The 71,900-nt window shown below is 37.0% G+C and overlaps 1 protein-coding gene across 1 annotated transcript; it reads right to left on the bottom strand.

The window, feature by feature from the left end:
* Positions 1 to 21,726: 21,726 nt before the first annotated feature.
* MS3_00006897 (uncharacterized protein) lies at positions 21,727 to 69,936 on the bottom strand. The gene is made up of 19 exons (XM_051215136.1): positions 69,854 to 69,936; positions 69,684 to 69,811; positions 69,597 to 69,650; positions 69,522 to 69,560; positions 69,384 to 69,485; positions 67,903 to 69,339; positions 65,703 to 65,782; positions 60,524 to 60,615; positions 56,315 to 57,209; positions 54,030 to 54,132; positions 46,613 to 48,859; positions 42,915 to 42,970; positions 42,771 to 42,877; positions 42,654 to 42,739; positions 41,382 to 41,582; positions 37,619 to 37,876; positions 33,107 to 33,527; positions 27,902 to 28,001; positions 21,727 to 23,688 (listed from the first exon to the last, which is right to left on the bottom strand). The coding sequence occupies exons 2-11, from the start codon at positions 69,685 to 69,687 to the stop codon at positions 48,084 to 48,086; spliced, it is 3,582 nt and encodes a 1,193-aa protein (XP_051068319.1). The 5' UTR covers positions 69,688 to 69,811; positions 69,854 to 69,936; the 3' UTR covers positions 21,727 to 23,688; positions 27,902 to 28,001; positions 33,107 to 33,527; positions 37,619 to 37,876; positions 41,382 to 41,582; positions 42,654 to 42,739; positions 42,771 to 42,877; positions 42,915 to 42,970; positions 46,613 to 48,083.
* Between the last annotated feature and the right edge of the window lie 1,964 nt (positions 69,937 to 71,900).

The following is a 71,900-nucleotide window of genomic DNA, read 5'->3' as shown; positions in this document are numbered from 1 at the left end:
AAGGCCATGGTTCACACCTACGAAAAAGAGTGAACTACTGAACATAAAACTCGTCCTTCAGTTTGCGTATGGACACAACTCAGTAAACGCGAACCCAGAATACTGAATCCGCGTCGAGATTTCATCAAAAACCAATAAACTCGGGCTGATGAGACTTCTCAAATAAGTTAAGTGGTCAATGCACTTGAACACTTCGTTTCCTATTACTAGTTCGGGAACTGGTGTAGACTAGTCCATTTTGTATTTAGAGACAAAATCGCATCCCAAACATGCTTGGATTGTTGCCTAAGGTGGTCAGAAAACTGTATCTTGTCAATGTATTCATAACGTCAATTGCGTATTTTAAGTGATTTTCATATTAAGATACCAGTCCCTGGGAAGTCACATCATGAGAGCGTTATCTCAAGATGATGTCTGTGAAGGAGTTAAATGACGGAAAATGTGGACAACCCTGACGAACACTACTTGAGGTTGAAAATCTTAATGAGTTCGCCACGTGCTTTAACTTGATTAGGGTTCGAAATTCCTTAGTAAACCTTTTAATAACGTTACAAAACCTCGACTTAGTCGAGTCCTATCCCAAGGTCAAGGAACACCATTGTAACTGACAGTCTATAAGCATGCTTATGTTTAAGATTTGACAAACAGTATACACTTGGTACACATACGTACGTCTGGAACTTACTTACTTACTTACGCCTGTTACTCCCAATGGAGCATAGGCCGCTGACCAGCATTCTCCAACCCACTCTGTCCTGGGCCTTCTTTTCTAGTTCCATCCAATTCTTGTTCATTTTTCTCATGTCTATCTCCATTTCTCGGCGTAATGTGTTCTTTGGTCTTCCTCTTTTCCTTTGGCCTTGAGGATTCCATGTGAGGGCTTGTCTTGAGATGCAGTTGGGTGCTTTCCTCAATGTGTGTCCTATCCACTTCCAGCGCTTCTTCCTGATTTCTTCCTCCACTGGGATCTGGTTTGTTTTCTCCCACAGTACGTTGTTGCTAACAGTGTCCGGCCAACGGATCCGAAGTATTTTGCGTAGACAACTGTTAATAAACACCTGTATTTTCTGGATGATGGCTTTCGTAGTTCTCCAGGTTTCTGCCCCATACAGTAGAACTGTCTTGACATTTGTATTGAAAATCCTGACCTTGGTGTTGGTTGACAGTTGCTTTGAGTTCCAGATGTTCCTCAGTTGTAAATATGCTGCTCTTGCTTTGCCGATCCGCGCCTTCACATCTGCATCAGATCCACCCTGTTCATCAATGATGCTGCCCAAATATGTAAAGGTTTTCACATCTTGCAAATCTTCTCCGTCAATTTTGATTGGATTGTTGCATGCTGTGTTGTATCGGAGAATCCTGCTTTTCCCTTTGTGTATATTGAGACCTACTGCTGCTGAGGCTGCTGCCACACTGGTCGTCTTTTCCTGCATCTGTTGTTGCGTTTGGGATAGAAGGGCCAGATCATCTGCGAAGTCCAGATCGTCCAACTGCATCCTAGATGTCCATTGTATCCCGTGCTTCCCTTCAGACGTTGACGTCTTCATGATCCAGTCGATCACCAGGAGAAAGAGAAAGGGTGAGAGTAAGCAACCTTGCCTGACACCGGTCTTTACCTCGAACGAGTTTGTCAACTGTCCTCCATGCACAATTTTGCAGTTTAATCCATCATAGGAATTCCGTATGATATTGACTATCTTCTGAGGCACGCCGTAGTGTCGAAGAAGTTTCCATAGTGTTGTTCTGTCCACGCTATCAAATGCTTTTTCGTAGTCAATGAAGTTGATGTAGAGTGATGAATTCCATTCAATTGATTGTTCCACAATGATCCGTAGAGTTGCGATTTGGTCTGTACACGATCTATCCTTACGGAATCCTGCCTGTTGGTCACGAAGTTGGGCGTCTACGGAGTCCTTCATCCTGTTTAACAATACCCTGTTGAAGACTTTTCCCGGTATTGAGAGAAGAGTGATGCCCCTGTAGTTATCACAGTTGCTGAGATCTCCTTTCTTCGGTATTTTGATCAGAAGTCCTTCTTTCCAGTCTGTTGGTACTTGTTCCTCATCCCAAATCTTATTGAAGAGAATGTGGAGTATCCTTGCAGTTGCCGCTACGTCTGCTTTCAGTGCCTCTGCTGGGATGTTTTCCGGTCCTGCTGCTTTTCCACTCTTGATTTGTCTGATGGCCATGCTGATTTCTTCAATTGTTGGTGGGCCAACATCGGTTGGGAGGTCCGTGGGTGCTGCTTCGATGTTGGGTGGATTCAGTGGAGCTGGTCGATTCAAGAGTTCTTTGAAGTGTTCTACCCACCTGTTTTGTTGCTCTTCAATGTTGGTGATTACCTCGCCTTCCTTGCTTTTCACTGGTCGTTCTGGTTTGCGGCGATTTCCAGAGAGTTTCTTTGTTATGTTATACAGTTGTCTCATGTTTCCTTCTCTTACAGCCTTCTCCGCCGTCGTTATTAAATCTTCCACATATTTGTCGGTTCTGATGCTCCTCTTCACTTGGTTGTTTACTTCTGTGTATTCAGCTTGTGCCTTGGCTTTTTCTGCTCTTGTTCGTCTGGTAATGATTGCTGCCTTCTTGTTCCTCCTTTCTTGAATCTTATCCAGTGTATCAACAGTGATCCACTCCTTGTGATGGTGCTTCTTGTGACCCAGGACCTCATGACATGTTGAAGTGATTGCCTCTTTGATCCCCTTCCAGTTGCTCTCCACAGTAGTTCCTTCTCCATTGAGTAGATCATGAAAGGCCTGGAACTTGTTGCTGAGGTCTATCTTGAATTTGTTGAGTTTGTTAGTATCCTGAAGAAAGGCCGTATTGAACTTTTGTGATATTGTCCGCCCCGTTGTCCAGTGCTTCTTGAGTTTCAATTTCATCTTGGCGACCAGCAAGTGATGATCTGATGCTATATCAGCTCCTTTCTTGGTTCTTACGTCCTCTATAGTCCTCCTGAACGTTATGTTGATGCAAATATGGTCGATTTGGTTTTGTGTAGTGTGATCCGGTGAAGTCCATGTGGTTTTGTGTATGCATTTATGTGGGAATATGGTGCCGCCTATGACCAGCTTATTGAAGGCACATAGATTTGCAAATCTCTCACCATTTTCGTTTCTTTCTCCCAGTCCGTGTCGTCCCATGATGTCTTCATATCCAGTGTTGTCCGTTCCAACCTTGGCGTTGAAATCTCCCATCAGAATAGTCAGGTCCTTTTTTGGGCACTTCTCGACACGTCTGGAACTAGCTTAGTTTTTCTGAGTTTACTCTTTTCAAGCTGCAGTTAAGCAACGATTAGCATTTTTGATATTATATTAGTCAAGCTGACTTCGTTGTGATTGTCACAAAATGACTTGTCTTTTCTCATAAACTGGAACGATCAAAGATCCAGACCAGTCAAACAGAAAAGCTCCTACTTCCCAGATTACAGTCAATATACTAATAAGTCTGACTGCTGAAACATGACCATCATCCTTAAGGAACTTCAGAATTGCTTGTATCCCAATGTTTCTGTAAAGCTCTGTTTATATAGCGCATTAAAGGCTTCTACCATTAGTTAGACTACACTGGGTTTTCACCAAACTTCAATTTTGTTGAACTGAAGGCAATAAGCACATATTTCACAAGTTTAGAGTTAATCAATGTTTTTTACTGAACAACAGGAAGAGATAATTTAATTCAAATATATTATACATTAAAGTTACCTTACAAAGCGCGCCAATAGTCTTGCAGAAATCTAGAACAGATGGTATTAATAGGCCACTTTTCACAGGATACGAGGAACCTAATGTTCCTTGGAACTTCCCTAGCCATTTTTGATTTTGCAGAGTAGTCCCTGCTAAGATCTAGTCTTGCCAAAGGAATCTCATACGTTGTGCCTCACTCTAACCGTGAACTCCTATCGAAGGCATGACGAATACACATCGTAACCACCGTATTTAAAATTGGAAACGGTGATGACCGGATGAGCGACTCATACTCTAACCTTTAGCCTACATATGGAATATTGAATTCCAGAAATTCAAATTTGCTACTGTACCAGGTTTGTAGCACTTCGACAATATAAATCTTTCTCAGCATCTCCACAAAATTACGAGGCTATATCACTTAAAGTTCCAACTGAGTGCAAGTCACCTGGTTAAAGCTTTTAAGACTCGGTTACTGCATATTGACTAATACAAACTATTGTTATGTCATACAAGGGAAGCTTTGTAAAAAGATTGTATACAGAAGGAAACCTAGATCTTTAATTTAATTTGAGAAATTTAAATAATTTAGGGGGATTACTTGTGAGAAAGATAACTCCGAAACATTTGCTAACATTCATGTGACTGCAGCACTGAACAGCATAAACTGCACGACAATTGTGACAAACATACGGATCCCAAGAACCAAATCGATTGCCGATTCTCCCTAGTAGCCTGAAAAGTCGCTATATGAATCGGAACAAATATTGGCTGAATAGAAACAATTGAGATATCCAAGTATTAAAGCAAACACCAAAGTTGCGAAATACTCCAGACTGACAATTAAAAGTCCAAAGTTTCGATTATTTCAGCAACAAAAAAGTTCGGAAACAGTAAGCACGGTCTTTTACAAACGGGGTTCGCAGTTTCTATGGGTACATGTGCCCACAGGTGGCTATTAACTTTATACAAGCCCTTCCAACTAAAAATTACTCAGTACGAGTAGACAAATGCATCATATGCGTTAACAACTAAACTGAAATGACGAATTAACGGCAGATCACCCGAGGTAAACTGTGTAGTAATTACTACACAACTCGAGTTGTGTCGATCAACCAGTTGTCTGGAATTGCCGTTAGAGCCCAATCACCTTCTAACAGACTACAACTGTCCAATTAAAGGTATAGATCAAACCAATCAATAAATGAATCATTCCCAACCAACGCCATCTCTATCTTACCGTGTTACTAATTTCACAACCGCCACAGTTTAAATAACCTCTTTGTGCATGACAATATTCAATAGTACCACGTACTATCGAAAAGAGGCTTACAAGGTCTTGATATGATTATCAAAGTTAATCTCAATAACAGAATTATTTTTTTCTGTATAATGACATCATGTCACAGTTAAGTAGTTCCCACCTTTCCAATAACTCTATTCTCTTCATAAGGAACTTTGGCCCTCAGTAAACACATTGAAGAATGACACAGGTATTCAGTGTTTGACAACGCTTCTACCAGTAACACCTTCTAATATGATTTTTACCCACCTAGAGAAATCAAAAGACAGAGTCGAGGAGATCGGAAGAGTGCATTTGGCGATAACCAAAATATCTGAATTCTCTGATCTAATCTGGCTAGCGATTGCGGTTGATGTTGAGCACGGCGTTACCACACGTGATCTGGTGCGGACGTCTGACTGAGCGCCTTCAGCTAGATGAGTCCAATAAAACATATGGTCAGCATCCAATGTCGAAAACTTACAGGGCTGTTTATTTTGGGGATTTATTTAACGCCGTCCTGGAAAAGAAAAAAGAAAATGTAAGTGCATGTCGAAATACACTCGTATGTGCGTAAAAACACAATATCGGCGAAAAAAATTGGAATATAAACTAATTTACACGTAATATCGTTAAAAAAAGTTTATAATTTTTTTCTTGTTGTTTTTTTGAAATAAAAAATAAAAATATGTAAGCATATTAAATTTTTTTTAAATATATATCGTAAAAAGAAAGATCAAGATAATATTAAATGTCTAGTAGTGCCTTACGTGCAATAGTCGTTTAAATGCTCTGAAAATCTAACTCTTCTTCCAGAACGCGTCGTTTTAAGTTTGTTTTCAGATAGATTCGGAGTATCATCGCTAGTGTTGGTTGTCGGTTGAGGAATTAGGAGTGGAGTCGTGTCGTTCGATTGTACCGAAGGAGAATCGACGTAGATAGGATTTCCTTCTAACTACGCTGCTTTGAGGCGATCGATGCTGATGCTATCGTTGGTTCCGTTCTTATCGATTATATAGTACTTCGGTTCGCGTTGAAGAACTGTAGTGGCATTGGACAATAGCCACACAATCCACAAAGCTGTGAACACGAGACTACTCAGAAAATAGATATTCAATATCTAACACAGAGAAATACCTAACAATGGAGAAGGCGCGAAGAAGGAATTGAATGGACTGGAGTTGATCGACTGGCATGGCTCGGCCATGCAGGCGTGGTCTCTGCTGAATGTTACCTTATATCTCCTATTCATATTAAATATATTGTTCTTTCTCTAGCCTAACCTTGTTCTACATCATGTATTGGTAATTGATACGATACGGTGAGTTGGTGTAGTCGATGGTGTGACTCCCACTTAAGATCTTATAGATTAGGCAGTTATATCATGACAAATCTACAAATTTAGGATTAGGTCTATTATTAGAGCAGTACTAATATCCTAGTAGACCATAGTTCTACATTGGTGAGCCCAACTAAAGAAACGCAACCTATTATTGTTAATCCTTATTTCCACCTTAACCTTATCAAACGGTTTTTATTCGTGTAAACCCATTATTCTAACAGTCCTGATTAATGCTCACATGTATTATCGTAATGTTATATTGATTAGTTCTTATGACATACTAGCTCAATCGATAATAAAAACTGGTCGTCTATATTAACTAATTAGCTTTGATGGTTCATTAACAAGCTTTAATAGCATTTACATGCTTCAGCGACATAGACTTGTTTAAACATCAAGCTCTAGCAAATATGACCTGTAAATAACGCAAATATACATTGACTAACAATGCAGCAAGGGCTAAATAGTTACCTCGATCTAATATTCAGTGTTCCTTATCTTATCACCTCATCCTGTTTTAAACTATGCACTATCCTGTAATATCTTTTCTTCTGACCACTGCCTGCCTAATTTCAAATTCTCGAGTTCCATTGCCAAACAACAAGGATGACACTTCTCTAAAAACATACGGTGAGTTTCAGCCATAAGTTTTCTGCAATCATAAGGTCATTTTAGATGGCTCGTTCAATGGTGACCGCACAATTATCTGGATTCATTCGGTTGTTCTGATCCGAGCGAGTGGCAAAAACGTCAACAGCATCAAGCACCCTGGAATTAATTGCCATACTGCATGTTTTATTCTGGATACTTTTGGATCATTACTACTCCTCACGAATGGCGTTATATATGTCGTCCACTGAATAATCTAATTTTCAAAAATAACCCAGGCGAGTTCAACTATTTTACTTAATGATTTTTTGTACTTAACATGTATATGTTTTCCGGCTCCTTTTGCTATATATTTGTAAGTGTCCCTAGGCTAAATGCAGTAACTTTTTATGGATTGGTTTATCATATTAGCAGCCTAAAATGCGAACATAGTTTAGATAATAAGATTAAAAATTTAGGTACTATCAACTGCACTAGTAAAATAACTAAATCATAAATTAGCTGTTGGCTAAACAAACGTTTAAAATCAAAACTCCGTAGCCTACTAAACTTACGATTAAACGAATATTTCTGAATTGGAAATTATAGTATAATTAGGCGTCTCGGATTCTGTAACACTACAAATTTCTGATAATTTCGAATCACCTAAAGCAACAATACCTATTTTTCCACTGACTAATCCTCAATCAACACTATAACTAGTTAAACATAATAGTTTCAGGATATCGTCATAAAGCATTGTCATGACTTGACAATCACGTAATATGATTGATAATATTAATGAAACTATTAACATAACCGGTCATCAAATCGACTATTTATCACTAGTGTTGTTTTTCTTTTATCTTCATTCACTACAGATGATTACAGTATGTTTCTCTATCAGTTGCTCATTCAGTAAATATCTCAAAACCTTGTCAGTCTAATTGATGGTTTAGCGACACAATCATGCATGCAAATAATCAGTATAAGCAGTCGAGCAAATCTCCTGCAAACTGAAAACATCAATGGCGAATTTACCCCAACACTGACTAAGGTTCAAGCCATTATCATAGACATGAGTTGGGAGTGTAATCCCCTTGGTAACCACTTATGTACTCCCTGATAATCACATGAGCGTCACTCATTATTAATCATCTTGTAAAAATTTATTTAGCTAAATACATCTTGCAGCACCACATCACTTAGTAATATGACACAGGCCTAACTGATTCTAATAACTTATAACCACTATATCTCAATTAAATCGTATTCCGCCTTATGATAAACTGCATACTTGCAACTAACTTGTATGCCCAATCAGCAGGCAAGTATAAATATAAATAAATAGTCTGCCGCAGATCAGAACATTGAGTCTAGAGCATGTCTCCTACGAATACACTCATGTTTAACAATTTGTTCCTAGCTATCTGCCCAAAATTCATATAATCATCACTCACGTATTTAAATTTTGCTTTGATAAACATTCATGTGTATTAGTAGTATTACTAAATTCTATCACGGTCAAGTAAAAATGAGGTTGAGAAAATCTCCCCGTAACTAAATAAACCGTATCAAACTAACTGGAACACTAGTTGAAATTCTTCTTCACGGTATACTTTTGTTCCTTCAGTTAGCCTACTAATACAGATGCAATTGGAATTCAACTCATATGGACAACTTACCGGCATAATCGTTATTTGATCTCATAATTTAAACCAAAACTAATAACAATATTAACATTCCTACAATATTCATTACTTTAATATTTCTAAACACAAAATACTTACTACCTATACGTTAAGTCATTAACCAACGGCTATTAACACGCATCGTTTTATTATTATTATTGTAATCCCATTTTTTATAGCTCAAATAATCTTCACCCAAATTTTTATTTCAAGCATGTTAAGCATAAAGGCAGATATTTTAAAATTACTACATGTATTTCCCGACCAGATGCTGCCGCCTTTTTGATTTATCTTTCAGCTTACCAATACCCGGAGGATTCGTATTATCCTTGGTAACCTCCGGCACGCGACGATCCCATCCAATTTGGTATCGAACCAACATCACGTTGATTCTGGTGGGAGAGTAGTGTAGTGGCATTGGACCATAACCACACAATCCACAAAGCTGTGAACACGAGACTACTCAGAAAATAGATATTCAATATCTAACACGGAGAAATACCTAACAATGGAGAAGGCGCGAAGAAGGAATTGAATGGACTGGAGTTGATCGACTGGCATGGCTCGGCCATGCAGGCGTGGTCTCTGCTGAATGTTACCTTATATCTCCTATTCATATTAAATATATTGTTCTTTCTCTAGCCTAACCTTGTTCTACATCATGTATTGGTAATTGATACGATACGGTGAGTTGGTGTAGTCGATGGTGTGACTCCCACTTAAGATCTTATAGATTAGGCAGTTATATCATGACAAATCTACAAATTTAGGATTAGGTCTATTATTAGAGCAGTACTAATATCCTAGTAGACCATAGTTCTACAGAACTTTGAAATGTCCTTCGTATGCTGATTCGAATGGTCGTCGATGCGAGTCTCGACGAACGAAGACGTGTGTACTATATCGTAAGTCAGGTTGAACGAAAACATCAGTTGATTGAGGTCGAGTGGAAGCAGGTTTAACTGAACGCATTGCGTTTGTAAGCCTGTTCGTGTAGGAGGTTAGATCCATGTTCACTGGAGAGGATGAAGGATCCACGAATTCTCCTGGAAGTCGAAGTGTCGTTCCATAAACGAGTTGAGCCGCAGTGTATCCAATGTCAGCTTTCACTGCATTGCGGATACCTAGTAAGACGAGTGGAAGAGCGTCCGTCCACTGTGAAACGTTTGCAGCTGATAATGAAGCTTTTAGTTGTCGGTGAAAGCGTTCTACCAACCCGTTTGCTTGTGGGTGGTAGGCAGTCGTTCGGAAGCGAGTGGTTCCTAAAAGAGTGGTCAGACGACGGAAAAGTTCAGATTCGAACTGACGTCCGCGGTCTGTAGTGATGGTAGAAGGGCAGCCGAAGTTTGCTACCCATCGTTCGACGAATGTGCAGGCCACTGTTTCAGCAGTGATGTCCTTGATAGGTACTGCTTCTGGCCATCGAGTGAAGCGGTTTACGCAGGTTAAGAGGTAAGAGTATCCATTTGAATCAGTAAAGGTCCTACCAAATCCAAATCAACATGGTCGAAACGAGCATCGGGAGTTTTAAACGAGCCTAAGGGGGATTTATTGTGTCTGATAACCTTAGATTTTTGGCAGCTTACACAGGAGCGTGCCCACTCCCTCACGTCTTTATTCATTCCAGGCCAGCAAAACCGTTCTGCGTGCAACGTATTGAAGACGTTGCGTCGATAACGTTTCGGCACGATTGGGCGATCCCTACCTGTAGATGTGTCACAAAGTAGAGTTTCCTTACCTGTTCCCATCTGTTTGATGCGTAGTTTAAGGGATGTGGACGATAACTCGTGCTGAAGATCAGTGTCTTCTTTTGAAGCTCGGCAAGTTTAAGAAGGTCGATTCCTTGGAAACTGTTCAAGGAAGTGATGCGAGATAAGGCGTCTGCAACTACATTGTTTGCTCCAGAAATATGTTGAACATCTGAAGTAAACTGCGAAATGTAGTCCAGTTGTCGAGACTCACGGGGAGAGTACTTGTCAGAAGGAGAGCCTAACGAGAAAGTAAGCGGTTTATGGTCCGTGAAAAGAGTGAATTCACGGCCTTCGATATAGTGTTGGAAATGCCGTACAGCACAATACATAGCTAGGAGTTCCCTACCGAATGTGCTGTACCTCGATTCGGTGTCTAGCAACCTTCTAGAGAAAAATGCCAAGGGTTGTCAAGAGTTGTTAACCCATTGTTGTAAGACGCCACCGATTGCCGAGTCGGATTCGTCTACCGCGATACCAATGGGTGCTTCGGTGTCCTGATGTGCGAGCTTTGTTGCTTTAGCGATCAGTTCCTTAACTGTGGAGAATGCTTTTCGTGCGGTGTCGTCCAAATTAATGGATTTCGCATTTCCACGAAGTTGGTCGGTCAGAGGTTTCATAAGTAATGCGCAATTCGGTATGAAGCGTCTATAGAAACTTACCAGGCCGTTAAACGTGCGTAATTGCTTGACGTTGGTCGGTTCTGGGAAATCCAGAATGGCCGCCACTTTGGTCCTAAGAGGTCGAATGCCTTGAGCATCGATAGTGTGTCCTAGGAAGTCCAACGAGTCGGTCCCGATTTGGCATTTCTGAACGTTTACAGTTATGCCATGTTTTTGTAATCGTTCGAAAACAAGATCCAGATGCTTGGGATGTGATTCTCTGTCCGGACTTGCGATTAGGCAGTCATCAACATACGCATGTACGAAGTTGAGACCTCGAAAAACGTTGTCTATGAATCTTTGGAATGTTTGAGCAGCGTTCCTTAGACCGAAAGGCATTCGCAAAAATTCATAGAGTCCGAAAAGAGTTATGATAGCTGTTTTCGGTATGTCGTCAGTAGCCATAGGGATTTGGTTATACGCCTTAACCAAGTCGATTTTCGAAAAGACAGTTGTACCTTTCAAGGTAGCTGTCAAATCGTGAATGTGAGGCAACGGGTAACGATCGGGAATGGTTTTCGCGTTCAATCGCCGATAGTCACCAGTTGGACGCCAATCGTTGCTGTCCTTTTTAGGGACCATGTGCAGCGGAGATGCATAAGGGCTGTTTGACGGTCGTATGATTCCTAAATCTATCATGTGATCGAATTCGTTTTTCGCTAACCTTAGCTTTTCAGGAGCTAGTCGTCGTGCTTTAGAGAATACAGGTGGTCCTGTAGTCGAGATGTGATGTGTAACGTTGCTGGTTACACACGGTAGTTTCGGTTGAGTTTGTTGTATCCCAGGGTACTTATCGAGTAGCGGTTGATAGAATGGGTCTATCATATGCTTAACTGTGACTGGGGATAATCTGCAACCAGTAAAAGAAGTTACGCAAACGGATAAATTAGTGTTTCCGTCTACTAGCCTTCGTTTGCGCGTGTCGATGATCAGATTATGGTGTTGTAGAAGATCCATACCAATGATTGGCATAGATACATCTGCAACAACGAAGATCCAGTGGATGGGTTTGCGTAAACCCACGTTAAGGTAAACGTACCTTTTGCCATACGTAGCGATCGGTTTTCTGTTTGCCGCCTGTAAGTTTAGAGCCGATTCGTTAAGCCGGTAGTTAGGATTTGCTGGGAGAACGCTAACTTCTGCGCCAGTGTCGACGAGGTAGCGAACTCTCGTTGTCACATCTGTGACGTATAACAGACGGCTATGTTCGCCGGCTACGGTTGTCGTTAACGCGTGCCGGCTCGGAAGTTTCCCGAGTTGTTTTTCGAGTCACTCGGTTTCGTGTTGGGAAAATTGCAGAGTTTTCTGCAATTTCTGGAAAACTTTCCATACCAGCACCAGTCGGGATTATCCGTCTCTCGTGGTCTAGAGACAGATCGCTTACGTGAAATGCTTCTACGTGGGCTGTGTGAGCGATTACGGTCGTTACGAAGATTAAGATAACGCGTGAGTGTATGACATAACTCGGTTATGTAATTCTGAGTCATGTGAGGCTTTTCTTTGACTGAAAATACCTCTGTAGTAGACGATTTCGTTATTTCTAAAATACGGTCGTTAGATGCAGCTAGCTCGTCTAAGGCGTTGTTCTGAAACGAGACCAGAACTGCTTGCACCTGTTGAGGAAGTTTAGATAAGAAGAGTTGTTTGAATAGACCTTCGTCGAAGGTTCTTAGGCCTATCACTTCTCTCATTCTTTGCAACATGTCCGTCGCAGAACCGTGTTGCAGGTCGATGGTATTGAAGAGTTGATCTAACCTTTGTCGATCGGTTAGGTCTCCTTGTTTAAGAATCGAGCGTTTTAAGATTTCGTAAGGTTCGGAAACATTACTAGTGAACATACTAGGTGTTACGTACCTGTTGAATTCGCGCGGTAGTGCCTTGACTACTGCGAGGAATTGTGCACGTGTGTCGATCACGCCGTGCTCGGAAAAGTCGGCTTCTGCGTAGCAAAACCAGGCTTCGATGTTGTCGGGCCAGAAAGGCATGAGTTGAAACGAAAACGGGGACAAAGTCTTAAGCTTGAGTACTTTGGGTGTCTGTTCAGTCATGATGAAATATGAAGTACGATAATGAACGAGGAGAAAATATATATATATATCCAAGAAAAAACACGAAAAAATCACAATGTTTAAAAAAAATAAAAAATAAGGCAATGATATATAAAAAAAATCCCAGAGAGGAACAGACTCACAGTTGCAATTAGGTGTACCAGATCACGTCGGTCTCACCAATGGAGAATGACACAGGTATTCAGTGTTTGACAACGCTTCTACCAGTAACACCTTCTAATATGATTTTTACCCACCTAGAGAAATCAAAAGACAGAGTCGAGGAGATCGGAAGAGTGCATTTGGCGATAACCAAAATATCTGAATTCTCTGATCTAATCTGGCTAGCGATTGCGGTTGACGTTGAGCACGGCGTTACCACACGTGATCTGGTGCGGACGTCTGACTGAGCGCCTTCAGCTAGATGAGTCCAATAAAACATATGGTCAGCATCCAATGTCGAAAACTTACAGGGCTGTTTATTTTGGGGATTTATTCACCGCTACGACATCATCGCAGTTCTCCAAGTATGAGTCTTTTTGCGTTTGTATGTGTGCCTGTACATTTATTATCTTTTCAAATAATTGCCTTCTTTCTAGTACTACGCAATGTATACTTTGAGGTACATTGCCTATTGTAATTAGTACTATTTCAGGTAGAATGTAAGGCTCATTTCAAACTGCAACTCCTGAGTTCAGTCTGCGTAAATGAATATCTGAAATGAACTTATCAGAAATATTACAAACAAATTCAAGGAAACAAAGAGCATTGCAATATATGAAAAAAATATATAGAACATAATCACAAGAAACAAACTCACAACTTAACTATTTGCGTATCAAATCACATCAAAGCTCATTAGTGAATAAGTGGTAGATACGCAGGATTCGGCAAGAATACACCGAAATGATTCCAAAAGTAATAAAACAAGGAGTTGAGAATAAGGAACGCAGATGGAGATCAATGGCCGGTTATGTACAAAATGTAGACTGTCCATTTAGTGTAGCAGATGCACCGAACGACGTGTCTTAACCGTGAACTGATGCGACTGTGACTGAAAGTCTTTTGACTGTGGTATATTTAGTCAGCATCAATGTTAAAGACCTACAGAGCTATTTGTAACTCAAATTTATTTACCACTACTCCTAGTGGAGCGATGAGAACCCTAAGATGAAACAAGAAGAAACCAAGAGTTTAAACCTAACGATCATGCTGTTGGTAAACGCACTGTAGTGACATTGGGCCCTAACCACATAAACCATAAAGCTTAACACGAGAAAATTGGGAAAATAGATATTCAATATTTAACACGGAGAAGACCCAACGATGAAGAAGGCGAGAAGTATTAACACAATTAATTCAATCAGTTCGAATTGATCAGATGGCATGGCTTGGCCTTGCATGCGTGGTCGTACTTATGCCATTTTTTCTTTGTCCATATTGAATATATTGTTCTATCTCAAGCTCACATGTGTTCTCCATCATATATTGATGATTGTCAAGATACGATGAGTTAGAGTAGACGATGGTGTGACTTCCACGTAAGATCTTATAGATTAGGCAGGTACATCATGACAAATCCACATTTTTGGATTACGTCCATTATTAGAGCAGCACTAATAGTAGACCATGATTCTACAGCACTTCATGTTCATAAAAGCTGTGATTTTATTAATAATAACGAAAAAATAACCGGACTTTTAACGTTCGTCTTCACTTTCGCCCTTATTTCCAGCTGTCCTGTGAAGATGAGAAGGAAAATTGAAAACAAGTGTTTAATAGGATTGTGCTTAAGGAACGCAAACTGTACAGATTAATATTGGTATACATCCTCGTATAAATCATACCGATGGTTTTTCATCTTTGACTCAATAAAAATTTTAAAATGCAACTAACCATCTATAGGACTTGAAGAACGAGAGCGGAAGAGACGCATATTTTAGTCTACATACAATAATCCACCAAGTGCTACGTCGACCTAACAATTCTACGATGGTGTGTTGACTTTTCACCGCTATCCGATACTATAAAATATTTTCCAATCACTCTGTTATCAGGGGCTGCACCGTAATCTAGAGAATGATGTCGTGAAATGCTATAGTTGACTGGTCGGTTTGAGGAAAGAAAGAGTATTCGTTTCATTTCTCAGTACGATAGCACGATTCTTCCCGGCAAATGTGCCTTACAGTAAATTTTCTTTACTTATATATAACAGCCTCCACTTTGTTTTCTATGGGGCAAATATTATGACGATCAATGGTACACATGAAAAAGTCAGGAGAATTATTTCTGACTCGGTATTTCTGAATGTTTACGGCGATGCTATCTTGTTGGAACCACTAAAAACCAGATTTCGACACCAAGAAATGGGAGTCCCCTCTCGATGTTGTCATAAAAAAGTCGTCAGCTTATACACACGCTAGAATAATAACTCTCATACTTTGGTACTCAGAGACCTCCCAAACTTCAGTCAAGCTTGAAAGGCAAAATAACAAAACATAATGATTTTTTTTCCTTGCTAGTTAGCTATGTCCTTATGCTCCTACACCCCAAACTCAAGTTCGGAATTTCTTTATTGTTTAAAGTTGCGTCACCTATTCCATGATACTCGATGTCCTTTTTAGCTCCTATTTCAAGTGGACAGATAACTCACTTAACCTGTGGATGCTCACCACCTATGATCAATCACAAAAGCTCAAACTATCCTTAAGTATTGTGTTTTCCCCCTAATTCGTGTTCAATGATTAAAAAAAGTCAGTCAGTCAGTCAGTAACAACGTAGAAGTTCGTACGTACGTACATCAGTTCGAGTTGCCACACCACATTAGCACAGAGATGCAGTGGTCGATTCAAATCCCGTAGTGCTAGATGTAGTAAAATTATAAGCTGTAAGCAGAAAAATTAGGGTTTGAAGATGTTATTCAAGGAGTATAATCCAGCGAAATAAATTTGGAAAGATAAAAAAGAAAGGGATATGAAGAATTCAGAAGATTAGAATTCGGGAGAACACAAAGGGTGGATGCACCTGCGCCATTGCAAACGATTTTGAGCCAAATCGTTCAGGGTCTCTAACCATCGGTCGCTATCATCTCGCGGTCCCCAACCAGGTAGTCTACATCTACCAACATGGCTCAGTTCACTTGTCAGTGACTTCATGGACTTGTGCCATGTTTTGGTCTGGCCGCCCCTAGCTTTCTTCCAACCTACTCCTATACCACTGAACATCGCACGTCGAGGCAGTCAGTCGTTGGGCATACGTAACACGTGTCCCAGCCATCTCAACTGATGAAGTTTCACTACTTCATCAATTGATTTGCCATCCTTATCCAGTACCCGTTTCCTAACAACTGTGTTACTTACTCGATGGTCCCATGATATACGAGCAATGTTTCGAAGACACCTATGATCAAATACTAGTAGCCTACGGATATCCTCTACTCTTACCGGCCATGTTTCACTGCCATAAAGTAGGACGGAACGAACTGTTGCGCAGTAAACACGTCCTTTGGTTGATAGACGGATATCTCGTCTACGCCATAAATGACGCAAGTTGGCAAAAGCTAGTCGAGCCTTCTGTATCCGTGCTGAGATTTCGTCACACACTAAACCACAAGGGCTGATGAGACTTCCAAGATAAGTGAAGCGGTCGACACACTCAACTACTTCACTCCCTATCACTAGTTCGGGTGTCGATGTAACCTAATCCTGAAGCAACATTTTGCATTTCGAGGGAGAGAATCGCATCCCGAACATGCTTGCATTGTTGCTCAGAGTGGTCAGAAGACTCTGCATTTTGTCAGCGTCTTCGCCAAATAGAACTATGTCATCGGCATATTCCAAGTCAACAAGTGAACCTCCCGGTAGAAGTTCAGCCCCTGGAAATTTAGATGAGGAGAGTGTTATCTCTGAAAGCACGTCGACGACAAAGTTGAACAAGAATGGGGAGAGTGGACAGCCCTGACGAACACCACTTGAGGTAATCAATTCTGATGACAGTTCGCCATAAGCTCTCACTCGACCAGTTGTGTTCGAGTAGAGAGCCTTTATAAGGTTAATGTACTTCTTTGGTACTCCTTTCAGTGACAAACACTGCCATAGAACCTCACGATCAACAGAGTCGAAGTTTATTAGAATTCAAGTGTTTTGTTTTTCTCCTTACTTATCGTTCTACTCGTAAAGTTTGCAACCCGAAACACGTTCTTCTTAGTCTATGATAGGTTATCTGTCCTTACCATCACTTAACTACGTATTATCTGTTCGGCATCTTATAATTTTTACCTTTACTTAACTTCATGGCAGTGTCATACATTGAATGAATATCAAATCCGCGATACGAAAGTCTAATATATCTGAATTGCTTGTCGTGTGGAACTAGTGTGCAAAATGTGTTTCAACAATGTGTGCATCAAGGAGATTAGACTATAGCATTATTCAGACGTACAATAAACATAAGGGAGCCTGTTGAATTTTGATAATGGTAAGTATTAGTACACTTATTTATGCTACCAGAATAATAGACCTACGCTGCAATCGTATATTTCCCACTATGTGACTCTAATCTAATGAGATATTACATGGTTTTCCTGGCCAGTAAATATGATGTTGGAAGACAATCTCAATTCACCAGTCTGAAGGGTGGAACACCTTAATAACTTACGGCCTCATACGGTCTAGTGGGTTGTAACTAACTAACAGTATTAATATTAATTTCCAGTGCCCAAAACCTCTTTGACTGATATTTGTAAATCCTAAATGGTTTCACTTCCTACAGAGAAACCTTACTACAAGCTAAACTAGGCAGTTACGCTTAATTTAAATCCATTCATGACTCTACAAGCTATAATGCAAATAATAGAGTTATAACAATTGCCATGAAAAAAATCCAATTTTATACCAAATCACAGTGTTTTCCTTACATTTCAGGAACATACATTATTTTAAACCCTTACATCTCTCGAATTGCGTTTACTTATACAGTTCTTAATCCATTAGTCTCGTCGCGGTAAATAAATTCCCAAAATAAATAGCTCTGTAGGTTTTCGACATTTAATGCTGACCACATTAGTTTTAATGAACCCACCTAGCTGAAGGCGCTCGGTCATGCATCCGCAACAGATCACTAGTGGGAACTCCGTGCTCAACATCTCCTGCAACTGCTAGCCAGATTAGTCGATCCACCTATCAAATATGTCTTCGAATCTCCTCGCTTCTATCTTTTGGTTTCACCTGGTGGGCACGATTCATAATAGGTGTTACTGGTGAAAGCGTTGTCAAATTCCGAATACTTGTGACATCTTCAGTCTCCATACTTCCGGTTTTTTTTATTTGACTAACTGAAATACACTTGCATTGAAATTAACCTAATAAAAGCAAGTACAACGTCTAGAATCTCTGAAGAACACATCTAGCCTGGGAGGAGAGTAGTATATTTGATACAAAAAACAAGAGGCAATGTGACCACGCCGTTCATATTCTAATGCACGGGAATTTATCCCTCTGTTTCCATGACCGATATGTCAGATAATATAAAAATATAATTGAGTAAATAAATACAGTAAATCCTATAGCATTTGTCACGTCTTAATCTTGTCCTTAAACTGGCATGCCTCGTGCAACATAGTACTATTTGATAGTGATTACCGTTAGAGATTTCGAATAACATGACGCAAAGCCGACTGCAGTGATGTAGGATCACCTATTATATGTCTACCTCTAAATTTCAAGTTTTCGAGTTCTTGGCAATGTTATTTTTATCGCAAATATGCATTCACTTGAATGGTATCTTGGATGCCTAATTTTTTTTATTTATAATAATATTGTTCCTACATCATTTACTCTGTGATTTGTTCAGTTATCATGAAGATAAACAACATTTGTTATGAGATTATCAGAACTGCAATTAAGTTTGAACTCACTTAGAACTTTTGCTTCACATTGACCAAGTTTTCCACCAGAAACAAATACATTATGAGGACAAATAACGTTTGATATGCGATCACAGTGAATTGATTCTTCTGAAATATTTTTCTCACATTTATCAAAAATCTCATTGAGGAATAGTGAATCATTAGAAAAAACAGCATCTATCGAAATAGCATCAGATTTCCGATCATGATTTGGTTCATTCGACATATTTTTCTTACTTTTGTAGTAAATTTCATCAAAAATATGTGGTTCCTTAGGACAATCCAATATCTGGTAAAATAACATGAAAAATCTGATAAGAAGTTAAGTCACTAGGAAGATTTTGTCTCACAGTGATTCTGAGTTTCATTTGATACACTGGTATTCATTGCACTGCTCCAACTAGTTTTTGAATAAGAGTCCTTTCAGCTTTCTCAACAAGTATCAAGTGAAATATAAGGTTGTTTTGGCTGGAGTTTAGTTTCACAGTTTTGGACTCGGAATTTCATTTAAAGAATCATCTGTTTCTTTCCCCTTTGTCACTACCACAATTTTATATGCATTTGACAAGATATTATATTGCTGTGAGCTAGACAATTCACTGATTTTACATTCTACTTCGGAAAGAACTAGATTTGAAGCTATTACAGAGCATGTTTCCGAAATGCCCATTAAAGGAACACTTCGAGGATCATGTATGGCTGCCACTGTATCGTTTAAACCAATGTTTATTAACGATTTACACAGCCCTTCACCCACACATTAATTCTGCAGCCGTTTTCAACTTCTGTATGCATATTTTAAATCAAGTAATCAATTTCCATCATATCTCCAAAATATGAACGATTCAGTAGCCCCGTTAGAAGTTTTTCTATGGATTTCTAGTGTTTATTCATAAGAATCTGCTGCAAGTTATTGCAATTATTTAGAAAAGAGTGCCACTTTTTAATGCTGAGATTATCTCCTTAGTTCAGAAAACCCTGGTAGTTATTATGGCTGATTTTGAGGTCCATGTTACAATTTGTTTCTCAATTTTTCCGCGAAATTCCCGTCGCTAAATTGTTATGACTAATGGCCCGTTAAATATCACGTGACAAGATCGCCAATCAGAACACAGACTTACATGACCTTGTCCCCACGCTGAACCAATAATGAGCTAATGATGTGAACAGAGAAGCCATAACAAACAACGGGTACGTTATTTTACTTAATTCAAAGCTCGTAAAACACCAATATTTAATTTTGTTTCCAGCTTATTAAATAAACCATAAGTTTCCGTTTGAAGCATGATTCACTGAAATATCCATTTTTGTTCCTAAGTTATTGTGATATAAACGTAGCTTTTGCTAATCTATTTTTCTGCCCTAATCCCCAGTTTTGGACGTAATTGTATTTCCCAAATTGCTTATGCATTGTGGTCATGTTAGTCACCTATTTACTCATGTACCTTTTTACACTAATCTGAATCGGGAACAAGTCCAGTAGCGTTCCAGTTGTCTCATCTTCTCCTTCACGCGCGCTTGTCAAGCAACCAAGTGATAGAGTAGTTTTCATCTTTCTGCCCAATGCAGTTAGTCTAACTTCGAACTCAAGGATAAACCACTCAGCCTATCGTAACAAGGTATTATCTTCTGTATATTAGTGGATGGACAGCAGCACAAGCAGCCAGGAGTCAACTCTGAGTCCTTATTGGTACTCAGAATTAAAACTTGCCAAGACCAGAACACACTATCAGCTCCCGCAAACCAGGTATCATCATACCATAAAATGAATAATAATTATACAAGATCAAACCAAAAGTGGCTGTCAGTGTGGGATACTGTAACCGAAAAATCGGAAATAAGGCTTATGATATAAGGAATACGAACATACACTTGCCTTCTAACTAGTTCCAACCATTGAGTGATCTAGTATTCGATTCAATTAAACATATCCACAACATGAAGTAACGGTTAAACAAGTTTATGTATTTTGGCCGATCCACGTATGAGCGAGATGTTCAAACCCATTATCATTTGAGTTTTACACAAATTCAGTGAGATTTTTTTCCAATCTGTGATGGTTTGTTTACCCCTTTCAGGTAAAGAAAATTCACTGCATTTGATGCAATAACTAGTATCTTATTATTAACCAGTGATCAAGCAGCACTACAACAAGCCAAATTAAATCCTAGTTCGCTAAAATATCTAATTGTTTATTATTATTTCAGGTTATTAAGTTGTTATGAATTGACTGTGTTAATATATCTACAATCTAGCACAGTAGGGTTGAAGTGCTGGAGTTCATGTGGAAATACAAGAACAATATCGTATGATTTACTAGATTTTCGAAATATATTTAAATATGATGTTTATTTATTGTAGAGGTGCTATTAAAGCTTGATAACAAGGTAATTGAAAAGAGATACTTGTTGAATTTTGTTTCTAATTATGGATGCTTAAAAATTACTGAGCCCCATTGTTATGGATACTTCAAATAAGGAGCTATGATTAGGAATTAAAGTAAACGTTTTCACGAACTGACATCAGCTATAGTATCAAAATGGTATTAAGCCATATGAGTAGTTGAATTTTGCGCAGAAACCCAAGAACACACTCTAAATCTGATTGGTTTCTCCATAAAATTACAGTCCAGCCAACTAACTTATCGGAGGCTGGTATAAAGTAGCGAATTTGACTATAGCATCAATGATGAAATATATAGCAAAAAACTAAGTAGTTCTCTAGTTAATTCTAAGAATAGAGCTTAAAGTTCCATGGGAAATAATTACAATTATTTACACAAACTAGTTAATAAACTACCTTTTTAAAAAACTACAACCTAATCACAAACGTCCAGACGTTAAATTTGTTAAAAATACAGGATTCAGCTAAACATACCAAGTTGACTATATACTGTGACTCTCCAGCGTTTATCAGTGATAAAAGTAGGCATTTCGAGGGTTAACGTCGTGTAGGTGTATCTGGTTACCAAGAAACTAAAAACTGATAGAAATAAGATGATGTCATAAATTATCAATTAATTTTGAAGGATGTTTGCTGATTAGTAAAAAATATATATATTTGCGAGTAATAAACTAAATTCTAAAATTGGCGGCTTACTTAGACAAACAGAAAGCTGTAATGAGATGAAAACGGCTTTTGAATTCTTTGATTTGAAATGAGCTTCAGCACACTGCATGACATCCAGCCTAGACTACAAATAACAGACAAGTAAACAACACCGAGTGAATTTATTTGTATTTAGTTTCTACGATTCCATCCTAAACTACGAACAGTAATATATATAGCGATTCAATTCTAATTTGTCTTAAATCAGATTCTGAAGTAGCAATTTTATATACAATAATGTCAGTAAACCAGATGTTTTTATTGGAAAAATCTCCGTTCCAGTTATACGATATGTTCTACCTAAGTACTGAACACTGATCAAAGAAACAACTGAAATGTTCCGGAAATGATCAAAAAGTTTTGTCAGACTATGACACAGTATGAAAATAAGGTTGAATTTTACGTGTTGTTGACGGACAAGAAGAATATGTAAACGTACAATAGGTTCCCAATAAACGATCGTAAAAACCCATTAAAAAACTAGTCGTGACTGACTGTGATACCGCCACTATTTAAGTCTAAAAATTACAAGTACCTATAGTACTCATGAATTCACATACTGTACAACAGGTGATAATTAACATTAAAAATAAACCTTACTATTTGAAAATGAGAACACAGAATTTATAAAAACACCAAACAAAGTGAATTTAATTTATAATAAAAAAGTACATATACAGGACAATACAGACCTATACTAGTTATTAGAGTTAAAATAGAAATATGTGCTTTAACAAGAGAAAAAAAAAGTAATCACAAAAACAATGTACGTAATGTGTTGAAGTATAAACATGGGAATGATGACTAGGATACCAATGGCAAGCGTAAATATTAATCCATATATATGTATATAGGAAATTTAGTTGAAGAATATACTTGAAATTGTGCCCTTTGATATATCACAGCCGGATTAATAAATATATATACATATAATAAGAATATAAAGCAAATAACCAATATAAAGAATATATATATGATGGATTGTAAGAATTAACCAATTTAAACACAGTTGAAACATAGACAGCACAGCCCAATATTTAATAAAAAGAATCAGTTGACTTGATTATACAATAATTCAATGAAGAAAATAAGAAAGAAAGAAAAAAAGGTATAGAAAACTTTCAGAATGTACACATTGTTACAAGTTACGTATATAGACAGAATAAAGAACTTTCCTAGAATAGAACAAAGAAGATGAGAATATATATATATATATATATGCATAACAAGATTCATTTTTCCAAAACACGTGCAAAAGATTAGATTAAAGCCAATTAGATAATTAAGTACAACCGCTCAGTTGTTTTAACAAAACAACAACAACAAATAGAACAGAAAATGATAATTAAAGGCACTCGAAAAATAGTCACAATAATACAGTAAGAAATCGTATTTGTAGTACAGTCAACTATAAATATACATATAAATGTGCAGTAATAATAGGAAAGGCCACAAAAAAAAGAAGATATATCAAAAAGAATAATTACATATTACATGAATTGATTAATAATGAGGGGATCAAAACTTTATGATACAATAATTAACATTGAATAGATATATAAAGTTTTTGTAGTTATATAAATAGTCTTCATTATAACATGTTGTAATATTAATTGAACGCAACTGAAGACCTATAAAAGATAAATTAAAAAGAAAGAAAACAAATAAATAAAACTACATGAATGTTATAGATAAAAAAGAATAACCTTGTGGAGAAGTGAAAAACAAAAAAGACAGAAAGGAAAAACAGTATAGAATGGACTGATTACATGAAATTACTTAACAATAAATCTAAATTTCAGTGGTTAAGATCATGAGTCAGTTGAAGCTAGACCACCATGGAAAACCTGGAAGCAATGGATGGCCGTTTCGTCCTATTGTAGGACTCCTCAGTGGAGGTCAACCAGGTCTGTTGCGAGATAGAAACTTACTGGAGACAATGATGGACGTGTCGCTCAATTTCGTGGATTAGTTGAAGTTAGACATTAACACCGTTCGATGCCGGCTCAGTGGTCTAGTGGTTAAGTGCTGGCGTGCGAAACCAGTGGGTCCTGGGTTCGAATCTCGCAGGGGGCGAGGTCGTGGATGCGCACTGCTGAGGAGTCCCACAATAGGACGAAAAGGCCGTCCAGTGCTTCCAGGTTTTCCATGGTGGTCTAGCTTCAACTGACTCATGATCTTAACCATTGAAATTACTATAATATCCACAAAACCCATCTGATATAAATCTAAATTTAATATAATAGATCATTTCAATTAATATGGGATCTTTTACAATCTAAGCAAAGATTTATTACAATTCTGTTATTATATCTTATTTAATTTATGTAAATAATTTACTTGATACATAAATTATATTTGTTTAAATGTAAATGAAGATATAATTAGTGATAAACAACTAGAACATAAAAATAATAATAACAATGATAATAAGGGTACATATTGACATTCCATGATTAACTTTTTAAGGTGTTTGTCTAAAAGACAATTCCAAAAGAAATTTAAAAAAATAGTATCATAATCACACCACTAATAACTAAAACGTTCTAAAATTGATTATGATATTGAATAGATAAGAATAATATCAATTCAATAAATGTAATATTGAATAGTAACAATGTATTGCTTCAAGGTGTTATACACGTAGAAATAGGATAATGTTAGAAAATAATTAGAGGAAATAAAAGAGATAACTTGGAAAAAAAAGAAAACATGGAAGAAAAAATAATCCGAATGATTATTTATCATTGTTAAATTGTTTCACTCAATGATTTTAAAATAAAATGAATATTAAAATAGTGAACAGTTTCACAATTTTATAAGCAGTTTAAACTAATACTGACTGTTATTATCTTTCTGATTCAATCAGTCAGTCAAAATGACCGTTGTTGCTACCTTGACGTGGTGGTCAGACTTTCTTATCGTGATGAACCAATCGAGATATACTGGCTGAAACAACCGTTCCTCAAGGTCCTACCATGTCAAACAGGTTGGTTGAAGGGCGGTAACACTAAAAGCAACAAACCTAAGGTCCGAAGGCGAAGTCGTACTGCTGACTGTACAGAGGTGTGACAGCAGTAAGATGTTTCCTTCAGACAAACAGCATAACAGCGATGTTACCTTCCCACAAGGAGGAGTGGGGTTAGAAAAGGTCGATCCTAAAAATACACACCTCATCTTATCCTACGTATATCCGTCTCCGGTAGTAAGGTCTCAACAAGTACGTAGCTAACACAAATATAACTCACAAAAAGTTCATGTGTGATCGACCTCAAGCAGTTGTCTCTTGGGCATTATGATAACGCTCTCAGGTCACTAAGACCACCTCTAATCCAATTTCATTTTCAGGTACCTCCAGAAGAACCCTTCCACGGAGTGGGCAACCGGGAAGTGATAATCGCACTCATACCTCTCTCTAACAGCACTCAAGACCACTGTAAGTTTCTGATTAAATAATCTTTAGTTATTTAATATGATATTCCTATTTTAGTCAGTAAACAATGACTTAACATCAATAAAACTATATGATGATCATGTAAATCCAACTATATGCTTTAAAATAAATAATAATTCAAAACAGTCATACTACTAATGCCGAACTTGTTTGGTTTAAATAATATCGGATGTTTTTATATTCTATATTGTTTTCTTACAATGGGTTAATATAAATTATAACAATAGTCTCAACTGATAAATAATGATAATGTTAATGGGGTTATCAAAAAGGAAACAAAATCTATTTTACATTGAAAAGTGGATATCGATAAATACAAATAAGTACAATTTAAATCTACTAAACTTATTAGCAAAACTGTAACTAAGGTTAATTGATTTAAAGATTTTATCAACAATTATGTTTAATGGTTAAAACACTATTCTACTGACATGTAATTTAGTCGGTTAAGTAAAAAAAAAAAACATTTTAAGACCATTTTAATAAATAGGACAAAAAACTAGTACATGAACGCATATTTATGAAAAACTAAGCAATGAACTATCATATGCTCTTATTAACTATGATATAAACGAATCTCTATTATATACTAACAATTGATCATATGAGTATATAGAAAAGAAATAATGAGGATTCATCAAACAGAATATAGAATAATAGAATGGAGTACTAACAATTGAGATGGTGAAGAAGATAGGTGTGGCACACAAACCGACAAAATCACTACAATCAATCATATGCAAACCAAAGGATGAATTAACAGAAGAAAAAAAATTCAAACATCATCTACAAAATAAATTGTACAAACTGCGACAAACACTACATCGGTCAAAGAGGACTCCCCTTCCACCTTCGTCTACATGAAAATCAATTAGCAGTCAAAAGCCATGATATCTCTTCACTTATATCAATACACGTGGATAACAACGGACACTCATTCGATTGGAAAAATGTAGAAATCTTAGACAGAGAAAACTCCAAAAACACCAGAGAATTTTTAGAAGCCTGGCACTCAGGTCAATCAGCAATCAACAAACATTTCGAAATCAATCCAATTTATCAGCCAATCAGGAAAATCATGCATGAATATAGGAACAAAAATCAAGCCAATGAGAGACACAACTAAAACAAAGAAGTAAACAATGATAAATTTAAGGCCAATAAGAACCAATCAGCATCGAGGTGCACAGAACAAGCTGTGAAACACATATGGAGAAATTCGAACACTTCACTTCTATCTGAAGTTTGTGCTGATGATGTCGTTCAGAAGAACGATGAAAGCTCGACGACCAAACCATCCAGCTCAGAGAACAAAACTCCACCAAAAACTACTAACAATTATGTAGACTAGAAAATGTTGATCTTGTGCACATTTTAGTCGATAAGACAGAAATGATGTATTTTATAGGGAAATTTTGGAACATATTATGGAATACAGATTAAAATATCAACAAACCACAAACATTTTAAAAGATTTAAAGTAATAAATATCTGATAAAAATGAGGATGTATGTACCATGAATGTAAGTGACATATCAGTATTATTAGGAAATCAAAAGAAAAGTAACTTAGATCTGTTGTATATTCATATAAACAGAATTTAGAGCTAAAACTATAGGATTAACAACCGGAAACGTTAACATTTTACCCAAGTGAAAGATGAAAAAAGGTTAATTTGAATGCATACAGTACTGAACCAATCTAATATATAAAACGAATATATTGGAAAAAAACCATGGTAGATGTGAGTGTATCATCTCAGACGAATAGGTTCAGTGGAACTACAATAATGACATCCACAAAACAGACGAATGTCACAGCTCTCATCATTCAGATTTAACATCATAAAATATACGATAAAGACACAACCTACTTATCAGGTTGAACTAAAATTCAACTTGAAGGTCATTACTTCGCAAGAAAGCTGAAAATAATGCTTATCATGAAATGAAACTATATGGAGAATTTTTCAGAAGTAGAGGACCTAGTTCAGGACTCCAACAAAAATTCACGATTACATGCGACTTTAGACCTGAAACATTAAAGGACTCGTGAGAAACGACTTTGAAGCAGATGTCGATCCGTGATTTAAAAAGAGAATCCAAAGAATTCGAAACCTAGATAAGAACTAGTCCCGTAGTATTGTCAACTGATTGGCTGATTTACTCATGGACCATGTACAGATGTTTGAATTCAACTTTGAGCCATACTTCAATAGTGCAAGTTCTAGTGATACTTTAAAGTTAGTCAAATCGAAGTACGTGGAGCCGGTTTCGAACTTACGACCTAACAGTAAAAGTAAAGTGTTTCAGTCACCAAGTAAGAATATGATAAAACATTACCCAATTAATAAACGTAATGAACTAAAAACAACCGTAAAATGTGCTCACTTTATAAATGATTGAAAATTAGGCGAAGAATTGTTTATCACAACTCGGGTACGATTAGGATCTCTTTGGAAATATTGCTGAATTAGATTCCATAATATTTCTGAATATATAATGTATAAAGAAAAAATAGTATGAATGACTGACTTTAAAAAATTATAAATTTTAAAAAATATACTCTCATTTCCAAACTTGTAAACAGGCATTTAGGTAGACGAATTCCGACTGCAATACAAATACAAAATTACATTGAGGTTACGCGTGACAATGTGCAAAATAATTTTTAGTTACAATGCATATTTAATATTATTTATTTATTTGAACACATATATATTGGTACAGAAGTGCACCGAGTATATATGCGCCAGCCAAAACAATGAGAATCTAAGAAGAAAAAAAAGTGAGGAACATCAAAAACAAAATAATAAAAAACAATAACGAAGAGATTGGTGTAGGGTAGTGTAGTAATAATCATAGTCATAATGGGGGAACGGAAAGGTACAATCAGAACAAATCTTTCAGTTAAGGAAGATACAGCCACTTTTATAAAGAAAGTAAAAGAAGGCTACAACAGGATCGCCACTGGCTTCTATTCTGAGCCATATCTGATAACGTCTCTAGCCACTGTGTAGCACCATCTCTCGGACCACAGTCAGTCCTTTGCAGCTTTCTTTCATGCCACGACACCATGTCATGCACTGACCACCTCTCCGCTTCTTCCAACCAGTCCCAGAGTCGGCAAATAATGCACGACGTGGAATTCTCTGGGACGACATTCGTAGAACATGTCCAAGCCACCGAAGTCGGTGTTTCAATATGGTGACACCAATTGAATTATCGTCTCTGTGCCCAAACGCACGATGCCGAACCTTTGCATTACTAACATGGTGTTGCCACTGGATGTCAGCAATCCTTCGGAGACAGCGATGATCGAACACAAAAAGTCGTCTAACGTCCTCAACTCGGAGGCCAGGTTTCACAAGCATAGAGCAAAACTGCTCTCACCGACGCGTTGTAAATCGACCTTTTACGGCCAGACTAACATCATGAAGGCGTCAAAGATGGCCCAGATTGGCATAAGTCGCTCTGGCTTTCACTATACATGCAGTGATCTCATCACTCACGCCACCACCAGCACTCATGCAGCTACCCAGATACACGAACTTCTCGACTATTTCTATCGACTCATTCCATGACGTTGGTACACTCTCTAGTTCTCAAACCTTTGTAAACAACGTCGTCAGTTCCTTAGTCAGAAAGTCACCAACATCTTTGAAAAGATGCCGGAGGTAAGTCATCTGGGCCCGGTGATTTGTAGCGCTTCAAGAGTTGGAGTTCCTTGCGGACTTCCGCCTCATTTGGTGGATCAGTCGTCACCGACCATGGAGGGCAGGACAGTCTGACCGATGTTGCCGGAGCAGCAGGCCAGTTGAACTGCCCTTCGAACAATTCTGCCCATCGTCCAAGACGTCGATGGATGTTAGTGGTTGGCGCTTCGTCATCCTCACAGATTGTTTCGCTCACACCAGACTTTTTGCTGCCGGTGGCTCGGATGAGTTGGAATAGCTTCCGGTAATTACCAGATGCAGCTGCTGCTTCCAGCTCATTAGCACGCTCCGACCACCAGGCTTCTCGGTCCTTACGCAAGCTTTGCCCAATTTCCTTACGTAACATCCTTCGTTTACGGTCAAACTCACGGTCATCCAGAGTAGACCGACGGGCTTCAATGAGTTGTAAGGAACCTGAAGAAACCCAGAGCTTATAAGCGGGACGTGTCGCGAACCCACAACTGACTGTACCCGCCATTTTCATGGCGTAATGCAATTGCAACCAATGCTCATCTATATTTTTCGGTGGAATGGCAGATAGCCTAGAAGCTAGCTCGGTTCGATACTTACTAGCAACAGAGGTTGCAACCAGCTTGCTAACATCAATCCGTTGGTGGCGGTCACTTCGTTGTCCACTGAAAAGTAAGGTAAGATTGGCGCAGACCAAGGCATGGTCAGAGTTCAGATAGGTACTCCAAAAGGAGCGGCAGTCTTTTACACAACCACGCCAGCGGTAGCTGATCGCGATGTGACTAATCTGAGTCCAGGCTTGAGATGCAGAGGGAGGACGCCAGGTGGCACATCGGCGATGACTGTGCCGAAAGTTAGTGCTAGCCAGAAACAGGTTGTGGTCTGTGCACAGTTGCAGTAGACGGTCCCCGTTATCTGTTGTGCGACCAACAAGTCCCCATCGGCCACCCAAACGACCCTCTTCTGTGCCTAGACGCCTGACCTGAGCATTCAAGTCTCCGGCTAGTACTACAATATCTGTCGAACGCACTTTCTGGAGAAGAACAGTTAACTGGTGGTAAAACTCATCCTTGATTGCATCCGGGCTGCAATCTGTCGGGGCATAGGCGGAGATGACGAAAAGACATCGTTTCTCACGCCGATTTCTTTTCCCTTTGATGGAACTCTCTAATCTAACAGCACATAACCGACTGTTAATGGAGATCCAATCGATTAGTGCTGCTTCATCTCTAGCGCTTAGTCCGACACCAACGCCAGCAAGACCAAACGAAGATGCCACAGGGTCTCCGGATAAGCGCACGTAAAACAAGCTTTTCGAAGCGACAGATGGAGAGCGAATTTGTAGTACTTCATCAGAGTCTTGAATACGGGTCTCCGATAGACAGCAAACATCAAAATTAAGACTTTCCAAAGACATACCCAGCTCTATCTGTTGTCCGACCTGCATAAATGTGCGAACGTTGAAGGCAGCTAGTTTGAATGGTGCACGTGGTTTCAGAAAAACTGCTTCAGTACTCATATTCAGTGGAAACATACAATTTTCAACCGGACAGTGACTCGAGAACGTTTAGATACAGTCGAATTTCCACCATAGACGAGCTGCTGTATAAGTCGAAAAAAATAAGTATAAACAGAGTGGGGATAAAGGAGGGTGAAAATTGCCGTAGTAAATAATAATAACAATAATAATAATAATAGAATCATTTGAATGTTCGTCGAAGCAAGAGAACTAGTTTCCATGATCATAGACAGTTCAGTTCATTAATTGTGTGTGGGCTGCGATACTGACCGGGTGCCTAAACCGAAGTAGGTGGTTGGTTATCTTAGGGGGCCACACCCCGAGCCTTTGATCTAATGGTCTAACCCACAAGGCAGTGGAGCGTCGTAAGGAGATGAGGTCCCATGGTAGCCGGTGACCGAAAATTAGTTCATACGCCATTTGTTCCCGCAGGATACTGGAGACCATGTGCACCATTGGTTTGCAATCCGGTTAGAGCGCTGGACATTCGCTTTTCATCCTCTCGTTTTCGCAAACAACACCCTCGCCACGAGAAGGCAGTGAGTAGGACTTCCCTGGCAGAGGCTGTATACGCGTGGCCGTGTGAGAGTATTTCGAGAGAGAGGACGAACCCACCCCGCTCTCGGCCATACCGGGGCATTTGGGGGCATGCATAAGTCAAAAATTATTCATAATTGTACTTATATCATTGATAAAGTAATAGTCAGTCATAACCAATATAGAACCTAACACAAAGTTGTATTGGCTCAAAATCCCATACCATATAAGTACGAGATAAAATTAACAAGATAAATAGTGAACGTGAATAAAAAGTTAGTATGTCCGCTCTCCGAACCCAAACTTTTTACATTAAATGACAAAAAACATCAGATAGATAGCAGTCAGAATGATATATGAACTGGAAACAATTCATACTACTTCACTGTACTATTCAGAGCTTTAAAACATACATCCAAAGACATACTGTGTCAAGTTTGAATATAAATAGCAGTGAATTAAAAACGTCCTGTAGCTCACAAAAACAACAATTACTCTGAAAAAATATTACAGTTTACAAAGAACACAATATAAACAACCGCAATTGTCTACGTTGTATATGCATAAAGCAATGTTAAAGCATATGAAGCTAAAATATACAACATGAGATGATTTATAAATACCCCTAATATGAAGTAATTTTATGTAGATTTAAAAAGGGATAATACCATAGAAACAGGCGACACAAACAAACATTCACAAAAGTATAAACATAAATTACGAAGCAAAAAGGATATATATATATATATATATAAATGAGGTCTTAACTTGGGCACAAATGTAAACAATCGAAGTAAAATATTCACAAAAAAATCGTATAGTAACGTATGTAAGTGTATACATAGACTTAATACGTGATATTGTTATGAGATGCGTATAGAATGTATTCTACTGAAGAAGAGTTGTATACTTAGATATCCCTTGGCATAATTCGTAATTTCTCATTGACTAAAATTGATAGTCTAATTCTGAAATCCACTGTCATAATTCCATTTCTAGTTTGACTATAAATTCGACAAAAAATAAACTTATATCCATAAGTACTAAAAGGTCATATAAAATTATTCGAATGAATCATGTCAACTATATGTAATCGCATGAAATATGAATAAATTTATCAATGACTGTTTCAAACTAATTACATTGAGTGCCTGAATCATCCTATATTATATTGGATGGATTTACTCAATATGTAGTTGTAAACGACCTAAAATTTTATACATCAGTCAGTCATTATTAACATAAATTCCAGGCACAACTGTGCATTAGCGCATGTTGCCATGTGATATTAGCACAAACAAAATGAAATCTACACCATACATAACAAAGGAATCGAGATAGTGCAGCAACAGTGATAATGAAAAGAAGTGAACATTGAGAATATGGTATGAGGAGCTATACTGAAAACGTGTGTATAAAGAAATATGAAAACTTAAGATTTAGACTAAGATGAAGAGTGAATGTATTTATGCTACGGCGACTAATTTCAGGAAATGTTACTCCAATCTTTCCAACCATTGATCAGTTACCGCACGGAATGCAACCAGATAGTCCGTATATACAAACACGTAGCATAATAGGAGAAGTATCATTTAATTTTAAGATAAAGACGATTTCAAATCAGGCAATAGTGGTGGTATTAAAATAGTAAAACGGTCAGCCAAGAAGTGATTGAACAATACTCAAATTCTAATCACTAGTGCGTAGAAAGTTACATTTAACTTCAGCATTTTAGATCTAACAACGCGGATAGTATAAACAACACTCACTCAAAGTGACAAGATGTAGAATATGTAAACGTATACATTGAGTAAGTTACTTTAAAATGATAAAGTCAACAAATTAAAAACTCACGTTTAGCTTCAAACAAGTTATTCACTTCTATTTCAGTATTTAAATAACTGTATTCATGTATATCTTGAAAGGTTGGTTCCAAATTAATACAACTATACCGTATAAGAGAAGTTGGTATCATTAGATGAGGTGACAAAAATAAAGGAATGCGCAACGTTATATCTCTACTTTGTGATAGCATAGATGAATGAAGTGAAGATGGTAGTGTACCACCAGATGATGACAGAGTACCAACTGAACCAACAGCTAAAAGATGATGATTTACTTGTTTCGCTACATTATTCCAGTGGGTAGTTGAATCGTTAATCATTGAACTTTGATTACGTGGTGGACAACAACAGCACAGACAAGTATGAAATCTAGCTCTACCTCCAACTAAGAATGGTGAATCTAGCGCTTGTTCAGCAGTTAACCGCTTCGACTGAAAAAAATAATTTGTAGAAATGCTTTTTATTGCTTGTATTGTATTATTTGACAAAGCACAAGAGTGACGTACAACACATATCTTAAGATTTATATAAGCCATCCATGTATACTATTGATAGGATGTAGGCAACGACTGATACAAAACGTTCATAGATATATAACAAAAAATAGAAAGGACTACATCCAAAAGAAATTATTAATAATTATGATCTGTGCTGGAGATATTACAGGCTGAATGCTAATGATTAAAAGGGTAAGGATTTAACTTAACTATCAGATCCTAGACGAGAAATAATATAGAATTTTAACGAAAATCCACAGAGCACACATAAGGAAACAATCAGTATACTTATTGAAGTTTTTTATCAATGTTACACGAGGACAAAACCAAAGCTGGGGATCTGAAAAGTTTGAAAGTAATTTCGTCACAAAATGATATCAGTAACTGAAGAACCACTGATAACCAGGTCAACCGTTTTATTCCCTTCTGTGCAGCTCTACAACAATAGTCACAACTACTGACCGGAAGTTTGACGTCTTAAGGACTGAGCCACCGCTCTGAGTCGAAATTGTAGAACAGTCCCAAACTAGAAAAAGACAATTTTACAAATGCCCCAGGTTCTCAACCATTCGACATTTAATATAATGCACTTCAAAATTGCGTTAGAATACTGTTGACACGGAATTGGAATGATGATATATGACATCTGAACCATATAGAACTCAAAACAATTCCAGAAACGTTCTGCAATGGCTAGATTGGAGTCATCCTCCACTAAACACTCAAACAGATTTTAAACGAGTACATCACATCCTTTTGTGCACACCAATTCATGTGTCAGCAAATACATAGAGAGAATAATCATAACTTCAATGTAGGAATGATCAAACCTGTAATTAACTGGCAGTTTTAATAAATAAAACCAATAAGCAGATCAAAGCAGTTAACAAACAGCTATCCCCCTCTACTGTATGAGATAGTTGAAACGGATTATATAAGTGAATTTAATGTAATATCGGATTTGTTGAGGCCAATGTTACACGGAAATACAAATTCAAGAACAATATTGAACCAACCGTGATGATATTTACTTTAAATATTGAGAATAGTGATTTAAACTGTTTCATTTCTTTATCTTTAGATATTTTATCGTTTGTTTAGTTTTCACTTTATTTCGTATACAAATGCTATAACGAGTTATTATTTGATCAGACTGTTTAAAATGTAACATGAGCTAATATTTTACCAACTTCGGAAAAATTTCGTCTTTTCATGGCAATTATCAAGTATTTAAAAAGATTATCAGTATAGGGGTTGTGGAGATCGTTAAGTTTTTGATTGAGATCATGAATCAATTGACGTTAGACCACCGGTGGAAACCTGGAAGCACTGGACGGCCGTTTCGTCCTAGTATGGGACTCCTCAGCAGTGCGCACCCACGAGATTCGAACCCAGGACCTACCTGTCTCGCGCTAGGCGCTTAACCAACTAGACCATTGAGCCGGCATCCAATGGTGCTAGTGTCTAACATCAACAAATCCACGAAATTGCGCGACCAACTTCCATTGTACTGAGGTAGATACCTGTCTCTACCCGACACGGATTAGCTCATGGCAAAGCTTGCGTAAGGACCGAGAAGCCTGGTGGTCGAAGCGTGCTAATGAGCTGGAAGCAGCAGCTGCATCTGGTAACTACCGGAAGCTATTCCAACTCATCCGAGCCACTGGCAGCAAAAAGTCTGGTGTGAGCGAAACAATCTGTGAGGATGACGAAGCGCCAACCACTAACATCCATCGACGTCTTGGACGATGGGCAGAATTGTTCGAAGGGCAGTTCAACTGGCCTGCTGCTCCGGCAACATCGGTCAGACTGTCCTGCCCTCCATGGTCGGTGACGACTGATCCACCAAATGAGGCGGAAGTCCGCAAGGAACTCCAACTCTTGAAGCGCTACAAATCACCGGGCCCAGATGACTTACCTTTGGCTCTTTTTAAAGATGGTGGTGAATTCTGGCTAAAGAACCGACAACGTTGTTTACAAAGGTCTGAGAACTAGAGAGTGCACCAACGTCATAGAATGAGTCGATAGTTGTCCCTATCTTTAAAAAAGGTTCACGTCGTTCCTGTAACAACCATCGGCGGATAAGTCTACTTCCCATTGCGTCCAAGCTATTGGCTTCCGTCACACTTCGTAGGCTGTTCAAAACTCCAGAAAGATTGACTCGCGTGGATCAGGCTGGGTTTCGTTCTGGTCGAGGATGTATTGATCATATCTTCATCCTTCGCCAAATGTTAGAACACCGTCATACTCATCACAGACCAACAATCGTAGTGTTTCTCGACATCAGGGCTGCCTTCGATTCGTTGGACAGGACTGTTCTCTGAAATTGTCTATTGAAGAAGGGTGTGCCTGAGAAGTTCATTAACATCCTAAAAGCCCTATATACAAACACCTCAGGTAGAGTGAGGGAATACAACCACCTCTCTCCATTGTTCCATTCGAGTAGTGGGGTTAGGCAGGGTTGCCCAATCTCACCATTCCTCTTCAACTTTGCCATCGATGACATTCTGGAAACAGCTCTGATGGATGTAAGTAATGGTGGTGTGGATCTGTTGCCTTGGGAAAGACTTCTCGACCTTGAGTATGCGGATGATATTGTCTTACTGTGCGATAATGCCCAAGACATGCAATCCGCACTTAATCAGTTGGCAATCAGTGTCCGTAGGTATGGTATGTGCTTTGCACCTTCGAAGTGCAAAGTACTTCCACCACAAGACTGGAAGGATTCCAATCCTGTACTCACCCTGGATGGTGAGCAGATAGAAGTAGTCGAGAGGTTCGTGTATCTGGGTAGCTGCATGAGTGCTGGTGGTGGCGTGAGTGATGAGATCACTGCATGTATAGTGAAAGCCAGAGCGACTTATGCCAATCTGGGCCATCTTTGACGCCTTCATGATGTTAGTCTGGCCGTAAAAGGTCGATTTACAACGCGTCGGTGAGAGCAGTTTTGCTCTATGCTTGTGAAACCTGGCCTCCGAGTTGAGGACGTTAGACGACTTTTTGTGTTCGATCATCGCTGTCTCCGAAGGATTGCTGACATCCAGTGGCAACACCATGTTAGTAATGCAAAGGTTCGGCATCGTGCGTTTGGGCACAGAGACGATAATTCAATTGGTGTCACCATATTGAAACACCGACTTCGGTGGCTTGGACATGTTCTACGAATGTCGTCCCAGAGAATTCCACGTCGTGCATTATTTGCCGACTCTGGGACTGGTTGGAAGAAGCGGAGAGGTGGTCAGTGCATGACATGGTGTCGTGGCATGAAAGAAAGCTGCAAAGGACTGACTGTGGTCCGAGAGATGGTGCTACACAGTGGCTAGAGACGTTATCAGATATGGCTCAGAATAGAAGCCAGTGGCGATCCTGTTGTAGCCTTCTTTTACTTTCTTCATAAAAAGTGATTGTGTCTCCCTTACCTGAAAGATTTCCTCCAATTGTAACGTTCCTTTCACTCATTACTACAACACTACCTTACACCAATCTCTTTGTTATTGTTCTCTTTTTTTACGCTCCTCAACTTTTTTTCTTTTCTCTAAGAATTCTCATTGTTTTGTGTGGCGCATATATATTGCCGCACTCTTGTACCAATATTTAGGTGTTCAAATAAATAAATAAATAAGAATAAATTACACGACCGATTGAGGCACAACAGTAAAGTATAACGTAGATGGTTAGAAGACTGACATTTATCAAGGGATTTCTAACATATTTTTTCAGGTATTTACGAATTGGTATGACGTCAATGACAAAATTTGAAATTACTATACTCTAGTAAGATTTCAGCTAACACAATCGTGAGAGTGAACATTATGGCAGCACCACAAGAACAATATCCACATAATTAGGATACTCAGTTGAACAATATATTTTCTGCATATTAAGTAAATGTGTGACTGTTTGTGCTTTCAAAAGAAAGAGGAAAGGAGACGGATCGCAAAAAGAGCAACATCCTTATATGTATACTTGATAGAAGAGAAGATGCCAGTATCACATAAATAATAAACGTTAAATGCTCCACTTACTGAACTAAAACTTAGAAGTCCTGTAAACAAATTAATTAAATTAGGATCAGGTGGATTTTCTGTCGGTGACTGAAAATAATGAGTATTAGCCGGAACGAGTATTCTTGAAACAGCATCATGATTAAATGGTCGTACAGGACAATTACGAATAAAATCTATGCTAGATGACGGAAAACCAACTAAGTCAATTAATTCCATTGCATTAGGTGATCCTAGTAGATTAAATATCATATCCAATTGACGAAATGAGCTGGAAGACTAAAATGAAGAAATAGAATTCAGAATGATGTATTTGACGAAGAAACTCTGCAATGTATCTGATAAATTATCAAGAAGTTTAATTACCGATCAGATAATAATCAAGTCCCAATGACTTATGCCAAAAATCACTTTTCTTAGATTTATTGTTATTATGATCTGCAACGATGGTCATTGTTCGAACAATTGGTTGATTTAACATTTTATTTTCAGGTAAATTCTACAATTTTCCTCTAGTCCTATGTTTGTATACGACAAGAATATTTCATTCTCGCATGTTATCGCTCTCATTGCTATGAAACAAATATTACTTAGGACTTGACGACCGGAAGATATGTACAAGGAAATATTCCTCTGCATACGTATCTTTCTCACAAATTTCTTAATCCACAATATTTCTACCTAGTCCCAACTGGACGGCTGTGTCAAGAGCCAGCATACTACCGCTGAATAGGAAAAACGAAGTTCGGAAAAGTTAAAATAATAAATTGATCTGGAGCTAAGAGTTTGAAACCAACTTACGCGAAAAAAAAACGAGAATAGATCATATGAAAACCGATAAGGCTCCGTCTACATACGACCTGCAATAAATGTGAAAGTTGCCACACATGACATTTAAACACCGAAGGGTGAATATTTGATCCACACATACACATCCACGCTTAAACCGGGTTGTTTCCCATAGGTTGGTTGTTACCGAGTTACTTAAATGATGGGTGATAACAAAAGATAATAAGTCAAACAATGCTAACTGAAAACATTCCTCTGCGAAGATCCTATTTAATAAGCTACGGTTCTCAGAGATCGAAACTAGTCTGATGGTAGTATGTCCAGCTTCCGAAATCATTCAAGTTTGCTAATGAATTAAGACCACAACCATCAGGTGTTTTGAAGTTAACCTATCAGGACCTCCTGGTTCCACACAGGAGGTTACTAATGACCTCAACATTGCTGAAAGGTTAGAAACCCAGATCGACCGCCCATTTAGGCTGTTCTGGGACAGTGGTCAAATCGACAGTAAGTGAACACTTCCGTATGGTATTTCGCAAGCCGTTTTAATTGCTTGGTCTAGGAATCAATCAAGACTTCATTTTCTAGAGAAAGTTTGGCTAAAAACTTACTTTAATCATTTGTCTCTGATAAGTTTGGTTACCTAACTGGTCCAAACCTATCTCCACTGTTTTTCCATCTTTTTCCTTTGAGCATTACTGCTTCTGGTCATTGAGTGAAATTTCTATCAAGCTATGTTTTATATTTCTATTTCTCATAGGATTTGGATAGTGACCTATGTGTTATTTCCGGGTACTTATTAACATAAAAAAGCAGTTTTGGATTTAATGGCTCATCATGAACTTTCCATTTTGGTTGCTGATAAGAAGTTTTTACGGCAAGCCCATATTACGTCTTAGTGGAAATCGTGTTCATGGTTAACTATTTACTTAGTAAGTCTTTCCTTAGACAACAAAGAATTTTCGCCTTCAGACGTAACTTGAAGAGTTCTTCCTATTTTGACCTTCGAACGCCCATGAATACCCAGGTAAACATAAGCTTTAAATAGAGCATGGTTTTAAGCCAAGCACATACTATCTAAGGAGCCGAATTTTCCCAACAATGACCGAAAATTATATGGTATATGTTATTCGATGAGAAATTGAAGGTTTCAGGTTCAAACAATATCGCCCCTTATGTTTAGAATTCATGCTTGCTAGCAATGTACGATTAGCTGAGTTTTGTTGAAACAGACGATCATAGTTTTGCGTACTAGGTTGGTACACTGAGGGCCTCCTAAAAGTACTTTTCAGTTTTACGTAATCTTGTTATACACGAACCTAGCATCTTGAAGGACAGAAAGCTACCTGCAGAGACCATGTTTTCCTCCTACTGATTCTTAGTGGACTAGGAACATAACAATATGTGCGTTTATCCTTCATAGTTCCTACCATCTCATATAATCAAACATCGAACGGTTAAAATTCAACAACAATTCATTTCCCGGTCCCGAAATGAATATATGAATAGTGAATTGCGCTAGTTCTCTACACTGGTTACGTGAGTTCTGTATGCGATTTCGATTATAACATACACATGTAATTTTTAAGTCTGCTTTTTGACTTCACGCTGAAATCAATACTTTTAACATGTAATCTGGAGTGCTATTTTAGAACACTACAATAACATTTCTTAAACTTGGAATTTTAACCCTGGTGGAATATGTCGGAAGAGGACTGATGATGACATGAACAGAAGTATGAGGGAGCTAAGAAATAACATAATTTCGAAAACTAAAAGCTTGAGTGCTGTAAGACATTTGTGGGCGATTGTTATTTTCCGGTTCCAAACACCATAGAAAAATCCTGGCCTACTAACTCTAAGAGGAAACTGGCTTGATAGTGAAGGACTTCTCGAACTGGTAGCCTGAATGTGAAACGTAAGGGAGGGGTTGATGTTGGTTATACAATAAACATTTTGCAAGTAAATTTCAGTGAAATAGCTCCACATTTTCCAGACATTACCATCGATACTGGAAATCTGTAAATTAGGATAATATGTACTATTTTCTACGCCAATCGTTTTTCGCTCTTCTCTTTCCACCATGAGAAAGTATTGGCAGAGATGCCGGATATTTGTAGAAAATATAGACAGTAATACTCCGCCAACGGACCTTAAATTCGTTGCACTCGGCCTAACCACTAGGCAAACTACATGGCTGGTGTGGCAGAACGAAAAACAATTATTCCAGTCGATATAGCTCAACCTACCCGTCACGAAACGTAAGTTCGGCCACCGCATCATAGTAACATTTATAGAAGAACAAGAAATTTAGAGTAACTTGTATGAATGTGACGAACGTAAGGCAGTAGGTGGGAATGACTTCTCTATGTGCAGAACTGAGGAAACGTCACATTTAACACTATAAGGGTTAAAAGTTGCATTTTTGAAGAGCGTTTTGCCTTGTGATAAATAAAGCATTGAGGTCAAAAACACAATTGAAAGAAGGCTCTGGACATTATTTTCAAATATATTGGTGTTCGATAGAAATGTGTATCTGAGACCTTGTACAAAATTTGTAAACGTACAACATAAATATCTTTTTCAAAAACACCGATTCATAGACGATCCCGTCATTGATGTTTAAAAAATGAATACTGTATTTGTATAAAGGCTACGTTTCTTGTACAAAAGTAGAAGTTTCAACTAAATAAATAAGAATACTTAATAGTCAGTAAAACAAGCGATTAGAGCAAAGGCCATGGGTATGCAGGCAATTTTTATCATGCAAACGTATGTTGTCAGTTAATTATCATAGTGCAAATATGCACTAGGTAAGCGATTAACGAAACGTGACCATGAAATGTAAAGCGATTACAAAGGAGCATACATAAGAGCTTAAATTGAGAGATATTTTAGAAATCTTAACTTCAGAAACGTAATTTGTACAGTAATTTATGAACCAAAGTCTAAATAGCACAAAATTCATTGAAATAGTGGTAGCTATTAAACTCACTTGAAATAAAATTTGACGACAAAGAAGCTCTCCAAGTATGCAGCCAACGCTCCACTGATCGACAGCAGCTGTATAAAAATTCGAACCTAGAAGTAGTTCTGGTGGTCTATAGAATTGAGTCACAACTTCAAGGGTTAGTGGATTACAAGATCTTTCTACACCAAAAGACGGCACTGAACGAGCAAGACCGAAGTCGCAAATCTACAAATGAAATAAAAAACGCGAGAACAGGATAATCCGGAGGAAGATAGATAGTAGACCAACTTGTATCAGTGCGACCAATCATGACTAAAATAATCGAAAGCTTCTAGTCACTTTTAGATGCAGAACAACTCAATAATTAACTACAGGTTTAAGTAATCGGCCACAATTTACGTTTCATGGGTGACGGCTAGTAGTAGTAACCGACTACCAAAGCCCGAATAAGCGTAACAGAGTTGAAAGAAATGCACGACTGTTTAGGTTACTTACCAACTGGCCTAACATATTAGTCTTACGAAACTGTGCTAAAGCCTTTATCCCCATGCACGTCTCGCGAAAAGCGGTTATTCGTATACGGTGCTATATTTAAGTTTGGCAGCATAGCTTCTTTTATTACTAACGACTTGGATAGTACGTTGAGTACATAACTTCAAAAATCAAGAGATTTACAGCTTCGATTCCTGTTTGCCAAATTCTGTCAAAATGAAGGCAGAACCACACGCACAAAATGATTAAGATGCTAAAACAAGACATGAAAATTTCTCATTATGAGGTTTGATTACATTTCTTCTAACTGGACTGATTACTATATATGGAAGTATTCAGTGTTTTATTGTGAGACGAACGTTTGTTCTAACTGACAGTGCAAACAGGACCCTGGACTCAAGCTGCTCTGGGGAGATCAATAGATAAATACCCAGTTGTAATTCTTACCAAAAAGCACACTACAAAGTCTTATTCTAAGCCCGGACGAAATATAGTTTCTTCCCTAAGCGTAGAAACTTGTAAAGTTAGTTTTCATAATAGTAGAGAAATAGACTATGTTTACAGATTGTGCAAGTTTTTCTTTAACTTTCACCACCTGGAAAACCTGTATCAATGATTCAGGAGTGGCTTAGTAAACTAACTTAAAGAATTTCAAACAATATGACTCATCAATTAGCAAAACTAAACCTCTGGAAACCAATGGTTGCGGGGAAAATTGCTGTACTACTGTATAACTATTTAACAGACACATATAACCTGAAGTCTCCAAATCGTCATTCTTTAAAAAGGACTAAAATAAGTTACCTTTAATAAACAGTCAGAATTAACCAAGAGGTTCCCTGGTTTCAGGTCCCGATGAATAACACCAGCAGAATGAAGGTATTTTAAACCTAACATTCAAGTAAGAAAAACTACACCTACCTCTTAGTATCTGATAGACAAACAGTTTGACATGCTCTAGCGACAAATATTGAGTGGACACGATTATTTTGTGCAGATCAGTATCCATATATTCGCAAAGAACGGAGCTATGAAAAACCTAGATGAAAGTAAAATGAGACGTACACTTCGCTGAACAAAGAGGAACTGCTGACTTTTACGACATCAATCAGGCGGACAATCTAGATGCGTTTAATAAAAATTAGTGTTGTTACATTTAAATGTTTTAAAGAGAACAACAATTTTAATTCTCTGTACGCTCGCTTAGCAGACACAACGCTTTCAAAAATGTTGGGGATTCTCTTAAGAGCAACCTGGTCGCCTGTTCGTGGATCAACAACCATCCTACAAGGTAAAAATAATATACGATATTACCACACAACACCAAAAGCACCAAATCCCAAAGACTTTTCGGGCATGTTCACTTTCCGGGTCAGACTGGGTTGAAAAACGAACCCATTTTCGAGCCTCTGTGAATTCCCATACCCAGCAGGAGAAAAAGTTGATTTGCCAACTGCTAAAACAGGACCTCCAATAATGAATGGATGGCCAATTTGTGGCATCGGATTGGCACATCTCAAAGACGGCGCAGTCTGTAGACCATTAAACATTACTGCCACCTTTTCGGAGTAGGGCAATACATTCGGGAAAGCTAAATGTGACTTTGGAAGTAGTGTGGAAGTATTGAGGAACTGTTTTTGATATGTCTCCGTTGAATATGAAAAACTGATCGGCACGAGCATATCACAGAGATAAGTCTACATCAAGTCGCTCGTGCGTACAATGAATTCCGGGAAAATTATCGAAAACACATCCCACCACGACCATCTAATATCACGAGTACTATGGCCTTGCGGATGTTTTCGCGCCAAACATTTTGCAGATCAGTTCATACATTATCCAATATCTCTAAGGAGTGCTGAAGTAAATCAACTGGTGTCGGCTCAGTGGCCTAAATTGTTCAAATGGTCCTGGATGGAATATAAGAAGCTTTCACTTAATGAGCTTCCGTATCTGGTAAAAGTGGATCAACGATACTGCCAGCTGGGAACCTTGGTATATTTAACGATAAAAGAATAAATTAGCGAATTTTAGTGAGATATTTTTCTCAGCCCTAAAGAACATGTAACGTTTTCTCCTAAAAGATCCATGATAATTCGTTTGGACTATAGAAGTTTGCAGAAGCATTCAGCATACGACTAGTATAAAAGGGTGAAATGTGCGCCTACAGTCCATTTGTTACATTGTGTCTCCGGTTTCTAAGTTTTACCCTAAAGGTTTGCCTTGGAACTGAGCTAAAGTAGGTGTTTAGGGGGTACACAAAAGTGTTTCGGATGCCATAAGACTTTGGAAGGTTACCTCCAAAACGCCTATACTCTAACGGACAAAGGTTAGATGATTTGAAGCGCTCTCTTCGTAAGGTCCGAAATTGAGTCTCAAAACTGACTCCCTGACTCGCTGTGGAATGCAGCCTTGTGTGCCATAATCCTTCTGAAGTGAGAATAGAAACGCTATATTCCCATACACCAAATGAAGTAGAATAAAACTGCCGAACGTTATGTGAAAAGTGCTGTCATCGAACCAGCTAAAAATGCGCCTCAACTTTATTAGTGTGTACTGTGGCCTCGTGTTGCGGTTGACTATGATCACCACTACCAGATATCAGAAGGCGATTGGAGGTTGTAGCGAGACATAATGAGTGGCGATCTCGTGTTATCGAAAGAATACCGAGGTCGTGCCAAAAGGGCACAAGAGGAATCACTAAGCAAGTGTAAGCGCGTGCAAGATCACAATCGACGGAATGAAGAATGTCTTTAGTACAGTAAAACAAACAAGTACAGTAAAACAATCACTGGTACGATTGGTTATAGTAATAATTGTTTCCATTAAATCAATCGCGTTCTCTTGATAAATGTAGGTCACTACAAGTTCAAGGTTTGCTCGTAAAGTATTTCTGTCGCAGTTAGCTGAAAACTTCAGATCATATGGCACCAACATTCGTAGTTCTTCTGAGCTTCGTTGCAGCCGTCAAAGAAGGTGTGTCAACTAAGTCGATTGAATTCCTCTAGAATCAGGAACTAAGCGTCTCCGAAATAACTAGCACGACATAATCGCCCAGCATTCGATTTTCTTACACGTTGTTAGCAGTGAGCATCCTGCAGATGTCTCTAACGAGATACCACAAGCTGTTAGCCATTCGTACAGAGCACATCGATAAATTTTCGAGTGTAAACGTGACGTGTTGTCAAGTAATATCGCTCTCCATTCCTGTGTTTTGGTCGTCGCGAAGCAAAGACATAGGAGGTAATACTTGATTCTGGTTCGAAATTTGAGATGCCTATGTTTCAGATACTCGTATCAAGTGGGTGTTATTAGCATCACTTGTTCCATTTGTTCGACGAACTCGCGGCATTCCGTACACTGGCAGTCGGTTTTTCAGATATGAAACGCTTCATCTACCCGTTTATCTGAATGAACCTTATGTGTATGGACGAGCAACCTGACTACCTATGGTTTTCCGAGTTCGTAGTCTCTATCAGTTCGACGTTCTTTCCTTTTTCTTGGAAGTCCACAAGTTAAATCATTAGTTTCAATTCGCAATTGTGCCAAAACTTTACGTCGTGTGGAACGAAATGCTTTGAGATTGGCGGCTGCGGTATTGGAGGATGAGAGCACAATCTTCACTAGCCAGGGACTAGATTCCTTAATCTTCATGGAGAATCACATCACTTGTTGAGTCAATATGTTCCTCATTTTCAAGCTCTGCTTTATTACAGACTGCCTAGTCAGTGTCCGTGTCTTCTAGGACACCTTAAACAATTATATTTTCGCGAAAGAACTTCGCGCGAAATTCCTTGTTGCGTTTCAGTACGCAACAGGCCAACAGAAGATCCTCTACATCTGCAGAGATCGTGACCGTTACTCGAGTGAGTCTTCAATCGTTTCAGTGTTGGAACCCTTTCCCATGTAGACGGTGTAACCATAATTCGCTCGATTTCTAGAAGCTTGGGTTGCCTGGTTGGTTCTTCCCAGAGCGTCCTGAAATTTAAGTTCTGTAGAACGAGAGGAAATTTAGAACTGTAATTTAGGTTGATAACTATGAGAGAATCATCTCAAGCCATGGTCGATTTATCAGTTTTTCGGGTACTTTTATGATGACGTCTTTTTGTTTGGCAGTTGGATTACGTTTTGGATCATCGTGTTTTTTGCTAGCTATTTGGAGAAATTTAGGGTAGATCGCACAGCCAATTCTGTGGCCGATTTTTCTCATGGGCTGTTCAACGTTTTCGACGGTGACATTTTATCGTTTTCAGCGCTGCTGACAGGGTCCATTCGCCTACGGAATTTTTGGCATCACAGTTGTAATTGAAGGGCCTGTGCTGGGAGACATAAGTTTACTGCGCGAATTTAACACTGTCGATGTTGTGAATGCACTGAAAGTCAGCACATCTCCACTAGTGTCGACGCGTATTCCATTGATCCTAATGATTTGGGGACCATCTCTTTCACTTCTCTGCCTGTCTTTGTTTACTCATTTCATGACTTCCACTTCTCAGAGTTGCTGACATTATTTTCGCAGACCTGTTAAGAGAAAGATGATATTTCTTAGCACATCGTCAGAATTCATGTTGTGTGTGCTGCACATAAAATGAAGTTTGATTTGCTGGGTTTTTTGTAAGCAGCTGCTGTAAGACCCGTGTGTGATTTGCGAAACCAGCTTTTGCATTTGTCACTTGGCATAAGACAGATTGCTTACATGAATACTTTATGACCATGGTGAAATTTGTCGTAAGAGATTCTAGCAAAATTCAGAATATACTTACTGCTATGTTTGAAGAGGTAATGATATCACCAAATATCAGCATGCGGAACGAAATTCAGCAGCATCACAACAGGACAATATAATTCTCCCACTTCCCCCAAGCCCTGCTAGCTAAAAAATTAGAATTATTGGAGTAGGGTGAACGATTTATCAAAGTATCAACTCTAAAGGCAAAACAACGAGGACTCCAATGAACCTAATGCTCACCGGAGAATTACAGAGTAATGGACTTATACCCTGTAAAATAAGTTACAAAACACTATTTTGATTAAATCAGACTGCATAATAGTGATGCCGGTAGAAACTACTTTATTAATCATAAAGTGGGACCTCAACAAAAACAGATACTAGGAACTCTGAGTGGCACAGAAACTTCACATAGGTAAGCAAACGACCACTCCGGACATTTGCTTTAGTCATGTTACATTGGTACATGACGAAGGTATTGCAACATAGCTTTAAAAATAATACAAACAGATTGATGACATTCACGATGCCATATTTTTTAAACGTTAGTTTGTGTATAGTAAAACTGAAACAAGAACCTTACAGTCGAATACTACAATCTGAAGTCTTAAATAAATAGTATGGAACATTACAGTATATGAGAATATTATTCTTCTATACATTGATGAAATGCCAGCTTTACCGATGTCACTTTCTCTGAACACTTGTAATTGGATTTGACCTTAACACAAAATGACCCGTATAGTGATCAAATATTTTTCAGTGAGAATTAGTTTCTTAAACAATTTGTGCGACAACCATGGTTATTGGAATAATCCACCACAACAAGAATACCATCTATTTGTACATCACATTTAAACACAACATAAATAACACACTGGACATCTTTATCAACACGACTTCGGCTTCAGATTGAATACAAAATGGTCTTTACATGAAATATTATCCCAAAAAGACATTTGAGAGAAGTTAAAATGAAGGACAAAGAGAAAAGTGGAGATCGCTGGACAATGGATTATTCATTCATACCTTAGTCAGCAAACCCTTTATCTCTTCCCGGTAAAAAGCATTATATTAGTCAGCTTATTTACTGATTGGTCGTTCGCATGAAAAAAGAAAAAACAGAACAGGAGAGAAAACAACTAAAAGTTTTTTCTGTTTGTACAAAATTAATTCACTAAGAAAAAAACATGATTTGATAATGATATGATTAACCGAAAGTTGTTACTAATACTAATAATAGTTTTATTAGTGTCGACAGTAATATCAGTAAAAGTAGTATCTTTGCTGAACATAACTTACACACAAGAAAAAGCAAAATTACGGGAGAAATGAATTTTAACTGCATACCAACAAAAGACTTGCTTTTGTAATGTTAGGAGAGGAGAACAAGAGAGAGGGTGAATATAAAGAAAACTTTGAGTAAAGAGGAATACATGGAATACTGAAGGGAAATACTTTGAGAAAATACAAAAACGGAAAATTAATAAATAGGAATAATAATATCATACATCTTCAGAAGATCTATTTATATTAGATGTGGAATAAGTATCCCTGCGTTTAGCACAAACCACTAAATTAGGTGTTTGTGCGATTGCACTTGGTCGAATGACAAAATAACGATTACTCGATAAAGTAGCCGTTGACAGAGAAGAGGATGAGGAAGAAGATAGTATTAAATTGGGACTAGTTTCATTCGTTCGAGAACTAATTGAATTTGCAAACAAAGTTCTAGCCTGTGGTTGGTTTAATTGTACATTACGTTGTATAACATAATTATTAAGTCTAGGATTGGAATGTAAAGAATATGATGAAATGGATGAGGGTACTGTATTTGGACAAGTCTGTAAAGAATTAGGGACATAAAATGTATCTAACGAGTTATCAACACAATAATCTAACACCTGATTAGGAAGTCTTGAGCTGAAAGTAGTTGATGAAGTAGGGTAATTCGACGACAAGCCAACATACGTGCATGGTATGTTTGGTGTTATCAAAGATGGGGAATAGACTAGTTGAGGATTTACAGAATTCAAAATATCCGCTTTTTCTTGTGATTCAAAAACCGTAGATGATGACGATGATATTTTACAATTGAAAACATCTGTTGCAGAAGTCACTGGCTTAGTTTTACTAATAACCGTGGGTCTTGATGATACATGTTCACTAGGATTAACTTTACCTCCGCCTAACAGTCCAGAGATCGACTGAAATTGACCTTGTTGTTGATTCGGCTGTTGGTGTTGATAACGTAGATGTAACAAACTAGTGAGAGTAGGACCTAAACAAAATATATACAGAAAGAGAATAATGTATTAATCAAATACTATGATAAACACTTCATTAGTAACCCAGTATCACCATAGCATAATAAGAATCCCAGATTCATAAGAGACTAATATAAACTTACGATTATCCTATTATTGTCAAAATTATCACATAAAATCATATTGTGCAATGAGTAGATAATGAAATTGTTCACTTTCGAATGATATTGATGACATGAGCAGATATTAAAGTTGACACAATATTAATAACCCAATAATTCACCAGGTATTTGGGTATAAGCCACACTTTAAGTGTGGAAGCCAATCTTACTATGATTGTCGCTCAAATTGAAGTAGGTGGGGGAAAATTTGAACCTGCAACGCTCAGTGACGTAGTGGTTAAGCGCTCGCGCGCGAGACTGAAGGCACTGGTTTCGAATCTCTCGAGGCGGGGTCGTGGATGTGTACTGCTGAGGAGGCCCACAATAGGACGAAACGGTCGTCCAGTGCCTCCAGGTTTTCCATGGTAGTTTAGCTTCAATTGATTCATGATCTCAACCATTAAGGAATTATTATAATATCCACAAAACCCCTTCTGATATTAATCAACATGAATAATTGTTGATACAGTCAAACAATTATTACGTATTTAGACTTATCTCAAGTTATTTTGTATTTAAAATATTAATAAACCTTAATTTTGCTTAAAGTTCAAAACTTCGATTTGAAGAGTACAAATACAATAATATTGATCACTTCTATATATAGTGCGCATATATATATATATATATATATATATATATATGGTGCCCGCTTGTACCAATATTTATGTGTTCAAATAAATAAATAATAATGATTTGATTGAATTTAAAAGAAACTATCTACGCTATCATTTCAGCTTCATGAAAATGGTAATTACATAAAGAATATGAAAATTGATGAGAATGTCCCATTTACAAAGTATAACTCAATTGATTAAGCAATTCAGTTGAACTTTATCTGTTCATGTAATTTGTTAAGTTACTTAATGAAGCTTTTATTAACTTTGGTTTTTAGCATGCTCGAATACATTAACGATAAACGTAGTTATTATCAGGCTCTTTAAATGTCCAAAATCACACATATAAATCAACATTGTCAATAATATATATATATATATATATATATATATATATATATATAAAGGTCAATACATTTTGATTACCTGGCTTGAGTAAAAATCTATGGGATTGCTGAACACAAATGAAGAGCCTATTTAATTGTTTGTTACTAGAGCGCTCAGTCACACAAAGCTTAAAATATCCACCAAGAACGCTTCATTTACTAACGCATGTGGATAAACGGCTAATTTGTAAGTTAAAAGCAATCGATTGAATGTGTACTTCTCGTTTAAATAAATCCTCTTAATAAACAATTCCCTAAATAGTATAAATTGGAAACATACTTTGTAATGTTAAAATGACTGTGCCTTCAAAATCGTGTGAAATTTGCGAAACAATTTTTAAATAAAAATATATCATCTATCAAGCAAAGATAGATAGTGACTAGCAATGGAATCCAGGACGCGCGTTTCGTCCTGTTTGGAACTCGTCAGCTAGACGTATCTGAATCTCAGAGTTGATGTTCACTCTGAGACTCGAACCCAGTACCGTTCGCTTCAAATGTCATCGAATTATCCAATTAGCTATTTAGCCCTGACAGCTACTTGCTTGTAAATCACAGCAATATCGAGGCAATACGCACAGTATGCACATATACCAATAAGAGGCTGATCAATTACATTCGTATACATCGATGGGAAAATTCGAGTAAACAATACCAAGCGAAATTATATCATCTATTATTCCATATGTCATTTGTTTGTCGATAGATCTTGCATTAAAATTCAATGAATACATTTCAATTTAATAAACATTGGATTATTTTATCAAAATTTATTGTTACATTCACATTAACCTTTATGTAAGACTCAAGTACCATTAAAAATACTCGCTTACAATATATTCTGAAAAATATCTCTTTCAACTGCAATGTAAACGAGAGTAACAACAAATTTACTATAAATGATATTGCTATTTGACTCTGTCAGAAAAACTGCTTTGAAAAAAAATCTTATTTTTCCTTCTGTTTTGAATTAAACATTTAAACAATTACACATAGAATAAGAGGAAATGTATTTCTTAATATGATTACTAGTATTAACATATGAATTTAATATTTTATAAACCAGAGACGGCCCCCAAATGCCGAGAATGGAGAGTTTTCACTCTCCCTCTCGAAATGCTCTCACATTGCCACGCGTATATAGCCTCTGCTAGGGAAGTCCTACACACTGCCTTCTCGTGGCGGGGGTGTTGTTTACGAAATTGAGAGGACGAAAAGCAAAACCTCGGCGCTTTACCTGGGTGAGTGGATACGGAGGTTCCATCTAGGGGAGTTGGAAAACCCTGGTTCCAAACCAATGGTACACATGGGCTTCATTATCCTGAAACAACAAATGGAGTATGAATCAATTGTTGGTCGCCGGCTACCATGGGACTGCATCTCCTTACGATGCTCCACTCCCTTGTGGATCAGACCTTCAGGTCAAAGGCTCGGGGTGTGGCCCCCCAAGAAAACCACCCGGGCAGTACTACAGCTCTCCTACAAGTCAAACGAGATTTGTGTGGCACATATGTATCTGGTGCCCCCTTGTACCAATATTTATGTGTTCAAATGAGTAAATAATAAATAAATGGGAGACAGTTTATATTTGCTGACAATTTGATAATCCCCATAAATCTATCATTTAAACAAAATTACTTAGAATTATACTGATATTTAGCAATAGATATCGAGTCAAAATTAGAATTTTTTTTCAAAAAAAAAAGTAATATTTTAAGTAATCGAACAATTATTGTTACGCTATAATTGCTTATTAAGTAGTTATGACTAAATTACTACAAAGCTAAGAACAATAGGTCACATAAAACTCATCAAATGAAAAGTCTAATATAATGAACATGATAAGTAATAGTAACTTACTGAATAATAATTAATATAAAGGGGTTAATGTGATCTGTATGATGAAACACTATGACATGTGTAAAAAGTTATCTACATTAGACAATCAGTTATTCACCTGATAAATATATGATTTAGTCCAGATTGTCATAATAAGTTAGCAGAATGAAACGATGAAATTATCAAGCCAAAACTCATAGTAGTAGAAATAATAATAGTATCAGTAGAAAAGATCAAATACAGAGAAAATAGGTATAAGAAGATTTCGAGATTCAAAATCCAAGGGAAAACATACACAGATTGCTTCTTCATTTTGGTAATCAATCTGAGCCAATAAAATAATTGAACTAGTCATCGTTAAAACACTTTATCATCTCATGTATGGTTTCATCTTATTTCCATTTCTCGCATATTCTGATTGTCTTTTATGAGATTTGTTGAGTTCTTTATTATTCTATAACGAATATTTACGACAATATACACTAAAGAACAATTTGTACAGGTTTTATGAGCTTTCCTCTTACATACTTACCAATATCTTGAAGGAATTAGCATTAATAAAATTTATCTATGGAGGGACTATTTGTAATATAAAGAGAAATTTCTACGCAAATTAGACTGCTATGCAACTCAATAACCAATTACAGATATGTGAACTCGGATCTAACTTACATTTTGTGTGCCACAAGTTAATATAACCAGAATGGAATTAGAACATACAACATAGTGGGTGAAAGTCTAATGTTTAAAATTTAGGTAAATTAACAATCAGGAAGTGATTAAATCGACTAAGAAAATAAGATTTGTATTCCAGTAAGATAATAAGAAAAAAAATGACTGTAGAATACTGTTTGAGAAATTTAAACTATTTAAATGAACCTTTAAATAATAGTAACTAACTAATTTGAAATCAGAATCATAGTTTGAAATTAAATGATCTAGGTAACATTAAAGGAAACTAATAAATGAACTCTTATGAGGTAATCATCGGACATATAAATATAGTACAGTAAAATGCACACTACTATTAATATCCATATAAGATGATAATGATGGTTAGTAGTTTCGGCATTTTTTGTAATAATCATTGTGCTATACGACTTATACAGATTAACTGAAAATAATAATAATGAAAATAATTTATAATAAAAAAAAAGCGGTGAAATTCTAATTACATATCTGAAAATAATCAACAGAAAATTCTAGATATGATTGTTACAATTATTCAACGATTTTATGACGTCAATTCATATTTATCCGTTTTGAATCTCTTATATCATGAGAAAATATGCTGAAATGAAAAGTGTTAACAAATGAGAAACATTTCTAGTGGTATCTTAAAAATTTATTCTCTGCAAAATGGTATCCAAACAGCAAGCAATTAGCCATTATGAATAACACAAAACATGGTTCGAATATGTGGCAGTTTAAATTGTAACAATTCAAACACCAACACAGGTAGAGAGGAAATCAACAGGATACACTGATATTGATTGTAACAGAAATATTAAATGAAGAATTATAGATGATATTAAGCTGAAAATTTAACACAAAACAAGAAATCGATGAAACAGTGCTTTCAAGCCATCGTTTTTAGCTAAATCATCCAACATCTAATTGAAGGGTTAACTCATACACCTAATTAATTGAATTACTTTACTTAGTTTATGAGATTTCACTAACTACAATGATCAAAGGTTAATAAGTATAGTTTGTCAATTTATATTATTCAAAGGAAATATCAAAAACCTATCAATGTCAATAACAAAAGAAATGATTTTCACATCTAGTCGATACAGTAGGAAGAGATATATGAAACGAAAACCATTGGGGAATATGTAAACTTCATGACTGCTGTACAAAGAGTTGCCAACCATATTCTACAATATATATATATATATATATATATATATATATATATATATATATATATAACGCGATACAGTATTTAACTATGAAAGTCTGAGGATACAGATTCACCTGAGAAATCCCTGGGAGAAAGAAAAAGGCATAATGGACCTAATTTTTACCCATTATCAGCAAAAACTAACAAAATAAATTAACTACATGTTTGAATATTCTACTTAATAAAATGTGAAACAAAACGGTTATTTAAAAAACAAAACAATCTAGAGCTAAATCATTTCTATGAAGGGTAAAAAGTTCAGCATAAAAACAAACCTTGAACATTAGTAGAACCTGAAGATCGAAATGATGTTCGAGCTGTTTTCCTACTTCTTCCAGTAATGGATTTTTCACGCATATCATTGACAACAACTCGACTCTGAAACGAATCAAATTGGAATAGGTTTTAACGTAAACAATTAAAGAGCAATATTCTCAAAGATTGAATAATGAAATTAAATAAAATCATTTTAATCAAAACTTTTTTCTATAAAATATTAAATAAATAATTAAGACAACAATAAAAAGTTGAGCGATTATTTAAACGAAGACGACTGTCCATAAATCGACACAATAGACTAAGTAATAAAATTTCAGGTTAGAAAAAGATGAACAGAAACTTAGATTAACGATATTTCGCATCACTTGTATACAACGATACAAACTATTTAAAGTAATTAAATTAGTGCAGCATTTCCTTTAAGATAATTAGGGGGGATATTATTATATATTCTGAAACTTTGTTTAGTCACCAAGCACAAGTTAGGCAAATAAAGAGTAAACGATGGAAACATTTTAAACCAGTTTAATAGGTCAAATTATCATATTTCCAAATGACAACAGTAAAAGAGACTGAACAAGATAATAAGTGGCACAACAAACAATATTGTCCTATTTATTGAACAATGGGATCACAACGATTCCATAAGCACTTAACGTGATATACGTTATCAAATATCCATCAAGTTATTGTGACTTACAAAGAATATTTCAAACAGCAAACTACTAAGGTTGATCTAAACCATAAATCTGAAAGCTTCACTGTCTATTTCTAATCGAAATGGATCCTGATGTAGTATAGTCAAATAACATCATTTCTAAGTCGGCAATCATTAGTAGAGTTGTGTAGTGACTTGAGATAATGAAAAACATGTATGCATAGAAGACAACATCTACATTTATAGATCAAAATTAAACAAATCTACTTTCTATAAAAAGTTAAAACGAGATTCATATGCGAAAAACTAATTAAATTATGTACACTTGAAAGATCAGAGCGAAAACGTAAACTGAGATGTATTAAGATAATAATAAATGAAGTTTATAACATGTACAATATATATTCACTATAATCAATTCTGAACACGCCAACGTTAGATATAAATAGGATGGTGGTTGTTCAGTAATAAAAATGCTTAGCATCCAACCAAGAAGTTGCAAGTTTGGACCTCACTCTACTTACGTCAGTTTGGGTGACCCAATAGTTTTATTAACTCGGATACAACTTGGGTAGCTCAGTCGAATACACTAAACATACATTTGATAAGTGACTTAAATAAACATAAAAAACAAATAAAAAAGGTACAAGTTTATGTACTTAGCTCTAGGTCACACTCCTAGTATGAAATCTAGACTTGACTGTTTAAGCCGTAGTTGGAAATGGATCTGAAACTTCATCCTAACGGCTACCAAACTAAATACTATAATTATGAGCCAACACTACTGAATACTCTACTAAACAGATATATTGATGAATAACAACTTTATTCTGAGTTATATATGATCTACTAACAATAGTTTTATAAATATATCTGTAAAGTAGTTAGATGTATACAGGAATATCACTATGTTATATTTTGAAAAATTAACTGTTATAAAAAATACCAAGTTTTTTGCTACTTATAATTATTTTCTAAAATATAATTTATGAAGTGAATTATAATTTCAGTAGCTCACTATCATAGCATAATTGTATTTTATGTTACGAGTATAAATAATGGCTGGTCAGTGTTGATCAACCGTGTCAGGTCTGAGGCAGTTACCCACCGAAGACAATGAAAGATGGTCGTACAATATCGTGGATGGGTTGAAGTAAGACATTAACACGGTTAGATGCCAGCTAACTGGTCTAGATGTTAAGAGTTAGCGCGCCAAACCGAAGGTCCTGGGTTCGAGTCCGACGTGCAGGATCGTCGATGCACACTAAGACAAAACGGTCGTTCAGTGCTTTCAAGTTTTCAATGGTGGGCTGACATTGATCGGTTCAATTTAAAAACTTATCAGGATAATTGTTTGATAAGTCATTAAATTCTAGAGTTAATTATTTAAATAGTATTCACTGCTGTAATTAAGTGGAAATCCAGACGACATATAAATAGATTTGTCATATCTTTTACATGAAAAAAAGGATTAAACTTCTTTTTGATTTAACAACCTTTTATTCTAAATTGAACTAATGAAATTTTAATTGTAAATACATTTTTAAAAATAGCTGGTAATATGATTTAGTCAAAAGTTCAACTTGAATATCTTAAATACGAAAACAAACAAACTTAAATTACCTGACTTTCTTGTAATTTGCGAGTGTTTAATGACAAGTGTGGGAACAGAGTAGTAGTTGTTGTTGTTGTTGTAGAAGTAGTAATAGGACCAAAATTAGGGGGTGTTTCTTCAACAAACGGAACATGTACTTTTCGAGGTAAATTTATTTCATGGGAAAGATCATCAAAATGTTCTTCTGAGCATAAATCTTCACTAGTGATAAGATTATCCAAATTGATGGTTGTATCGGCAGAACCTTCAATGGGATAACGGCTCAGTCGATTAGCCCAAGGTTGTGCAGGTTGACAGGTAGACAGACAATGACTTTGAGCAGCATACGGAGGTTCATTTATCAATCTGGCATTCGAATAAGAGGTTGATGAATAACCAGATGTTTGTTTACGATTAGGATACATAACTATATTGGGTGTGTTGGATTCACTAAAATATTCTCCCGTTTGTGTTGTTCCTGATCCCATTGGATTAAATTGAAAGTGATGCATATCAAGAGTGGAGTTGATAGATGCGATTTGAGGTGAGTAAGACAAAAAAGATTCTGTTTGTGGTCTGATATCAATAGCACATGGCTGGGCGATGACAACTGTTTTATTTCGTTGATGTAATCTAGCCGTCAGTTTGTTTGATACATATCTCAAATCTATAGGACCATTTGAGTTAAGTGAGTTGGGATATATTTGACACCGACCTTGTGTATCATATGCAGAAAGCGTTGTATTATGACGCAATAGCTGTGAATGATTTGGAACTCGAGGTGTTTGATAAGATAACACTCCTGGAGTTTCACAGAAACTTTCATTACTACTAACATCATCAGTGAGGTCAATGACTGCATTAGGCGAACCAGAGGTTTGTACAGTCCATGGAAATTGTTGACAGGGAGTGTTTGGTACTTGTCTGGAAAAGTAAAAAAATCAAATAAATATCAGGTGTTTTCTAAGAAAAATTCAATTAGTAAAAGTCTGAACAAAAGTTTTCAATAAACACAACAGATCAAAAATTGACTGTAACTAACTATTGTGTACAAACCAACGACAATGAACTTACAATGAGAAAGTCATTATTTAGACAAATCATCAAAAAATTCCACCTCGACAATAGTCGACAACAAAAGTACGCTTTAAACCAAAACATGATAGACAATAATTACTGATTACTCATTTACTGTAATTATTTTATGCTCAAAAATATATTGGTTTCTCTCTTATTATAAATTATAAACAATTGAGAGAAATTGATATATTATATTTAGTACAGTATGGGAAGATGGACAGAGTAAATTTTTCATCGGACTTCTAGTTTTGTATAAACATCTACTGTACAGAAAATGTTTATTCTCAGACGCAGCGATTCAGTTAGATAAATGACTAATTTCTAGATTTAATAAAAGTGAAAAGAAATATTTTTGGGCAATGATTTACATTACCTTAATAGTCAATGGATGGCATCGAAAGAGATTATCTCATATATAATATTTAACACTGTAAACTCGATAAGGATACAACAAACTACATAAGTGAACAATATTGTTTTCGATTAGATCCTCATCAGGCTTTAATATACAGTAATATTTATATGCATCTACGAAATTATTAAACCAATCAAGGCAGTCAATGCTTCAGTGATAACAGTGGAATAGATTACATAAATAAATGTAATAATAAAAGTACGAATTGATAGTGTGATGACAGATGTACTAGTTGTGATAAGAATAACAAAGGCTTAAATCAATGTGTCAACGTTCATTTAGTCTTTAGTAACATATTATAAACAAATTGATGGAATAGCAATGGATTCACCTCTAGGTCCTATCCATGTTGATTTTTTTCCCTCGAAACTAGAAAACGGACCTCTCAAAAGGGTTACGGATAAGTTTGACTTTATTGCCATTATATTGATGGTACTTCCATTATTGTCGATCACAACATTGGAAAAGAATAACTCTTAGAGCTAATTGACAACAAAGACTCAGTTATCAGATTTACATGTGAAGAGAAACTTGATAACAAACTACATTTCCTCGACGTTTTGTTATTTATTCATTTAAAGATTAATTTAAACACATAAAGATCGATACAAGGAGGCACCAAATGTATGTATGCGCCACATAAATCATTCGGTTTGTGTGAGGGCTGGAGTACTGTTCAAATGCCCAAACCGAAACAGGTGGTTTTCTTAGGTCACAGCCGGGGCCTTCGACCTAGAGGTCTGATCCACAAGGCAGTGGAGCATCGTATGTTGATGCAGTCCCATGGAAGCCGGTGACCAACAATTGGTCCATACGCCATTTGTTCCCTCACGATTCCGGAACCCATGTGTACCATTGGTTTGGAATCAGAGTTTTTCATCTCCTCTAGATGGACCCTCCATATCCACCAACGACGTTTTGTTAGGCAGAAAACAAAGTGGTCCTATCAGTAGACGTATGTATGGGTAAAGTTCTTCAGACAGCCATTATACACATTTATTGAGCTTTGTATCTATTCATTACAAGAGAAACCTAGTTGGACGTCTTGCAAATAGAGCTAAGAAGATGTACCCAGACGACACGATGAACAAAGAACTAGAGCTTATTCATATGCTGGTTGAAATGGGTTGTCCACAAAGTTTCTGAAGACATTAATTTAATGTACAGGAAAATAGCGACACTAACAGCTAGTAAGAAACCTCACTTTCTGGCGCAGTAATTCAACGGAGATATAGCTGGCGTTGTGCTACGGGATAAACAGACTCGAGTAATGGAGAGAAATCTTAGTGCACCTAATCTCTGTCTATTGTTCCCGACCCGATCTATGGTGATTCCTCAACTAAAGGATAAGTTACCTGGTTCTGTTACATCAATCTGTATCTATGAATTCAGCTGCTCCTGTGGGGAAAGCTATATTGGCCGCACAACCAGACAACTAAGCCAAGTTAGTGAACACATCCTTTGGTGGTTTTCCCTCAAATACTCTGGCACGGCCGAGGGTAGGGAGAGTCGGCTCTCCCTCACGAAATGCTCTCACATGGCTACATGTATACAGCCACTGCCAGGGGAGTTCTACTCACTATCTGCTCGCGGCATTACTTTTGTTTACGGAATTGAGAGGACGAAAAGCGAATGCCCGGCGATTTAACCAGGTCGGTGTACACGGAGAGTCCACGTGTGGGAGTTGGAAAACCCAGGTTCCAAACCACATGAGCTCCAGGATCTTGAGGGAACAAACCTATTGTTGGTCACCGGCTATCATGGGACTGCATCTTCTAATGTTTCTCCACTGTCTTGTGAATCAGACCATTAGATCGAAGGCTCCGAGTGTGACCTTCTAAGAAGACAATCTGCTTCGGTTTGTGAAACCGGGCAATATATTACCATAGCCCACAAACAAACCAAGTGACTTGTGTGGCGCAAATGTATTCAGTGCCCCTTTGTATCAATATTTATCTGTTCAAATAGATAAATATCCTTTCGTGATAGGTAAAGAGTATCGTCAAAGCAATATATAGCTCTGTTCTATTACATTTGATCGATAGCGGTCATGCAGCAGATAGAAATAGGTCGTTTAAAGCGATATATGTTATTCGTACTAGTATTCTTTATGGGGTTCAATCTCGTCTCTTACACATAGCAGGAGCTATGAGAATTCGGGCTAACAATCCAAGTCTTTGTGTTCATAAGAAATTTGTAGCACCTTTATCACAACCTTGACCGAAACAGTCTTAATAAAAAATTTTATTATTATTTACCATATTCTTTGTTTAATTTTCTTTACATTTTTTCTTCCAAATATACGTTTCATTGTCAAACCATATGAACACTTCTTATTACGTAATCTTATGGTTTTTATGAATGTTATTTCAGCATCTAGATTTTCAAGTCATCGACCTATTTCACATTATGAAACATTGATTTAAGCCTTTGTTATTCTTATCACAACTAGTACATCTGTCATCACACTATCAATTCGTACTTTTATTATTACATTTATTTATGTAATCTATTCCACTGTTATCACTGAAGCATTGACTGCCTTGATTGGTTTAATAATTTCGTAGATGCATATAAATATTACTGTATATTAAAGCCTGGTGAGGATCTAATCGAAAACAATATTGTTCACTTATGTATGTTGTTCTAATTCACAATATGGAGTTTTAGGACTAAGGAGAAAATGCGTCTCCATAATTGATGAATATTGACTGATATTATGTTAGAAAAAATTTCAACTAACCTTAAGATTTGTTGTTTTTTCCTTGCTTCTCGCATAAGATAACGTAAATCATGTTGGCGGGGGACCCTACGTTTCTCCTCAATTGTATGTACCTGGAGGAAAATATTTATATGAATTATGTGATAACCGATAGGTAATATCCAATTTGTTTTACTAACTGGTAGCTATTAGTTACTTCCATTTAACAATATGCTACGGTAAAAATTTACAAATCGATTTTGTATGTAAAATAGATTCCTATCTGAACGTTGCACAAGTGAAATGTCACAAAGTTCACAGCTGACAGAAGTAAACTCATAAAAATAAGCATTACACGTAAAAGTCTTTCTATTCCAATGATAAAGCAGTCGAAACTAAGTTGAAAGATAAGCATGATGGAAAACAAAACGATATGCTATGTTAATAGATAGAATGTTAACTTTAGAATTAGAAGACAAACTTGGAATTTTGATCATGACAAAAGTCAGTAATTTATTGTAAACTAAAAGTTAAAAAATACAGGTATTTATGATTGACCAAATTATAGTTGATTAAGGAGTTAAGGCCTGAAATCTATTAGCTAGTGAACAAGCATATTAATCATGAAGCCCCGGCCACTTCTTGAAAAAAAATAGTTTGATAATATTCAGTAAATTAAATATATTTATGATATATGGACTTTGTTTTAATTAAATCATCAAATATACACTTTATTTATTCAGGTATAAGTTAATTTGTATGACGGCTAGTGATTATATAGATACTTGGTTTTGAGCCACACTTTAAATGTGAAGGTTAGTGGTATAATTTGGTTGTCACAATAGGATTGCGGAGATTGTTGAATTTCACTGAAATCGTGAACTCATCGATGGTTCACCTCCACAACCTCGCAGTCCCATACCAAGACAAAACGGTTGTCCAGTGCTCCCAGGTTTTCAATAGTAGTCTAACTTAGATCGATTCATGGTTCCAACGAAATACTATTTGGTTTCCCAAAATGAAGTAGGTGGATCATGGTTGAAACCTATAACCTAATGTCTGAAAGTTGAATTACCTAGCTGTTGAGCCACCATACATGAAATAAACAGTCAATTTACGTTTTCTAGGAACATTCCAGTAATACGCTAGAATGGAATGTGAGAAAAGATCAATAGAAAAAAGCACATAACGACTTAGTGAATACAAATTGTACAACAAAGTTTTTCAGCTGTATCTAGTAAACGTAAGCACAATTAATATGAATAGTTGTTAGATGAAAAGATTGAATTTTGGCATTTTTTAAAAATTACGTACAAACTTTTTTACTTTATTACTACAAAAGTGTTTATTTTCCTTGAATAATTGAGAAAAATTTGAGATGACAAAACTAAGTTTCATTAGATTTGTAGACAACGCATAATTAAACAAAAAGTACTACGGTAAGTATATTTACTAGGTCGGAGCAATTACGATTTGGAAGTTATAAATCCTTCTAATAGTACACTACAGTAACACTGGACGTACAAAATGTTTATTCTAAAGGCAACTGATTAATAACGGGCATTCTGAAATGATACAGATTAAAGTGCTTTTGGATTACGGGTGTGTGGTTGCATTCATTGTAATATTATCTTGTATTTACAGATCATTAATTAATTCATTCATTTATAGATAATACTCTAGAGCATATTACTGTTGTACTAGTCATCTCCTCCGGCGGGAATTATCTGTTACTGCAACATAAAATCTATTTTAAAAAAAACTAATCGTTCTTAATATGATAAATGTATAGCCGAAGGCAGAAATCGATAGGAATTTTCTATTTAAGATTAATAAAAATTGTGAATAACAGAAATTGCTAGAACTACTTCAATATTCATCAACATTCAACTACATTTTTTTAATCCGAACATTAGCATAACCTTCACTATAATTAACAATATTGCGCTTATCAATCTTTTATTCATATCAGTAAATTAAAAACATTTGTAATCTGGCAATTTTAATCTAAATAACAAAGGAGTAATTTTGTAATAGTATTCGTCATACTTGACATAATGAAACATCTTTTCCAATTAATCTATTATTATTTATTTGAACACATGAACATTGGTACAACGGGACACCAAAATATGTATGCACCACACAATAATGTTGTCAAGAGACAAAGGAAGGGAAGTGAGTATAATGAAAAAGAACACAATCGAATATAAATTAGTGTGAGTGAAATAATAATAATAATAATAATAATAATAATAATAGGGGAAACAGTTCAGTTAGCTGGTAGTTTGAGGCAGTCGACAGGAGACCCGAGACCTAGATTTCGTGCTATTTAGCACTCAACGGCAAGGCGTACTTGTAATCTTGAGGGAACTGATGTTCCCTGACGGATTCGATCTCGTGTCACCCAGCTTCAGTCAGAGACGTTATGACTGAGCTATCTGGGCCGCGACTAACCTCCTGTAGGACTGGGATGCATTTACAGTTGATTGATCAACCACCATCTTAGCATAGTGCACGCAATGTCGAGTCACCTATACTAGTGAAAACATTGCAACTTGGTCGACAGGATTCGCTCTGCACTAAGAAGGATTTGACATACATGACATTGATCACCACCCAGTAATCAATCAATTGTAAAAGTTCAGTTAGCAAAAGTATAACCAGAAAAAGTCTTTCAGTTATAGAAGTTACTCTTTCTGTTATGAAAAAAGCAAAAAAAAATTAACCGCAGGATCACTACTTGTCTCCACTCTGATCGATGTCTGATGTCTCAAGCCACTGTGTTGCACCATCTCTAGGACCCCAATCGTAGAGTTGTGAATGACCAAATAAACCAGACCTGCATAGCTTTCTTTCATGCCACGACACTATGTCATAAACCGATTATTTTTACGCTTTCTTCAACCATTCCTAGAGTCGGCATATAATACACGACGTGGGATTCACGGGGCCGACATTCGTAGGACACGTCCAAGCCACTGAAGTTGGTGTTTCAAGATGATGACAGCAACTGAATCATTATCGCTGCGCCCGAACACACGATGCCGAACCTCAGCACTACTGACCTGGTATTGCTACTGAATATCACCAATCCTTCGGAAGCAACGACGATCAAACACAGAGAGTCACTTAACATCCTAGACTAAGAGAGTTCAGGTTTCACAAGCACAGATCAAACTGCTCTCACCAACGCTTTATAGATCCAAACTGTGAGATTGGGCAACCCTTACTAACCCCAATGCTTGAATGAAACAATGGGGAGGGGTTGTTGTATGCCTCACTTTGCCTGAGATGTCTTTATATAGGGCTTTCGGGATGTTGATAACCTTCTCAAACACACCTTTTTACAATAGGTAACCAAAGAGAAAAGCACTGTCCAATGAATTGAAGGAGACTCAGATATCAAGAACACCATGATCGTTGGCCTGCAATAAGTATGACGGTTTTCTAACATTTGAAGGAGGGTGAAGATATGATCAATACATATTATTGATTGGCATTTATCAGCCTCACAGATCCACGCGAATTCGGTCTTGTGATTCGGTTGAAGTGTTAATCATACATATCTACAAATTTTAGCATAAAACTTGTTCCACAAAACCACTACACTTAGTAAGATTATCAAAATAAAGTGACCTGGTCGAACATCCGAGGGACCATTTTTCCAATGGTACATTGACTCCCACAAACTATTTTGGTTTAGATTCGTTCTAGTTTATTATTTCTGCTAATCACATATAATTACGTCTCATAAAACTCTTACAACTTACCAAGAATTTAGTTGCAAAAGAAACTCAAGAAGCACAAACACGGTAATTCCTATACTTTCCTTCTACTTATCCTGGCTCTTGGAGAAACTAGAAGCGATCATTTTAAAATTTATGTATTAAGTATACTCAAAAATGAGGATTCATGAGAGCGACACTGATCGTAAACATTTATAGATGAATATGGATGGCCACTAATGATCGTTTAATGACTTTTTATACATACTTTTGAGTATTTAAAAGTTAAATGAGGGAGTTTTATTGTGAAGTTGCATGTTTTATGCTGAGAATTCTTTACCGTAATTGAACATATGGTGTTGAACAAACCAGCATTATAATCAATGATTAAATACTACAGAAAAACATTAATTTGAGTATCATATATCCACCAATCAAAAAAATATATTCTACAAGAACAAATCTTAGAACATTATTTAGCAGTAGGCAATAAGTTGTACACTTATTGTTTAATTCAAAAAGAACTAAAATAGCATATTTCATGAAAAACTAACACATAAAAGCTGTGCAGTCATTTTGGTGTTAAAAACCTAGTTATTGAAAGATATTTTCATGAAACCGATCTGGACGAAAGAGCTTTAAAGAAGTTCATTGAGACAAAAGATCATAAAAACCGGAGAGAAACCAAAAAACTGAATTCAATGGAAAATCACTCACAAATGAGATGTATCATTCAAACTTCAACTAATTACACATAGAAAAATTTAATGCATAAACCCAACAAACTATCTCAACTCGAACAGGAACGGATTGACACAGAAATAACGAGGAAGTCGAAGGTATATTAAAGATTACTGAAACAAGATATCAAAGGATTTTTTTATTTTTTTGGAGGAACACGCTGAGATAACAACCCATAAATGGTCACCGGCTTCCATGGGACTGCATTTCCATACGATGCTCCACTGCCTAGTGGATCAGACCTTCAGATCGAAGGCTCGGGGAGTGGCCCCCTAAGAAAACCACCTGCTTCGGTTTGGGCACCCGGTCAGTATCACAGCCCTCACACATATCGAATGAGATTTGTGTGGCGCATATGTATTTGATGCCTCTTTGTACCAATATCTATGTGTTGAAATAAATAAATAAAATAAATAACCCTTAAAACCTATTTAGTACATTGTAGAATAACTACACACTGTATGACGAGATAAATTCATATTTTCCTAAGTCATATAGAGGAACAAAGATTTAGTATCTATCTATTTTAAATATTATATCGCAAACCATAGTCAAATAAGCAAGAAACGTCCTCCTAGAGGAAAAGATCGGATAAGTGGTTGGAAAACGATTATTAGTTCATTATGGTATTAATATTGACAATCTAGTAAACTTAGTAAAAGATGCATAGTGTTGAAAATCTCAATCGGCAAATAAGCAAAACAGAAGATAAGTAGAATCAACTCAAATCGATAGATGAAATAAAAACTTACCGTACATAAAATAGAATTTCTACACCTGATATCATCCATTTCCAAGCAGCCACACTGAGTAAGAGGATCAAATGTATCCTCTGAAAAAAAGGCAGAAATAAATTGGATCCTGTAGTAAATTAACATCAACCAAAAACTTTTGTTCAGATCGATAAACACAATATCAACTCATATAACCCGGTTCTTTTAGTAATAACCCACCTAAAATAGTTTCACAAAAATTAAGTGCATTTATACCAATCATCTCAATAGCACGGAAGTTATGCTGACAAGTTTTTTGTTATTATTGTCATTATATAAGTTATTCAGTGAAGAATAAGCGCATTAAAATAAAATGATGGCTTCTAACTTGCAAGAGCAGAATCGGATGAAAAATGTTGTGCAGCCATTATTAAACATCTCTTTCATAATTTCGGTAATACAAAATGCTGAAATCAACAAGTAACGATTTTGTAGTTCGTCATATTTTAATCTAACCAGTTAATCATATTTCAAATGGCCCATAGCCAAAACTGTAAAGAGTGTACTTTAGAAATTTTATTTGACATATATTGGATTCTTAGGCTTCTATCCCACTACTATAATCAACACTAAAAACATATGTTACAAACAAAAGAGATAGAAATATTTCTAGTATAGGGGTTGTGGAGATTATTAAGTTTTTGATTGAGATCTTGAACCAATTGATGTTAGACCATCACAATTGAAAACCTGGAAGCACTGGACCACTGAGCCGGCATCCAATGGTGATAGTTTCTAACATCAACCAATCCACGAAATTGCGCGACCAACTTCCATTGTACTTAAGTAGATAACTGTCTCTACCCGACAAGGATTACCTCCACTGGTCACGGCTTCTCCAGTTGGTTAAGCGTTCGCGCGCGAGACCGAAGGCCCTGGGTTCGAATCCCGCTCGCGGGATCGTGGATGCGCACCGCTGAGGAGTCCCACAATAGGACGAAACAGCCGTCCAGTGCTTCCAGGTTTTCAATTGTGATGGTCTAACATCAATTGGTTCAATATCTCAATCAAAAACAGAAATATTTGTTTAGGATTGACAAGTCTAATTTTCCAGTGATCGTTTTAGTTACTATTTCTTTTTTTGACTGTAATAAAATGATTTGACACTGTCAATAGTATATATATATATATCGAGAGAGAGGATGGCGGTCATGAATACTATAGTAATCTATTAGAGTAGATCCGGCAGTTTACACGGTTTTTTTAGTTGTGCTACTGATTGCACAACAACATAGGGACTAAATATCAGTCGACCAAAAACACGAAGATCTGATATAAATGAGGATCAGCCCAAGTGTCCACAACTCCCTTAGTATAGTAGAAGTATCAGTTAGCAAGGGTGACGATGGAAAAATGTGCGTACATATAAGTACCAATGTTAATAGAGATTAACATAAGAATTTATAAGATTCGGTGGTAAATAAGAAAATGAAACTGCACTAATGAGATCTATTTCGAGTCATATCACGATAGAATCCCATTTCCTTTCCACGTTTAAACTTAGACCATTCTGGAATAAACATTCTATACTTAGAAAAAAAATGTATCCAACACATCGCCAATTAAGGCATACTTTACTTCGATAAGATATCAGTTCCTACATTCGTGAGTAGGCCCTAGTATTCCCTGCTTATCCCCACGTTACTCCATAAGTTGAGAGCCGGAAAATTACAGAACTGTTGGTCGGACATGATAACCATAAAAGCACAGCTAATGGTTATCATAAAATGTGATCAGCGATTGTGACGAATTCCGTGGTAATACATCCACCTCTCAAAGTGATATTTTGGTCCCACTGTAATGACCGAACCATTATACATAACAACCTCTAGAATCGACTCATAATGACCCATTGAGAGGTCGATGCTAATTTCATTAAAGTTGTTGGTAAGTAGTGAGCAACTTGACATCAGCCATAGCCTAAATGAATTGCTCACTATAATCTTCCATCCACTGTTTCAATAGTCAAAGCTGAAAGTGAATTATTTGTCAGTATTTCTAGCAAATGTGCAGAGATAGATCGAAAAAAAATTTGAGAAATCATGGATATATGGTAATTATATGAAAAGTCCATTTACAATATTTTATCTAGAAATACCCATTGAACCGATTTTGTGTAGTGTAAATAGACAAAAATTTGCCGAACACTATAGTAAACAAAGCAAACAGTTAAATCTACCTAGCTCTTCCAAGAATTCTTGCAATTCGCCAGTACTCCTAGCCATATTGCTAGAGGGACCAGAAATTATAGATTCTGGAGGCCAGTTAATCCGAGATGAACTATCATTCACCACGTCTAGTTTTGAGGACTTTTCTGGTTGTATTAAAATATTTGGTTGGACAAATCGATTAGTGTCATTCGAAGTAGAAGCTTCATTCCCTTCCAAGTTTTCTGTTTGATAATTTTGTGAGATGAACGAAGGTGCTAAATGCACACTCTTTATCTGTCTAGGGGCTTGTTGCAATAGAATTGTTTGATTTCTTGGGGTTGATAGCCGCTGAAATGCCAATAAACGTCTAACATTATCGGCTTTGTGTGTGGCATCTGATGACGTCGGTCGTTCACCAGTAATCCAGCTATGGAAACCATTCCGCCTCAACTCACTACTAATTAATTTACCATCGAATTCTTGACGATTGTTTTTTAGATGATATACAGTTGACTCTACTTCCCTACTGGAATGCACTTTAGTCAATGCCTCACCCGAGATCATCGGTTGAGAGGAAGTGGAACATAGAGGGACGTTGTTCCGAAGGCAAACCGTCGAGAGCTTGCACTTAACTTTGCATTTGGCAGTTGACTTTATGTTTGATAAAGGAAGTGAAGTGACTGCTTTTGTACTATTTACATTGAAAATTGTTGTTGGAATAGTAATGCTAGAATCAGTATTGTGCTGATCAGAAATGCCGATTCCACTGCTAGAACTAGAGTGGGATGAGCGTGAAACAGGTCGGTTTGCAACTTCAGGCCGGAACTGGTTGAAACCAAATGTCGTGTCATCAGAAACATTTGATGGACTAGAACTTGGAAGATGTGGAGACAGTGAAGGTGTCGGGGGATATGATGAACAGCGAAAAACTGAATGTGCTTGAGATCCGATGCCAGAATCATTAGAATGATTAAAACTTGATCGGCACTCAAACATATCTTTCCCCAGGTGTCGACTTTCCTCAACCTGACCTTTGGAGGTGAGTTCATAAAAATTACCAGCAGAATGCTCTCTTGGACAAACAACCGACCACACAGATCGCTCATTGAGTTTACTTTCTGCAGGTGTCCTTAAAGGCCTTTTGGACACTTCCTCACTTTGAGATATTCTTCCATCTGATTTTGCTAATTTCAACAAAACTGGTTCTCTAAGTTCTTCATGACTGGTCTTTTCTACTTCTCGACTTGTAATAACTGTTTTCGATATGTCCATTTTAACTGAATAAGGCGATGCATCTGAAGGGTTAGGTGTGTTGCGTTTAGAACGCTTGAGAGGCGCGACCTTAGTACGTCTGGAAGTCCGATCCTTTTTGGAATCAATTTCAGCCTGACATTCACACCAAGAAACAGCTTCGTATGGCAAGACAGCAGAACCGACAGACTTTGGGGGTTCTGAGTGCCGGTCGTCTAGTAATAAAAATTATCATACAATTTAAATAAAATAAACAAACCATAATGCAAAGAAATGCTCTCCGGAAGAAGCATAACATTGCATAATTCACACTTTATGAGATAGTCAATAGAGGAAAACTGACTTTTGAGAAAAGGAAAGTCTGTATAGGAGTGTTTTCTCTGCAAAATAAACTTACTGCTAAGCTTTATATTGTTAAAACAGTCAGAGGATTCATCTACAAATCAAGCATATAATTATTACACAAACTGACTAATATTATCGACTGTCTGGTCGAAAATAAAATCTTCCCATGGATTTTTGAAATCTATATCTTGAAATAGTTTTCAATAACTTTTACCCATTATATGAGCCAGTATGTACAAATATCTTCAGAAATAATGTATATTAATTAACACTCAGTTAGTATAAAAAACACATTTTCAGAAGCTCTAGTTGAGTAAAACGAGAATTCTTTCTTCATTCAATCTGAATTCTAAAATATTCTGTTTCACTACAAAAACTACTAACCGTGAAAGACCAAGTGGAAAACAGCTGAGCGAAGTACATTCATATGCAACTAGTTTCATTATGCGCGCTACCACTTATCAGCGCCAAACAAAATGTGGAATTAAGTTGCTTCGTGAACTAGGAGTTAGTATTGCGTAAAGCGATATAAAATAAATTAGACTACAAGGAATCGAAAAAAAAAGAAGATTTGCGTTTCTCTTTCCTGATTTTACCGTTCAGTCGACTCTCACAGACTGGGGTTGTTATAATGGTTCAAATTCAAATGGCTCAAATAGTTGTGGACGGAATAGAAGAATCTTTCGCTTAACAGGCTTCTGTGTCTAGTAGCAGGGGATCACCAAATCCTCCAGGCAGGAACCTAGGTATGTTAACAATAAAAGAGGAAAAGAAATTGGTAAGTCATAGTGTGATGCTGTCCTTGGTCCTTAAGAATAGGTCAAGTTGCCTCTTGAAGGACTCCTGAGAAGTCGCTTGGACTAGCTCGGCCGGCAGCGAATTCCAGCTTTTGACAACTCTTAAGGAGTAGAAGTTGTGTCTACGTTTCGTTTTGCTATGTTGTGTCTCCGGTTTCTGGGTGTTACCCCTTAGATTATTATTCGAACTAAGCTTAAGTAGGTGTTTAAGAGGATGTCCAGAAGTGTTAAGAATACTATAAGCCATTAGTAAATCACCTCTAAGACGCCTATACTCTAATGGGTAAAGGTCTAGTGAATGGAGGCGCTCTTCGTAAGGTTTAAATTTGAGTCCTCGAACTAATTTCGTGGCTCGCCGTTGGATACGCTCCAAAGTGAACTTGTCCTTTTGGAGTGAGGAGGGAGTACTATGCTTCCGTACTCTAAATGGGGACGGATGAAACTATTAAAGATTGTATGGAAAGTTCGTCCGTCAAACTGTCCAAAAATGCGCTTCAACGTTACCAGTGCATGGTTTGCTCGGAAGGCATTTTTGTCACAGTTAGCGTAAGACTTTAAATCATGGGGCACCAGGACTTCTAAATCTTTTTCGACTTGGGATACTACTAGAGAGGAGTTTCCTAAGTTGTAACTGTAGTTTGCGACATGTCGCAGATGGACTACTTTACACTTTGAAGTGTTAAAGGTAAGTCCGTTATCGTCTGCCCAACTTTGAAGTCGAGTCAGATCCTCATGAAATGCCTGTATATCGTCTTGGTTGCGTATCTCTCCAAAGTTTCACGTCGTCGGCAAAAAGTAATAAGTCTGACGTTACCTGTTGTGGAAGATCATTTATGTAGATCAAGAAGAGAAGAGGTCATAGTACTAAGCCCTGGGGGACCCCACTAGGACATTCCATAGCCTGAGATAAAGTGAAATTAACCCTAACCTTAAAGTGTCGATTTTTTAGGTATGAAGTAAGCCAATCGATTAGAGGTGGTTTGATACCTAGTCGTTTGAGCTTATTGATAAGACACAAGTGGTTAACCTTATCAAAAGCTTTTGAGAAATCTAGGTAGATGATATCAACCTTTCCCTTGTGATCAAGGATGCTTGTCCATCTGTCCACCGCAGTCAGCAGGTTGGTTATACAAGAGTAACCCTTCCTGAAACCATGCTGTTGGGGTGAGAAGAAATTTAAGGACAGTAGATAGTCGTTTAAACCGTCGCATATCAGAGACTCCATGAGTTTTGAAGGTAATGACATGATATGATTAACTTTTCTCTCAGAGTTATTTCTTACATACTTGACTTAATTACTGATATCAGTAAAAATACTTACTCGAATATTATTGTTTCGTATATTTCTCTGTCATATATCATTTAATTTAATAGTTAACTGTGTAATGGCCTTAGCTTGGTATTTAATGTCAGCAATTTTTCAGGAACAAAACTTACGCTTATCTATTTTTTCCACTGTTCGATACTGCTAATACACCGTCTTGGTTAATATCTCGACCTACGACTCATTGCTTATCACGATCACCGAAACACCTGTATCAGGCCGGAAACTAGTTTGCTTTCACTTGTCGTATACGAGCCGACAAACGAAACGAAAAAGTTCCGCAGCGGCTAGTTACAAAACACTCGGTCGC

This window comes from Schistosoma haematobium, chromosome 2, assembly GCF_000699445.3.
Source record: "Schistosoma haematobium chromosome 2, whole genome shotgun sequence".
Classification (NCBI taxonomy): domain Eukaryota; kingdom Metazoa; phylum Platyhelminthes; class Trematoda; order Strigeidida; family Schistosomatidae; genus Schistosoma; species Schistosoma haematobium.
The sequence above is the reverse complement of the archived record's forward strand: the minus strand, read 5'-3'. Positions and strand labels throughout refer to the sequence as shown.

Bases quoted from the DNA above. Each gene is read 5' to 3' on its own strand.
- MS3_00006897 (XM_051215136.1), bottom strand. The intron at 69,486-69,521 runs GTAAGTTTATTT...ACTCCTATACAG, and splicing joins TAACAATATAAAGCTTAGCA to ACTTTCCTTTTCTCAAAAGT. The intron at 54,133-56,314 runs GTAATTTAAGTT...GATTCGTTTCAG, and splicing joins GCAAATTACAAGAAAGTCAG to AGTCGAGTTGTTGTCAATGA.